At 38.6% G+C, this 72,089-nt stretch overlaps 2 protein-coding genes across 3 annotated transcripts; both read right to left on the bottom strand.

The window, feature by feature from the left end:
- Positions 1–30,701: 30,701 nt before the first annotated feature.
- Positions 30,702–58,135, bottom strand: Ccdc168 (coiled-coil domain containing 168). Its single transcript, XM_051154517.1, is given in 19 exon segments — positions 30,702–30,901; positions 30,904–32,405; positions 32,407–32,836; positions 32,934–32,955; positions 33,226–33,685; positions 33,928–34,070; positions 34,101–34,220; positions 34,356–35,050; positions 35,053–37,201; positions 37,203–40,352; positions 40,354–43,882; positions 44,108–45,059; positions 45,062–47,561; positions 47,563–48,795; positions 48,797–50,333; positions 50,335–50,922; positions 57,423–57,459; positions 57,731–57,767; positions 57,887–58,135. Coding segments are annotated over 19 exon segments (19,515 nt in total). The 5' UTR covers positions 58,118–58,135.
- A 5,014-nt stretch (positions 58,136–63,149) lies between these two features.
- On the bottom strand, positions 63,150–71,353 carry Tex30 (testis expressed 30). Of its 2 annotated transcripts, none has more exons than XM_051153764.1 (6): positions 71,249–71,328; positions 68,140–68,227; positions 67,564–67,794; positions 65,006–65,057; positions 64,400–64,605; positions 63,150–63,606 (listed from the first exon to the last, which is right to left on the bottom strand). In XM_051153764.1, exons 2-6 carry the CDS (start codon positions 68,152–68,154, stop codon positions 63,433–63,435), a joined length of 678 nt encoding a protein of 225 aa, XP_051009721.1. In that variant the 5' UTR covers positions 68,155–68,227; positions 71,249–71,328; the 3' UTR covers positions 63,150–63,432. The 2 variants fall into 2 exon arrangements, with proteins under 2 accessions (XP_051009721.1, XP_051009720.1); XM_051153763.1 differs by having other exon boundaries at positions 63,151–63,606; positions 68,140–68,213; positions 71,249–71,353.
- Between the last annotated feature and the right edge of the window lie 736 nt (positions 71,354–72,089).

Raw genomic sequence — 72,089 nt, 5'->3', positions numbered from 1 at the left:
AAGCACTGTCCTCTCGTAGAGTAATCAGGCTTCCCATTTTCAGTACCTGGCATCTCCTTAATCCCTTCACTCAGATATAGGAAGACTGATTTGCAGCAAGAGAATTGTAAGGGACCACTGATAGGCACAAAAGCCACAGCCTGCTAGAACTGTGGGATCCAGGGCACTATTTGGTGTTTGCTGAATGTACAAGCAGACAGTGCCATTTGGAGGTTAGTGAGATAAAACAGAGAAAGGCCCAGCACTAGAAGTGTTTATCCATTCATTGTCTTCAAAATCCCAGTACCCCCATTGGTATTCCACCTGCCTGGGAGACTGAGGCAAAAGAATCACAAATCGAAGGCCAGGCTTGGCAATGGAAGAGGCCCTGTCTCAAAGTAAAAAGACTTGTAGCTGAGTGGTAGACCACTTGGCTTCATGCATCAAGCCTGGGTTCAGTGCAGAGTTAAGAGGGGACTCAGGCAAGAGAATCACAGATAAAGATGACATTAATCAGTGTGCTGTCTAGTTTTGTGTCAATTTGACACACATTAGAGTGATCAGAGAGGAAGAAGACTCAGTTGAGCAAAAGCCTCCATGTAATCCAGCTCTAAGGCATTTCCTCAATTAGTGTTCAATTTGGAAGGGCCCAGCCCATGGTGGCTGGTACCATACCTGGGCTGGTGGTCCTGGCTTCTATCAAAAAGGAGGCTGAGCAAGCTATGGGAAGCAAGCCACTAAGCAGCATCCTCCATGGCCTCTGCATCAGGTCCTGCCCCCAGGTTCCAGCCCTGCTTAAGTTCCTGACTTCCTTAAATGATGGATTGTGATCTAGAAGTATAGACCAAATAAATACTTTCTTCCACAACTTGCTTTTTGGTTATGGTGTTTTGTTGCAGCAATAAAACCTGGTTAAGACAGTGACAGAACAGAACCAGGAGTCTGAGTGGACATGCAGCGGCAAGTCACACTATACCAGGAGGTGCCTATTCCACAATGGCTTCCTTCAATGATTCCCAGTGCTTAGTATTTTTAAGTCTACACAGTACATGACATATTTAATCTTTCTAACAAGGTTCTGTGGTTTTGTCATCTGCATTTACTATCGCGAGCTTACTGCTGTTTTCAAGATCTGCCCATGTCCTGCTATATCAGGTACTGAAGGTGGTGACCAGGCATGCCAGCCTTGTAAACCCAGTGCTGCTGAACTTGCTTACATCCAACCAATTGGGCCTGTGAATGAACAGTGAATACCAGAGGCAGTGTAACCCTGGAGTCTCTATGCAAAAAGATGTCAAACGAGATTGTGGTGACTGTGGTGTGGTCTGGTGAAGAAAGTGTCTAAGAAACTAGACTGAAGTGAGTGAGAGTGGTGTGGCATTTGCATCAGTTCAAGCTCCAAATCATCAAGTAATTACCTCAAAACTCCAGTTTAACAAGCTAGCCAAGAGTGTTTCGCCCACATGCCTCGCAGGAGCATCTTTCTCTTTGCAGACACTTCCTTGTCTAGTTTTTAATTTTTCCGCTATTCAGTGACTTCAGAAAGTTAATGTTTCCACCTTTAAAAGTAGCGGACTGATTACTGTGAGGTTCAAAACTGCTGTTGATGTAGTGAGAAGCCTGTGTTAGAATCTTGGCCCTGTGACACACACACACACACACACACACACACACACACACACACACACAAGGTTGGAAGACTGACAGCATTAATCCATCAAAGCCTCTTTTTTTTTTTTTTTTTTTTTGGTTTTTCGAGACAGGGGGTCTCTCTATATAGCCTTGCCTGTCCTGGACTCACTTTGTAGACCAGGCTGGCCTCAAACTCACAGTGATCCACCTGCCTCTGTCTCCCGCGTGCTAGGATTTGATGGCCACCACGCCCAGCCATCAAAGCCTCTTATACATGCTGTTCCCTCTGCTGGTACCACCTCCAGGGTAATAGAGTGGACATTCAAAATGACTGCTTCCAGGGCTATGGGGTGGACATAGTATATAACCACTTCCAGGAAGCTATGGAATAAGCGTGCTGTATAACACTGTAACAAAGTGCCTGTCTGTGACTGTAGGATGTCACAGATGTAATCTAAGACATTTCTTTATTTCACATACAAGAGAGGGAGAACATGTTTCAGATAAGGACCAGGTAAGAGTTCTTGAGAAAACAAATGACCCTTCCCACCACTATTGTTGATATGAAAAACTTACTTTCCCAAAAGACAGCTGTGTATTATCTACTATTATCTACTTAGAATCTAATATTAGTTTAACATATGTTAGTATTTACTATTAAAGAATTTGATCTTTCTTAAAGCCACTCCTAGTTATTGCCTTCAAAACCCTCAAAACCTTTTCAAACTATCAGTTTAAACATGCCTTTACCTTATGGAGCAGAGATCGTAGTTTGTGTGGCCTTCACTCCCCAGTGTTTTTTATATAGGTCCGCACTTGAAATGATGAGCTCTTCATGACCAAAAGCCAACCAGTAGAAGTTTGAGTTATTTATGGTAGCATTACCCAGAGGATTCACAGACACATTACTAGATCTCTCCCTCTCTCTCTCTCTCTCTCTCTCTCTCTCTCTCTCTCTCTCTCTCTCTCTCTCTCCTCTCTCTCTCATCTCTCATCTCTAGCTATATCTCTTTATCCCTCTCTATCTTTATTTCTCTATCTCTTTCTGTTCAGCACACATTGAACCCTGGCATCATGAATTGGAATGTCCTCCAGAGATCCATAGTGTCTAAACAGAGACTAGCTCTTTAGCTCTGTAGTGCCCTGTGGCTGAGGACAAGGAGAAATGGAGACTTCTCTTTCAGTTCTTCTAGAAATGGAAGGACGTGGGGGAGGGAATGAATGGCAACCAAGTGTGACACATATGTATGAAAATGACATAAAGAAACCCAGTATTTTGTAGCTAACCTAAAGGAAATTTAATTAAAAGAAGTACAGCTTGGGTGGGGGTTTCACACAGGCCTGCACACAGACTCTTTACTGTTCAAGAGGCACGCCTACCCAGGATGCTAAGGCTAGCAGCCGAGAACAACATGAACCACTACCCAGAAAAAAGAAAGTGTTTTTCTAGGAAGAAAGAAATCTACTCATAAGAAGCCTGTATGCAGGGTGTTTGAAGTGGGGGCAGAGGGGACAGAGCTTTAGAAAGACTCCTCCTGAAAAAAGCTATGGACAGAAGGAAACGCCTTCTTAGGGAGGAAGCTCAGTAACTCTTAAAATAGAATCCAGGTCATGAAAAGTAAAGCTGCAGGCAGATGGGACTTAATGAAATATCCAGAGTCAACAGTGACTTGAGTGCATAGAAAAAAACAACATTTACTTTTCTGTCCAACCTTAGTCATTATTCTGCCATCATCATTGTTACTATTCTTTGTCACATTCTCTGAACTCAGGATCCTTACCTGGGTTGCTGGAGTTCCATACATACTGTGTTTCTTTTTCTTGTGGCTTAAGGGGCAAAGCATATTTTCCCAACTCTGTCATTTGGAAGTTCTCTTCCTCCCAGTGCACCCAGTTCTCTGACTACACCTTTGTTTCTAACACTTACGTCTACTTGTTTCCTTCATCTCTATGAAAACAGTATCAACATGATCATCACAATTTGGTTTAAAAGACATGGGAAACTTGGGGAAATGGATTACATGGTATCACACATCTGTAATCTGGTTGAAGGGAAGAGAATCAAAAGTTGGAGGTGTTGCTCAGTGGTAGACCACTTGCCTAGCTTGCCAGTTCTAAAAATGACTGCAGCATATATGATATAAATCATAAGACATTCATTCTAAAAGCTTCATCATGGAAAAAGGGACTGAAAAGGAAAATTAAGTGTAATTAACTCCACTATCAAGAAAAGATCATCAACCTAGCTAGTATTTTATTTTTATAATCTAGTCTTTACTTTTAAAAATACATAAAAAGAGTGTGGTCTTTGTTTACTTGTTTATCTTTTTTGTAAAGCTATAGTGGGAAAAAGGCTGGATAGGCATGTGTGTGTTATTTCAAGGTTTGTATGTAACAATCTTTTCTAAAGCTTCTGTAGCTGCTTTAAGAAGTAAATCACAATTCTGTTTCCTGGACTCAAATGACATATATCACAGGTTCCTAAACACAGGACCATTGAGAACTATGTCAAAAATCTGTAGACGCTCTAAAATCCCAGGCAGTCTTGCTTAGGGGCTTGAAAAGGAGCCTACAGGTTTGAATTCTCTAACTAAGAATTATCCACTGATCTCCTTGCAGGTGTAGTTGCTGTTTTTGAGCTTGAATCTTGGTGTTCCAGGGGTCCACTGGGATCTCAGGAAAATGACAGGGACACACACTGTTTCAAGTGCCAGCCCATGAAGGATTAGGACTCTTCAGGGTGCATTGATGAGGTAAGGTTCCAGAGTTGGCTTTGGGCTCAATAGGAAAGAACTTTCTAACAAGCACTGCTCAGAACAGCTGTTCCTGGGAAGCCCTAAACTGGCAAATGGGCCAGATACAGAGTGAGAAGACACTGAAGGCTGGCAGGCTTAGACAGGGCCCATAGGCACTGTTACTTGATTCTATCCCTCAGCACAAACCTGTCATCTTCACTGTTTGTTTTTTTTTTTGGGGGGGGGGGGTATTTTTTCCTGTACAATCCTGGCTCTGTCACCTTTGGTGCTCATAGGAATTCATCCTCTCCTCCCACAGAGGACATTGAATAACTTATAGAAGCATATTTGGTTGTTACATCAGTGAACAAGGGTGCTATTAGCATCAAGTGCTGGAATCCAGGATGTGGCACAGGGAAACACAAAAATTATCTGGCCTCAAATGTCAACAGTGCCAAAATAAAAAAGCTCCTCACAGACAGTACATCAGAGTTGCCATGCACGTAGACTAGAGTGGAATCCTAGATACTAACCTTGGATAAGTATCCAACCTCCATTTCTCCTCAGTGTCCTCGTGTATAAAATAGAAATGGGTTGGCTAGCATTCAGAGAGCAGTTAGCACATGAACAGTTGTGAGCTATATCCTCCAAGTATCCAGAAGCCCTGATATTACTGAGTCTGGATTCTCCAAGAAGCAAACACAGAAACAGAGTTTCAAAGGGAATTGTTTTACTTGGGAAATGTAAGTAACAAGCAAAGAAGGTGAAAAATTCATACCATGTGAGTGAACTACAACTAATACAGAAAACAGTACTGAGAGTGAGTTTATTGGTGTGGTGAAACTAACCATTTAACACGTGGACCAATTTCTGATTTCTGCTACCAGGTTAGGAGTCATGGAGCCTGGCCTCCATAGACCACAGTTGTAGCAGCTTCTGTATGCAGTTGCCTTTTGTTGAGGTATCTTATCAAATCTAGAGAAAGTACAGTCTTTGCTCGAGAATGTTTTTGCTACCCAGAGGCTTTTTTATTTTCATATAAATTTTAAGATTATTTTTCCCATTTCTGTGAAGAATAGCATTGAGATTTTAGCTGAGGTTGCTTTGAATCTGTAGATTGTTTTTGTTAGGGTGGCTATTTTCACAAAATGAATTCTTCTGATCTATGAGCATGGGTCATTCATGTTCTTAAAGCAGACTTCTACTGGTTAAAAAAAAAACAGTTGTATTAATAAAACTGTCAACTTCAGTTGTGTGTAAATCACCAGGCTTCATGTTATCATAATAGCCAAAAAATACCCTGGGACTGAATTGTGAGCCTGAGAATTAACTACAAGAAGAATGCAATGCTTGGGAAAGAGGTTTGAATGAGAAATTCTGACATGGAAAATTTGTTAAGGACCATCAACATGGCTCAGCATGATGAAGTACATCCTGAAGGATGTTGACGACCTCTATCTGATCTCTGAAACCCATAGTAGGGGAGAACACAGTCCTCAGAGTTATCCTCTGACTTTCACACACATGCTGTGACATGCACACACATATGCTCATGCATGCACATGTGCATGTACACACATACACACACAAATTGTGTATATATAATATATAATAAAGTATTTTAATATTTCAAAATTAGAGTGAGTTGTACAGCGATATTTCCTCAGTCTTTCACTTCAATAAATGGTAGGTTTCTGACATAGCCTGAACCAAGCACATGTAGTGCCAAATAGATTTAGTATTCTGTGAACAGCTCTTCCTAATGACTTTATTTTGAGACTATGGAAGAAGCATATTAAGTGCCAGTTGTTTTTCTGTTAGACCTGTTATCAAAAAAATTAAAATAGAAATAACTACATGTGTCTACTCTCGAGTTCCCAAGAAAACACAATGGTTTTCTACTAAAGCCACGTGAGCTTTGAAAACAGGTTACTCAAGACTGCTGAGTACAAACACCTCCAGCAACGTCTTTGTTTCTATGATGCCACCCATGGCTTTGAAGTATGGGTTTTTGTAAGACTTAATTGTAACTGACTAGGCTCTGATTTTAGCCATGGCTCTTGACCACTGTTCAGAAAGATAATTTTTTCCCCAACAGATTTCTATTAGGAAAGAATGTGTTTACCTGGTGGAACTATTCTGGAATGTTCCATGATGTGACATGCCTTCCATTCTTTCCCCCTTCTAGTGTAAACTTAGTTTGGGAGGCAGTTCTATGAGATTACATTGTCATAGCTTGGAAGATGTGCTAAATTATTTAAGCACCAATCCTGGCTTTAAAAGGAACTGAGAGAGCCTCTGTCTTTTGTAAGCTTTGCCTCCTATACTCTCACTTTGCAACCTCAGATAAACCAGTCTCTAGGGCTCTATCTCCTTCTATCAGAGACACAATTGCCTTTAAGATATCTACTTCAAAATGTTCTGAAATGAAATACCTCTGGGCCGTTCTCTGGTTTTTCTTCTCGGCCCTAGACAAAGCATAAGCCTGGATACAGAGATGATGGAACCTTTCAATCAATCTGAGCTGCCTCATAGACACGTCATTGCCAGGGCGGCCTCAGAGAATTTCTCCACCATCCTATACAGTCAAGACAAAAAATTATGGGAATACATGACCACAGTAATTATTAGCACATATGATTCCAGGGTAACCTGACTTATGATTCATGTGTTTGTAGCTGTATGCATGGTCTTATCACTGTGACAAGAAGAAAAGCAAAGGCATACCTTGGGATATTAATGGGAACTGATGAAGAAGAAAGAAAGAGATAAGTAGTCTGAAATAATAATAATATAATAAGAAGAAGAAGAAAAAGAAGAAGGAGGAGGAGGAGGAGGAGGAGGAGGAGGAGGAGGAGAAGAAGAAGAAGAAGAAGAAGAAGAAGAAGAAGAAGAAGAAGAAGAAGAAGAAGAAGAAGAAGAAGAAGAAGAAGAAGAAAGCCTACAGTTATATAAATTATTTGTGGTGTAACCCCATGATAATCAAAATGCTAATTGTTATAATATCTGGATGGTTGCATATTGGGTGTTTTTCCTTACTTCACTGCCCTAATCTGAGGTCCTCTTAAATTTTTGTTAGAAGTGGTGTTCAGGAATAGGGAGAGAAATAAAAAGGTAATTTCAGTATAAGGATATATTTTCAGTTGCTTATTGCTACAGGCAATTAGAAATCACTTTTGAGGATCTTCATAAAATTAACCTCCCAGAGGTTGAAGATGGCTATGCCAGAAGCATAATTCTGCATGTTTCCAACTTGCTCAACCAATGGAACCAGAGGGCTTAGATGTCTTGCATCAGAGACAATATGTGGAGGAGCATGTCTGCTGTGCTGGTTAATCTTGACTGTCACCTTGCTAGGATTTAGAATCACCCAGGAGACAAACCTCTGAAGGAAGGTTCAAGGTTGAGTTAAATGAGGGAAAAGTATCCATACCGTGATCCCAGTGTAGATGGTGCCTGTGCATGGACTGATCCTCAGAACTCATATCTGTTTGTTTCCTGGCCACAGATGCAGTGTTACCAGCCATCTCATGCTTCTACCTCCATGAGTTCTCGGCCAACATCTGTGCCCTTTAGCAGTGAGCCAAAGGAAACTCTTTCTTCCCATAGCTTGCATCTGTCAGATGTTGTGTTACAGCAATGAGAAAAAAAAACTACTAGATGCTTCTTAAGGAAGCCAGAAACAAGGGGATGGAGGCAGGTTAAAAGACACATGCTCTGAGTATTGTTGTGGTCTAAATATAAAACATACTCATAGGCTCCTGTGTTTGAACATGTGATAATCTCAGCTTACAGTGCCTAGATAGGAGCTAGCTGGAGGACATGAGTCACTGCAGTAGGCCTTGCGGGTATTAACCCTTACTGATACTGTGTAATGTAACAAGTCTCTAAAAACTGCTACACCATGCCTCTGTACTTGTACGGACTGTAGTACCTAAAACTGAGAGCCAATATTAATCCTTCCTCCTTGGTGTTGCTTCTGTCAGGCTTTTTGTCATAGAATAAAAGTAACCAATGAACCCATTTATCTATGAACTAGTCAGTGGATTAATCTGCTCATAAGGTCAGCATTTTCATGTACCAGCTACTCAGTCCTGGATACAAAGCCTTGAACACATTTTGGGGGAACACTTCTTCTCTAAAACATAGCAGATAGTCTGGAAAAACAAAATTATAGAGTTAACAAAAGAGCTACTGGTTGTTGAGTCAGGAGAAGTGGGGATTGGGGGACAAATAGCACAGGGGAACTTTAAGATAATATAAGTGCCCTGTGTAATACTGAAATACTGAATGCATGCCATAACATTTATCCCAATCCAGATAATGTATGTTATTGAGAGTGAGCTGCAGTGTGCACTCTAGGCTTTAGTCCTTAATGATGTTAATGTAGGCTGACTGATTGTAACAGTGTACTCCTGTGGGACAAGGTACTGGCAGTGACAGCTGTGAAGGTATATGTGACACAATTGTGCTGTGACCTAAAACTGCTATTTTAACAATCCATTTGAAAAGCTTCATACTCAACAAAAATGAATGGCAACTAAAATCAAGGATTTTTGGGTTTTGTTTTAGTTAAGACGTATTTACCATAAGAATACAGTAGAGTCTGTAATAATTCCCCAAGAAAAAAATCCTGCAGGTTAATATTCTGTGAATTCTTTCTCACTGTGTTAGTAGAAAACCCTGAGTGGCAATCAGAATTCAATCAACAACTCAGTGCAAGCTGAAACCCTGAACTTCCAGGCAGCTTAAGTGCTTTGCACATGTAAAAAGATCGGCTGATTGATGACAGACTTGGTTCTCTGCCTGGCACAGAAGTAATGATGGCATCATCAGTGGCTCTCAAAGAGGATCATCTTTTCAATGCTAACATATGAGTCACTCTAGGTATTTGGAATAAAAACACAGTGGCTCTTCCTAAGGGAGAGGATTGCAGCGTACCTTAATACATAGACAGTGAGATCAGAAATACTCAATCGTACACATATGGAAAACAAGGCTCTTATTTTGAAGAGTCTCTTCAGAATCCCAGAGTTTTTCTTATTTTTATTATAATTTATTCACATTACATCCCAATTGTTATTCCCTCGCTCTTATCCTCCAATTCCTACCCTCCCTTCCTCTTCCATCCCATTCCCCCACCCTCACCTCTGATGGTGGGGCTCCTCCCCCACCATTTGGTCACAGTCTATCAGGCCCCATAAGGGTAGCCTGCATCTCCTTCCCCCCTGTGACCCCAAGGCCACACCGGTAAGAGGCAGCGATAAAATTGCAGGCACCAGAGTTCATGTCAGAGCAATCCCATCTCTTCCCCCTCTCCATAAATATGGAACATGAGCTGTCCATCAGCTACGTCTGAACAGAGGGTCTCCTTACTCTGCACTCATTGTCTTTGGTTGGTGCATCAGTTTGTGCAGACACCTGGGCACAGATCCGCTAGCCTCGGTGATCTCCCTGTGGAGTTCCGGACCCCTCCATGTCCTTCCATACCCTCCTGCCACACACACACACACACACACACTCTTCCATACAACTCTCAGCTCTCCTCCCGTGGTTTGGCTGCAAGTCACAGTATCTGTCCTGAACCCCCACTAGTTGGAGTTTCTCAGAGGACTTCTATGTTGGGCTAAAATGCACTTAAAGTATTTAGCGTGTGTGTCTTTCAGGGCCTGGGTTACCTCATTGGGGATGATCTTTTCTAGGTCCATCAATTTGCCTGAAATTTTCAAGATTTCCTTGTTTATGATAGCTGAATAGTATTCCATTGTGTATATGTACCACAGTTTCTTTATTCATCTTTGGTTGATGGACATCTGGCACTTTCTCAGAAAATTGGGAACAGTGCTACCTCAGGGCCCACCTATACTACTCCTGGGCATATATCCAAAAGATGCTCCAGTATACAACAAGGACATTTGCTGAACTATGTTCATAGCAGCCTTATTCATAATAGCCAGAATCCAGAATCCAAGTTTAATCAGAACAGAGAATAAAAATGCCACACTCCTTTCCCTTGAGAGAATGAATGTGACTAAAAGTGGACTTGACTATAGAGATCTGCATCACTAGTGTCCCCATACATGCCACTTGTAGCCAGAAACTCACATCCAGCTTTCCCAATCATTTAAAATCTTTTGCATTAGCAGATAGCCTAGGAATAGACTGGGACACACATACAGCTTCTCCGTTCTGGGCTTTCCAAGCACAATGGAAGCAGATGGATCTGACCTTTCACAAATCCTTTTCCATCTTAAATCATTTTAGTTAGACTAAAGCTCATTCATACTGATATGCCTTATTTATCGGGCATCTTTCCCCATTCTTCAGTTTCAATATATCATAGGTGCAAAATTGAGCTTGGCCCCTTTTTATAAACAGTTATCTCTCCCCTCTCCAGTGGAAAAAACAAAAACTAACCCTGACCTAAAAGGAGATAAGAAACAGTGTCTTCTAATGCCAAAATATAAGCAACTATGTCCTGGGAAGACAGATTTAGGTTATATATACACATAATATATAAGTGTATGTAAATGTAGGAAGAAGGAAATCTAACTAGTGATAAGTTCACTTGCCATGTTCCTCAATAGGTAACATTTACTATCTCTGAAATTTGTTTTGTTTTTGAGGTTTTTTTTTTTTTTTTTTTTTTTTTTTTCACGCTTAACCAAAACTCCTAGACAACAGAATTTTTTTTAAAGTCACAAATGGGCAGGATATTTAGTTGGAATATAAAAATGGTAAAAATCGGTAAGGTACAAAAGATAATAGTTCTAAAGATACATCTAAGTGAAGAGATGTCAAAATAAAAAGTATTAATTTAAAAAATGTTTAGAGGTTATGTCAGAACTAGAGATAAACTCTGAGATCAGGCCCTACCTTCATATCTCTCTCTCTCTATCTATCTATCTATCTATCTATCTATCTATCTATCTATCTATCTATCTATCTATCTCGTCTCTTATCTCCCTAACAGAATGGAATTCTGTACCAAAGGAAAATATTATGGCTTGTTTAATTATATATGTGTATGCCAAATGTATGTATGGGCACCATATGTGTGCAGTGCTGAAGGGAGTTGAGAGAAAGCTGTGGGTTCCCTGGAACTGGAGTTACAGGTGGTTGTGAGGCACCACATGAGCGCTAGGAACTGAATCACCATCCTCTGCAAGAGCCATAGGTGAGGCACATCTCCTACTTCATATGCCCTGTTTTAGGACAGAGATCAGACCTCTTTCCCTTGGGAAACTATGATAGCTTTCGTATCTTCCCTTGGTAGCACTTTTCTTTTAACTCTCATGCTTAAGCCTATATCAAAATATCCTTATTGCGTCAATATTAAAGTCACAAACCCTGGTTTTGTCACAGAGGAGAGCCTTTAAACTTAAGGGACTCATTGGGCAGCTAAGGCTAAGCATGCGGAGCTGTGTTTCTGTCCCTTCTGCTGTACTGACATTTCTGTCAGTTGATGCTGAGCTTCCTCTTGAAGCACAGTTGGTGAGTTTGCTTGTCTGTTGCTTGGCTGATCTGTCCCTGTAAGCATGGCTCCTGTGTTACTTTGCTTCTGTTTGTTTCCGGCTAGAAACCCACTTCGAGTTTGATAAGTGTCATTTGCAGTTAAAATACAAATCCCAGCTGGGAGGTGGTAGTGCACACTTTTAATTCCCGTACTCAGGGGGGCCGAGACAGGCAAATCTGTGAGTTCAATGCCAGCTAGGTTTATAGAGCAAGTTATAGGACAGCCAGGCCTACACAGAGAAACCCTGTCTCAAAAAGCAAAGCAAAACAAAACAAAACAAAAACCAATAAAAAAATACAAATCCCATTGATTCATTCATACCCTGTTCCTGGATCTGGTGGAGCAGCGCATGGGGACACCATCATAAGAGCTGATCCCCTAAATGGCATAGGCCACACTCTTGCTTCCCTGTGTCTCCTCATCCTGGAGATCAATTCAAGACACAGTGGGGAATGTCACCAAAGCAGAACACTGTGGGTCAAGAACACCACATTGGGAGCAACTGTTAGTACTTCGTATTAACCTAGAGTTCCATTGCTGCTGTTTTTGCCTGACTCAGCTTACTGTAAAACCAATAGATTAGACAAAAGGAACTTTACCAGCTTCCATTTTCTATGGTGGTCTGAAGAAGGGGTTGACCTTTATAAATTTTGAAATAAAAAATGAATATGGCTCAGCAGTTAAGACACTTGTTGCTCTTTCACAGGACCTGGGTTTTGTTCCCAGCGTCCTCATAGTGCCTCACAACTGTTGGAGGTTGGTCTGGTTGCTGCCCAAATGAGCAGACTCATGTACCCCAAAATGTTTGTAACCTTGCCTAAGACCTTATTACTGCTTGACAAATAAAGAGCCCACACACCTGGGCAGGGCAAATGGGATAGGTGTGGATAGACATGGTTCTAGGACTTGGGGAAAGAGATAAGAAGAGATGAGAGGAGACCACAGGAAGAAGAGAGAAGGAAGAGGCTGGCGCCATGGCTTAGGTGGAGGAAGAAGCACATGGCCAGCATGAATGAAGGCTTTGGTCCAAATGGAGAGCATTAGCAAGTATTGGGGATTATGGATGGGAGGTAGCATGGTAGAAATTTTTAGAAGCAGATGGGATGAGATGGGGGATTGCTGCCCCAATATGGGAGGTAGTTTAGGGGATTAATATCTGCACTACCACAGGTTAACTAAGGCTGTTTTAAAATATAACAGGTGTCTGTATTTCATTGGTTGCTAGTGGGTTAGAAAATACCACCATAATAATAATAATTTTAAGGCCAACAATGCTATTAATAGGCCATACTTCTAACCACAACACACAACCATCAATAAACCTCTCTTCTGAGTTCTGTGGGTACTCTACATACATACGCACTCACAGGCAAACCACGCAAATATACACTAAAACAAATAAATTCAACAAATTATTTAAAATAGATAAATTTAAATTCTATCTTCTTCATGAAGAGCTAACAGAAAACAGCTCTTCTGTATATCTACGTCTCTAAACTTTACATTAAACTATAATATTTCTGATCTAGGGGCCCTTTGGGGATGCCTCAAGGGAAATGTAGCCACTTGATTATTGGTAATAACCAAATTCTAGGTAAATGGCTGTAGAGGACAGGCCTGTGTTGTCTAATCCAAGATAAGAGACAAGCTAGCATTGATAGATTTAAGAAGGACCTTAGGTCCAGAATTACACTGGTCCAATAGATGACACCTGATCCAAGAAGCTGTACTTTTTTTGTTTTCTTTTTTTTTTTTTTTTTAGATACATAAGCAAATATGAGAAATATAATTTAGCTTCACTATAAATTAAAAGAGTAAAGATCTCTGGCTTAAAGTAACACTTAAAAACACATCAATATTTTCATTTGAATAAAAACCTAGATACAGAAACAATGCATGTTGGTAATGAAAATTTAATAGATAATGAAGGCACTATCTCAAATCATAAGGAAATTTTGGATTATTTGACAAACAATGTTCTGCTGTTGTCTCAGTTTTTGTAATATGTCACTATAATAAGCACTGGAGAGAAACAAAAGGAAAAACTTATAAAGGGTTATAGTTTCAGGCCTTGGACAGCTGGTTCTACCACTTTAGGCCTGAGGCCAGGCAGAACATCTGACTGAAAGAGCCTGGGGGACACAGCTTCTCTCTTCAGTGAAGATGGAAGGAGAGGGCAAGGAGAATGGTTAGCAGGGTCCTTTCTGTTGCTTTTGATTCCTCTGGTCCCTAACTTGTTGAAAGGTACTGCCCACAGTCAGGTCATGTCTTTCTTCCTCAGGAGCTGTCCCACATTTGAATAATCTCTGTAAATACTTATTTGCACAACCAGAAGTATGCTTTACTGATACTACATGTCTCCTAGTACAGTCAGGTTGATACTCAAGGTTGATCCTTATATATATATTCAGGAGGAACATTCCCAAGGACACATTTCTAATGAGTCAACTATAAATTTAATTAATAAAATACTAGATAATAAAGTCCTAGAAATGAGCATAGGTAACTTTTTATTTTTTAATTTGTTCACTTTACATCCCTATTGTAGCCTCCTCCCTTGTCACCTCCCAATCTCACTCACTCTCCCTCCCTTAGTCTCCAGAAAAGGGAGCCCTCCTCCCCTAACATCTGACCTCCGACTATCAAGTCTCATCTGTACTACCTGTATCTTCTTCCTCTGTGGTCTGGCAAGACCATCCCACCAGGGGAAAGTGATCAATGGGGTGGAGGGCAGAGTCCATGTCAGAGGGAGTCCCTATTCCCCAAATTGTGGGACCCACAAACAGGCTGTGCTGCCTATTCTAGCACATCCCAGCAGAGGGTTTAAGTTGATATCATACACAGTCCTTGGTTGGTGCATCAGTCTCTGTATTGTAGTGTGGTTATCCTGTATTATGTGGCTAATATACGCTTATGAGTGAGTATATGCTATGCATGTCTTTCTTGGTATGGCTTACCACCTCAGGATGAACTTTTCTAGTTCCATCCATTTGCCTGCAAATTTCAAGATTTCCTTGTTTTGATAGCTGAGTAGTATTCCATAGTGTAAATGTACTACAGTTTCTTTATCCGTTCTTCAGCTGAGGGACATCTAGGTTGTTTCCAGAGTCTAGCTATTATAAATAAAGCTGCTATGAATATAGTTGAACAAATGTCCTTTTTGTATGATAGAGCCTCTTTCAGATATATGCCCAGGAGTGTTATGGCTGGGTCTTGAGGAAGAATTATTCCCAGTTTTCTGAGAAAGCACCAGATTGATTTCCAAAATGGTTGTACAAGTTTACTCTCCCACCAGCAATGGAGGAGGGTCCCCCTTTCCCTACACCCTCACCAGCATGTGATATCACTTAAGTTTTTGATCTTAGCCATTCTGACAGGTATAAGATGGAATCTCAGAGTCATTTTGATTTGAATTTCCCTAGTTATCAGGGAAATGTTGAGTATTTTTAAGTGTTTCTCAGCCATTTAATATTCCTATGTTGAAAATTCTTTTTATTCTGTACCCCATTTCTAATTGGATTATTTAGTTTGGTGGCATTTAATTTTGGATATTAGCCCTCAGTCAGATGTAGGATTGGTGAAGATAAAAATCAATTTGAGGACACAGGAGGAGTTAGCAAGCTAGGAAAGACATTAAATTAAACCTCTGACAACTATCTTTTAAAAAGACACCTAAAAATTGACTAACATTCAATTTTAGGAAATTTAGGTAAATTATGTAAAATATTAAGTTAAAAATTAAAAAACAAAACTTAGAAAACATTTAAGCCTGTCTATGTTGGCATATGTCTTTAATCCCACCACTCAGGAGAGAGAGGCAGAAGCAGGCCAATCTCTGAGTTTGAGGCCAGCCTAATTTACAGAGTGAGTTCCAGGACAGCCAAGGATATACAGAGAAACCTTGTCTCAAAAACAAACAAACAAACAAACAAAAAAACAGAAAATTCAGTGAAAGTGAAACATTAAAAAATGTTTCAAAATCATGTAGATATAATAAATATATTCATTATTGGTCCAGGAATCTATATCTAGACAGGTCATAAGCCAGAGGGAGGACCTACTATTGTTATTCTACTGATGACCATAGTATTAAATTGACTTCTAGTTGTTCATCATTGTCTCCAATGAATAATAAATCAATATATCTCTCATCCCTCATCTGAGAAACTTCTCTTTGCAGTATATATGGTGATCAAAACAGAGACCCACAATTGGCCAAGGTGCAGAGAATAAGAGACTGCAGGTTGTTCAGACTTAAATACAATATATATATTGCATATATATTTGCTATATATATATTGCAATATATATAATATATATGTATGTGTTTGTGTGTGCATGTGTGTGTGTGATATATATGATTTACATACCCCATTTATATCATATATGTCACATATGACATTTCATATCATTTTGGAAAAGGGATCAAAATAGTATAAGAGCCAGATGACTACAAACAGGCAGTGCATTTGGAAACAGCAGGGCAGTGTTTATAGGAACTCAGCAGTTGTATACACCAAGGTCAGCCAGGACTACATAGTGAAACTATCTCAAGCAAAGTGAAAATAAATATGAAACTCTCAAAGAACTAATGAAATATTTTATGAAGATAAACATTCAGTTACATTGAGGTTTAACTTTTCATCTGTCAATATTTTAATCTAACAATAATCCAAGCATGAGAAACTGTAAAAATTGAATTTAAATCAAAATAAAGATTTTGGAAGAGTAACTTCAAGAAGGACACAGAAATATACTATTATGGAGTTAGAAAAGTTATAGCACCATAGAGAGACAGAAGGCAGCATGTTACTGACACCAAAGGCAGTTCAGGCTTCATCACAAAAGACAGAAAAAGGAATCTGAGCCCAAGTAGCAGAAGTGGAGGCCTCTCTTTTCTTGCTTCATCCTGAGGATGAAGGAAGCTTCACTTTAAAAGCCTACAGCTAGGCTCTTTTATATTTCAGGCAGGAGACAAAAAACAAACAAATAAACAAACAAAAACCCACAACAACAACAACAAAACGAAACAAAAAGACAAACGACAAAACAAAAACCCCAAGATGTGTGGCAGCAACTCACTTTGCCAGGTTAGCTAGGGACTCACAGACAGTATCTTAGTGTGGCACTTGTCAGTACCTGAGAGAGAAAACACTGCTTCAAATATTGGCACCTGAACAGCAGCTGGATTCTAGCATCACAGTCTTACAAAATGAACATTAGTGTATATAATATTTTGAACATAGCCACCTAGAGCAAAGACTTGTTTCAAGTGACATCAGCACATATATTTTAACTCTAGATCTTTATTGAAATGTACAAATGAATACCAGATTTAATTCTACAATCCAATTTTAAGTATGCATATTATTATATTTTTAAAATTTATGTTATAGGACAATGTTATAAGTGATTGAGTTACCACTGTTAGTTACCAAAACTCTCAGTTTGACAAAAGTCATATAAACATGAAATCAGAGCTTGGACACTAAAAACACAAATCATCCAACTAATTGAGCAAAGAGAGAGGGAGAAGAAGAGGGTGTCGTTTGGCAGCGTAGTATCAGGGCATCAATTTTTCATTCTGGAAATTAAAAGGAAAGAATTAAGCACTTTCAATGTACTAAAATGGAAAATAATTATTTACAGCTAATAACAAAACAAATAGTGATAGACTACACAAACGACCACTGTGCTAATTAAGTAATTGAGTCATGCATAAATTGTCAAAGGATAACATCACTGGGCAAAGGTGGGGGATTACAATGAAGGTATTAGGCTGTCAGCATTGAATGCTTTGATCAATCTTAGCACCACTAAAAATAGAAATCAGGCATTAAGTGTCTTCTGGTGTATAATCCAACATGAAGCACACAACACCAACTATGATATATTTTTGCCAAACCAAACAAAAACAAAATGAACTTGAACTTGATCTAACCAAGCCTCTACAGAAACATAAAGGAAAGCGAAGGAAGTTAAAATAAGTCCCAAGGAAGCAAAGAAACAAATCACAGTGTAGAGTGTTCTGTAAAACAGTGGGTCGGGTGCACAGAATAATGTCAGGCAGACAATAGAGCCCACAGGAGGTGACCACTCAGACAGTTTGTTTATAGGCAATTGAAGTCATTATTCCAGTTGGCTGGGACTACACTCAGGTTTTGGCAACGCAAGTGTAGCTCCAAAAGTTTTGGTAAGGGATGTTTTAAGGCAAAACAAAAACAAATAAAAAACAAACAGCAAACCAAAGCCCACATCCTTGTATCTCACTCAGCAGCTGCAGAGGGAGATTTTGCAAAAGCAAACAGTTTAAAATAAGCTAGGATAAAAAAAAAAAAAAAGCTAGGATAAACAGTTAGCTAGAGGAGGAAGTTTGCATAAGCAGGCAGTTTAACAGAAGCTAATAAAAGTTATCTGGAGTAGAGTCTGGTAATTTTCCACAAGATTCTTCATTAAGGAGATCAAATCCCAGTTAAATCTAAATGGCCTCTGCACTGCCTCACCTGTCACAGCACTGGAAGGAGATTTGCATTGATTAATACAGATGGTAACAATAACTGAATAGATTGAACAAGCCTTAATCTAAATTTTATTACAGTTAAAAATTTTTATTTATTGGGAAGGAATATCTTATCAGATACTATGAACAATTTTAAATTAAAAAAATGAACAGTGACTGCCACCTTGTTTAAAAAAAAATTGATAGGAAGCCGGGCATGGCGGCGCACACCTTTAATCCCAACACTCAGGAGGCAGAGGTAGGTGGATCTCTGTGAGTTTGAGGCCAGCCTGGTGTACAAAGTGAGTCCAGGACAGCCAAAGCTACACAGAGAAACCCTGTCTCCAAAACAGAACAAGATAGGGTTTCGAGAGTATGGTTCAGTTAGTCAGGTGCTTGTTCAGTGTGCACCATGTCCTCAGTTTAGTCCTCAGCATCATGTAAGACTAGGTTAGTAGAATATGCCTATCATCACAGCATCCCAGGAAGTGTAGGCAGGAAGGTCAGAAAATGAAGGTTATCTTCCGGCCACCTAGCAAATATGAAGCCAGGCTGGACTACAAGAGGCTCTGCCTCAAAATATATACATAAACAATACTCATGAATATAAAAACTGTAAGTTGCCCAGTGGATATGATTGGGTCAACAAGAAAGACTGACCATAGTATTATTGTAGGTTTAGATTTTTCCAAACCTACTTTATTTAGAATTCTTTTTTTTTTTTTTTTTTTACATTCCTACACAAAACTTTAATGTTCACAATAGTATTCCTAAGAGCTCTGGAATAGAAACAGCACAGATTCCCACTGAACAATGAATGGATAAACAAAATGTGGAATGCCCATATAATGGAATATTATTTGGCAATTTACAGAAATGTAACACTGATGCATGCTACAGTGTAGTTAAACCTTGGAAACATTAGGCTAAAGCAAAGGAAAAAGTTTCAATGTACTGAAAATTATAAAGTTTATTTGAAGTTTCCAGCTAAAGAAATTTATAAATGCAATAAGTATAATAATAATAATTTCCTGGAGTTGGTGGAGGGGCTTGTGACTTCAACCTTACTTCTAACCCACCAACAAGAGGAAGGGGAGAAAGAATGTTGTTGGGAAAAAGGGGTGGTGGACCTGTTTAGATGTAGTTCCTTGGGCCAACTCCACTCTGAATTGTCAGGATCCCAGCAGACCAGTCCACTAGTCAACACCAAACAGCCCATGAATTCATAGAGGTGGCTCCATGCAGCAGAAAGTGCAAGGCCCTGCAAATCAGCCAGAGTTTTTGTGGAAATGGCCAGAATCAGCAGCAGTACCACAAGAAGTTCTCTGGAACATTTCCCTCTGAGAAGTGAAGACCAGCAACAACCAATAAAGACCAGGGAAGTGTTGCAGAGCAATAAAGCCCAGCTATCCAAATTTGAATAAATAAGCTGCACAGATATTTTTGTGATAATTGAAATACTTCTATCATAGTCTGGGCATAATAGTTTGACATCTGTTAGGTATGATAATGAAAGTGATTAATATTCTTGTATTTTGTAGAAGTGTTCTCACAGTTTAAGAACAAGAGCATGCAAGAGAGAAAGTCTATAATTTCCCTAAAAATCTCTTGTGCGTGTGTGTGTGTGTGTGTGTGTGTGTGTGTGTGTGTTTATCTATGTGTGTGTTTCCCTCACATGGGACACAGAAGGACATTTTCTTCTATTACTCTTGATCTTATTGTTTTACTAAACTGGAAGTTCACCATTTCTTCTGGGCTGCCTAGACAACAAGCTTTCTGAATTCTCCTGTCCCTGCCCTTCACCCTGTACCAAGTGTGTGCAACCATACACACTTTTCATCTGTGAGCTAGAGATTCAGACTCAGGCCCTCATGCCTACAGAGCAAGTTCTGTGCTCCCTGAGTGGTCACCCCAGCCCTCCTAAAAGCACTGTAACAAAGGCAAAGAAAGTGAATACAGAAATAAATGTGCAGGAAACTTGGTCACTTTGTTATCTGAGAGAATGGCATGTTGGGTGACAGCCTCATGTCATAATCACATGAGTCAGGCTATGCTGAACAACATCACTTAGCCATAAAGAATTGCTTGGCACCAATCTGATTCTTCCAGCTCCACTTGCAAAATCAATATTCCCAGGAATGAGAAACAACCCATCTTGCTCCCAGTAAAACCACAAAAAAATGGTGTAATTTTCTGTAGCTACTTATGTCCCTCAGCCCCTCTAAATTCCCCCAACCTCTACTCTACAGAAATATTAGGGCCCCCCACTGTTCGAATCAAGCAGTTTCAACCTGTTGAGATCAAATCTGTTTGGTTCTATGCCTCATTTTTCTTATACAGGGCTCATTTTTATTTTTAATCTTGTGCTTGTTTAAAATATCTTATAATAAGCTAAGGTGGCTTAAAGCCTTTTATATGATATATTAATAAAATACAAATTATAAACTATAGAAATGAGTAGTAAAGGAAATAAATAGGGAATTCTGAAAAATATTCCCAAGAAAATCTGTATACTTGAAGGTATATATTTGAGAAAACTAAATACTCAAATACAAAGAATTCATCAGTGCTGAATAGACACACATATTTAACCTGATTTCAACATTATGCATTGTATATATGTATTGAATGGTACCCCACAAATACATCTATTTTCTATTTTTATGTAACAGTTAAAATAATATTTGCCACACAAAATTTAGACTACTTTGGTAATTTTATTTTCAACAAAATTAAATACTTGTCTGCTTAGCATATCAGTAAGAAAATGAGTCAAGATGGGGATTTAGATCAGTGGTGGAATGCCCTTGTGAGGATTGCTGTTGGCTGTGACCATGACAGGTGTAAAATCCCTCCTCTGGTATAACTATCAGGGATTGCATAGATTGGGCTACCCTCTGGACATGTGTTCTTATTTCATTCCACTGCTGGGACAAACACCATGACGTAAAGCAACAAAGAAAGAAAAAGTTACATCTTACAGGTTACAGCCAACACTGAGAAATCAAGCAAGAACCGTGGAGTAATGATGCTTGTTGGCTTCATTTGAAGATTCATGCTTACCTAGCTTTCTTCCAGGGTTCAGAACCACCTGCTGACAGTGCTGCACACCATGCGCTGGCCACTACCACCTCGATTAACTATCAAAATGGTCCCCCACAAAACAAGCCAATTCAGTTGATATTTCCTTCTCAAGTGACTCTACACTGTATCAAGTTGGTACTCTTAAAGCTACCTAGGGCAGCATACCTGTGAGGGATTGTCTTATTTAGATTAACTGAGCAGGGAATACCCACCCTACTGTGTAACATCATTCCCAGGGTTTGAATCCTGAACTATACAAAAAACAGGCATTTCTAATACCTATCACTCTCTTCTGGAATTAGTTGCCTCAAGATCCACATAGATGGCAGATCTGTGCCCTCAAATGTGAGCCAAACAAATATTTACTTAAAGTTTTTGTCAGTGTATTTTCCCATATTGACAAGAAAAGTAAAACTGTCTTGGTAGTATTCCCAAGGCCTTGGGATCAATCTGCCGACCTACAATAAATAAAATAAAAATTAATTTTGTTTTTAAAACGTTTACAGTGTTATTCACGTCTGCTCCATTTGTGAGCTATTCATTTGTCAATGTGAATATGACTACTTTATAACCCTTTGCTGTTGCTTCTGATTGATTTCATGCAGAAGTTTATTGAAGTTGCCTCAAAAGACCAGGTAAATAGAAAGGATATTTTTTTCTTTCTCTAAATTATTCTTTCACTGCTCATTAATGGGGAGTGCATGACTTTGTTTCTGCAAGATGGTGATGAGACTCCTTGTGTTAACTGTCTTTGGATACCACAGCCTAGTAGAGAGGAGAGATGTGTTGTTCATCTCTCAGTGGTAGTTGAGAAGTTAGTGCTGTGTTCATACTTCCAGTGATGGGCATAGTATCAGTAGGGAAAGAAATGGGTGTGGAGGAGGGCATCTACTGCCTAGAAGTGTCCCATTCTGCTCAGCTCCCCTTTTCTGGCCTTATGCCTAGAAAGAACAGTCTTTTCTAAGGGATTTCTTACTTTTGTTTTTATGGCTATTTCCTGATTCTGGAATTTTCCAGTCATTGGCTGGATGGAGATGAAAATAGAAATAGTGAAATAACTTCCATAATATTTTCAGACTATGAAAGTTCCTACCTAATTTATCACATTTCATAGTTTCCTGATATCTATTTTACATATTTTGCCTAGATTATTGAGTTATTGTTAAAACTATGAGGGAAGGAGTAGAGAGATGGCTCAGTGGGTAAAAATGTTTACCGCCCTGAATGAGGACCTAAGTCTAGCCAAATTAGTGAGCTATGGGTTGAATGGAAAAACAAGGTGGATATCAATAGAGGAAAACATCCAAGCCTGACTTCTGGCTTTCACACATGGGCTCACAAGTTAACGCATGTATGAACATGCATAGCCACATGAACCATACATGAATGAGGAAGAAATGTGACAAAATATGATTACTCTATTTTATCTAGAACTAAAATTTACAAACCATAGATTTTCGTCATTAAGGATTAGAAAGATGAGGTTATCATCAACCTCAATGGCTCGCAAGGACAGTGGATAAATATGGCTGTGCACAATATTCATTGGTTAAGCATTTGTGAGTGTAAAATACTCAAAGAAGTATCAATATTGACTAGGTAATTATAAGGGTTTATAACAATTATAAAAGGTTAACATTTAGGAAAGATATTTGAACTGGTGATGTTTGAGTACAGAATGCCATTGCAGCTGTGATATTGAGAGGATAAATGTTGATGGGAGAAATAAGAGAACAAATGAAGTTGAGAAGCAGAAAGCAGTAGGATGGGAGTGAAACTGGAAGTCTATAATGTCACAAAAAAGCAAAGAAATTGGTTTCAAGCAAAAAGAAGCTATTATCTGTGTGTTATAGTGCAACCAATGATGATATTTGTTAGCTGAATATAGAATAAAATTGCAAAATGTAGAATGAGAAAAACCTAAGGACAAATTATTTCAGCTGAGACTTTCAGAGGTGCCTGTTCATGGTGCCTGTTCATGAGAGAACATGTCAGAGTGAAGCAGTTCACTGCTACAGCTGCCAGGAAGCAGAAAGGCTGTGTATAGGAAGTAATCAGAGCAAGATCCAGCTCCCAAACACCTGCTTTCATGCCTTTTTCCAACAAGGCCCCTCTCCCACAGGTCCCAACATTTCTTCTTCTTTTCTTCTATTCTCTCATAGAACATATCCCAACTGCTGTTTCTCCTCTCTCCACTCCTCCCAGTGTACCCCTCTGCCCCAGATCCACTTCTCCTCCATTTCCCTTCAAAAATGAACAGGCCTCCCATGGATATCAACCTAATAGGACATAACAAGATACAATAAGACTAGGCACAAACCCTCGTATCGAGGCTGGGCAAAGCACCTCAGTGTGAGGAAAAGGGTCCCAAGAGCAAGTGAAAGAGTCAAAGATACCCCTCTTCCCTCTGTTAGGAGTCCACAAAAATATCAAGCTAACAACCATATGTAGAGGACCTAGTGCAGACCTTTTAAGGCTCACAGAGACTGCCACTTCAATCTCTGTGATCCCATCCCCTATGAGCCCTGCTTAGTTGATTTCACTGGCCATGCTCTCCAGGTGTCCTTGATCCCTCTGACTTCCACAATTCCTTTTTTCTCTCTCCCACAGGGCTCCTGCGCTCCAAGGGACAGTTCCCACTATTTCCGGCTTTTCACAACCTCCAATGACAAGATTTAAGGATCCACTAAGGAATCCTTATGGATTAGGTCAATAGACTTTTGTTGCCAAGAGGAGAGGCTAAATATGGAAGTAGTTGGCAGAAGAAAGATGAAGTTGCTTTTATTTAGTTAGATTTAGATGAAAGAAATGACAATACACATGATCCAAGAAATGATTTGATAATAGATTTTTAAATGATGGTGCTGTGAAGAGTAAAGAGAAATCTCATGTGATTCCTAGAGTAGATGATTGCTATGGATTGAGTGTCAATGTCTCTAGGATGTTTGTTTTGGAGTTTAAGACCAATGCATTAGTTTTGAGAGGAGGATTCTTAAGGAGGTGAAACATGTGTTGAGATGGGGTGCTCATGAATGGATTATAGCCTTTATTAAATTCATTGAGGTAGCTTGTTAGCCTCTATGCTATGTCCTATAAGGAAACAGAAAGAAGGCACCACGTGTGAGGAACAGACAGTCATCCCACAGTGAACTTGCAAGTGCCTTGATCTTGGATTTCACAGCCTCCAAAGCTGGAGAAAATAAGTTGACTAAGTCAAGGTACTGTACTATCACAGCCTCAAGGGACTAACTACAAAAGATGGAGATGCTTGTGATGTGGTAGTTAGTCCATTCATTCTCTTCACTCCTTTATTAAATACGAGGCAGGTTGTCTTTGTGTATGGTGTTCAAAGATTGAGGAAGAAAGTGAAGGGGAAGATGGTTAGGAGAACTGGACAGGGAATAGACTGTGCTTATGCATTAAGGCCAAAGAGAGTTTGTCATATGAAAAATGATTCCAATTAAGGAAATTTTATGTACTAAGGTAATATGTTGGCAAAAAGCAGTGAAACCAGCTCAAATCACTATTTGATCTAGTTTTATACTACCCTTCATTTTTCTATTGTTCTAGAAGATATGCTTAAACAAACGACAGAAAGTGGGGTAAGGAAGGAGACACAAGACTGAGGTTGAAAGCATGTACACTGTGAGAAGCAGACAGTTCCATCAGCTGGACATGACAAGGATTGTTCCCTTGGAATCCTTTCCATTTACAATCAAATTCTGGAATAGGAACCCTGAAGAAGAATCAATCCATCTTTGTTCATAAGAAAATTAAGTTCAAAAACTTGAACCTACTTCCTAGAAATAGTTATTCATAGCTGACACTAGCAGACCCTGTCAGAGGCTTAACTTTATATTCATTGTAATTCAATAGTATCATAATCAATGCCCTGTTATTTCCACAATTGGCTACACTTGGATTGCATTCTTTTATCTCTGGTTGCACTTTAGGAGACCCTAACTACCACCTCACTTACCTTGCTTGGGACCAGTCAGCTTAAAGGTTAACTGATAATATTTTGTCTAGTTAGCCAAAAATATAATATTGCTTTGATCGTTAGCCAAACTGTTACTGCCTTGCCTGTGCCTTTTACATTTCGTTTTTCTATATATATTAAAAAAAAATTTGCTCTAAAATCAGGTTGATGTCACAGTTTGGCTCCAGAGTGCACCATTGTCAGTGTTGGGGTGTTGTGTTCAGAAAACAATCCATATCTAACTGGACTCTGAGTGGTTTCTGTGACTATTCTTGGACTACAAGATTTGGAGATTCCACAGAGACAGTCTTAGCATAGATACCAGTGTGTTGAAATAAAGCTAGATTTAATGTATGCCTGTGTCCATCTCCCAGTATATGTATGTATGTGTGTGTGTGTCTCTGTCTGTCTTTCTGTCTCCTCCCCCACTTCTCATGTGTATGTGTGTTGTAGGACACTATCCCCTTTGCCAAACTGCCATTCTTTTTATGGACTCAATGGTGCCTACTGTCAAGAGTCCATCAGGCCTGTGTACTATTGACATTCCTTTTCATAGGGAGGGTATTAAACTATTAGTAAACTGGCACCTCTCAGACTTCTATATGAAATTCTATGGTAATCAAATGTGGCCTCAGAGTCTCATAAAGGTGTGAGAGTACATAGACTTAGGGATGACTTGGGAAAGAGGGCTCCATCTATGTGGCTATGGGGTAATAAGTAAAGATTTTCCAGTGTAGGTTCTGGGATTAAGGGGCTATCTATGTATTTATGTGACTGACATTTATTTCCTATACAGTTATCCCTCCTTGGTATAATAATAGATTCCAGAGATTCATCTGCTTACCATGAACACATCCTTCTGCAGACACCAGCATTAAGTACAGAATCTAAGTCACAATGTGAAAACCCCTATGGTTAGTGGAACTGAGGGAACTTGAGTGAAGAACAAACAAGTGGGAAAGCTGTATTTAATGTGGGCTGTGGATGAGGCCTTCACACATCAAATGTGTGAATTATAAACTGAGAAACACAAAAGTATATAAGCTAATCAGACCACTCAGATGAATATATATTTACTATAACTAATGGTATAGGAGTGTCTTAGTTTCCTTTCCTGTTGTGTTGACAGCAGCAATTTAAGGAAAGGGGAATTTGTCTCACAATTACAGGTGATAGTCCAGTGTTGGGAACTGTTATGCTTGGGCCCCCTGGGGCCATGCCCTGGCTGGTATGCAGTTGTTATTCTGTCCTGACAGCTTCCTATTGTGAATGTTGTGCCTCACTGAGTGGACCACAAGTTCCTGTTTTGCACCCTGGTTACCTTGGTTACATGGTTCCTCTTGTCCTGAGGACTTCCAACCTACATCCTCTTGTATTTTTCCACCTGCCTCTGTACTGTATAAAAAGCCTTGGCCCCTCCTCATTAAACGGCATCATGGATGACCTGCTGTCTGGAGTGATTCTTCAATCTTGAGTCCCTCGCTTGATACATCGGGGTATTTGTAGCACAGGCGCTGCAGTCCAGTACTGTTAGGAAATCAAGTTGGCAGAAATTTGAAGCTTCTGATCATATCACATCCACAGTCAAGACAGAGGAACACATGCATGCATACTTGCCAGTGTCAGCTCGTGCCCCTCTTTTTATTCAGTAGAAGACCTAGCCCTATGGAATGGCGCCACCCAGTGTGAGCTGAGTTTTCCATATCAATTAATGTGATCAAGACCATCCCATAGGCCAACCTCATTTAGAAAATTCCCCACTGATATATTTCACCTGGTGATTCTAGACTGTGTAATGATGATAAGGTCACCAGAATTTTCTGTTATAGAGTATAAACTTGTCCATAGAACAAATAACAAAGGTATCTATGGGTAACATTACCTTCTATATATATTCTAATTTATTGGCTTGAACCTTACCACATCTAATTCTGGAAGTCTTCAGAATTAGCAAAAGTGCCAGAATTTTCTAAATTGTCAAGGACAGCAACAAAAACAAGAACAAATAACTTTGTGTTGAAACACAGTCCAAGAACAGAGTTATTTGGAAAGATTTCTGAGTGCTTGGGGGAAAACTAAAAGAAAACAAGACAAAAGACTTGGAACCTCAGTTCTTTCAAAACACTGGATTATTCTTGGATTATGCTTTTGTCCCTTCCCAGGTGTAGTTGATAAGGGTGAGTTTACTGCAGATTGCTTGTTAGAACTAGCTATTGTCATTTATTTATATGCCTCTATATATTCATTATGTGCCCCTTGTCTGCCAGCTGTGGCTTGTGATTGTACACTTTACTCATGTGACTTTTAACCCTTAGGGTATAATTGTCTGATGGTCTGAATAAAGTTGGCTATTGTGGGGGAGCTTTCAATGCAGCAGTGACTAGGGATTACCATATCTGAGTTGCAAAGAAGGTCAGAGACTACGGATCTGGTGAGTAACCTGGTGGCTGACTCCAACACACCTATGTAGGTGTATCCCAGACCCAGGCACACATGGTATACACTCACTTAGAAATGGATTTTAGCTACGTAGTACAGGATAAACACACTACAGTGAGCAGACCCAAAGAAGATAAGTAACAAGGAGGATACAGGGGATGGTACTTAAATCTCACTCAGAAGAGGAAACAGAATAGACAGAGGTAGTGGTTGCAGAGAGGAAACGAAGTAGAAGAGGAGCACTAAGAGAGATGAGGGTGGGGATCAGACCTGGGGAGAGTGGCAGCAAAAGGACAGAAGGCCTTTCAAAAAACAAGAAACTGTGAGTGGGGCATCTCTGTAACAAGCTGAGACCTAAGTCAGGGTAGGCTCTTGGGAGGATGTGAGAGAGACTCTAGCAGAGACTCCTAGTAGCAGGGGCCCATAAAGATTGAAGAGAACTCCCCTAACTAGAGAAGACTCCTAACACAGAGAGGGAAACACCAACCAACCCACAAAAACTTGGACACAAAATTTACCCTGCCTGTAAGATGTGCAGGAAAAAAAAGATAGAGCAGATAGAGCAGAGATTAAGGGAATGTCCAACCAAAGTGTACACTAACTCAAGACCCGCCCCTATGAGCAAAAGCCAATCCCTCACACAATTAACAAAGATACGCTATGCTTACAGACAAAAGCCTAGCAGAGTTGTCCTCTGAGAGGATTCAGCCAATAGTGCATTGAAGCAGATGCTGAGACTCATAGCCAAACAAGGACCATGCATTGACTGGACCTAGACTTCCTACACAGATGTAGCTGATGGGCAGTTCAGGCTTCATGTAGGTCCTCTAGTAATGAGAGCAGGGCCTGTCTCTGTTTCTGATGCCAGCTTTGTTTTTTTAATCACTTCCCCATGGTGGGACTGCCTTGCCAAGCCACAGGGGAAGAGGACACACTCAGTCCTTATGTTACTTGAGCTGGTCTGGATGGGTAGTGGTGGATCCCCTTTTCTGAGAAATTGGGGAGGAGTAAAGGAAAGGAAGGCAGGGTGGGGCTTGTAGGAGTGGGAGGATGGGGCTACTACCAGGATGTAAAGTGATTAAACAAAGAAAAAAATTTTAAAGAAAAGAAAAGGAATTAACAAAAAGTTGGCTATTGTGTAAGACTTTAGTCCTCACTTACTGGCTCAACTTTTCATGAACTACTTAAGATATTACTATGAATTTTTTTTTCTGCAATAAGCTTTATAAAAATTGGAATGTGAATTTTTTTTGTATTTTGTATCTAATTTTGCTTTTTATTTTTTGTAGGTTTTTTTTCACATAGTTCTGCATCATGCATGAATGTACTAGTCAGGCTTCTCTAAATAAACAGAATAAATCTATATCTATCTATCTATCTATCTATCTATCTATCTATCTATTACCTATCTTTATTTAGAAAGGGGATTTATTAGAATGGCTAACAGACCACATTAGTCCATCAATGCCTGTCTACCAACAGAGATCCAAGAATTCAGTAGTTGTTTGGGCCATGAGGCTGGATTTCTCAGCTGTTCTTCAGTATACTATGGAATCCCAGATAAGTAGGCTGTAGTGCCAATGAAGAAACGGACTTGCCAGCAAGAGCAAGCAGGCAAAGCAAGCTTTCTTCCTCCATATCCCTTACATAGGCTGCCAATAGAGAGAATCCCAGACTAAAGGTGTATCTTCCCACCTCAAAAAAACTTAGATTTAAATTGGATCTTTCCATTGTATATGTTTAATTAAGAAAAAGTGCCTCCTAGGTATATCTAAGCATTTGGGTTTTAGTTAGTTCCAAATGTAGTCAAGGTGACAGCCAAGAACAGCCACTGTAGTGCACCTAATCACTCAGTTCTTTCTCCTATATCATTTATGACCAGAAATTTAAGGCAAGATTACAGCTCTTATTTGTGTCACTACTGTAATCTAGTTGGATTTTAGGAAACCATTTATGGTATCTTTTAGATGTGACAGTGATATTGTCATCTTAAAAGCCCTTATGCAGATACATAATAAAAATATTTGGGGGGGGGAGGAATGGGAAGATACAAGGGATGGGATAAACATTGAGATGTAACAAGAATAAATTAATAAAAAAATTAAATAAAAAATAAAAAGCAAGCAGATGATCAAAAAAAATATATATTTATGGACCAAAATTTGATGTAGCTAGGATTTTTTTCAAAATTCTAATGTTGCCGGTTGTGGTGGCACACACCGGTAGGATTTGCTGAAGGAGGCAGAGGCAGGAGGATCACAAAATTCTAATGTCAGAGAAGTGGGATGAGATATGGATGGGGAGGATTTCACTAAAGTCTGTTGGTCTGGAATGTGGTCTTGTGTTTGAGTGTTCAGAGATCTCTATTGTAAAAATCATTAAGGTATTCAGTCTGACTGTCAAACTCAACGGTCCGACCTCACATACTTGATGTGGGTTTTGTGCTGTTTGACAGTGTGCATCTCCTAATACTATCTCAATCAGCTTCTCAGCTGCCTATTCTGTATCTTGCCCACAATTAAATAATCCTCCCACTCACCTTTCAGCCACCAGGGTAGGGTGGGAAAAGGGCTTCTGGTGTGTGAACCTCTCTCATTAGGACTATGAGGAAGCAGCATCAACTGAAGGAAGAGCTCTTACCTGACAGAATAAAACAGAGCTATGCCCTGCCCCAGCCTCCAAGGACAACTGCATGTATCTACCAACACATAAAACATGTGAGCCGAGTAAAGACATACCATTGCTCAAGAAAACATGGCTGGTCTACCATTTTATTTTCACAGAATATCACAGTAGCAAGCAGTTTTTCAATTCAGGAGAATCCATGTGCAATTGATATCAACCATATCAGATTTTACTAAAGGCTGCAAGTGATCCCAAAACCTTTTTGGATGAATTCCATAAATTCCAAGAATTTGAAATCTTTGCCACTTGAGGAATTTTGAACTTTCTCCTCTGTAAGATTTTTTGGGGAATAACCCAGCGAATGGTTTGGGGGATAATATCCATTGAATCTGCTGGTACACAGGCATAAAAAAAGGCTGGTTTTCCCTTCTTTCTGAATAGAATTTGATATTCTGCCAATGAGCATTTGGCTCTTGTGGGTTTGGCTCTTTTGATTTATGATATAGTCTCTTCTTCCATGATCGTTTCTCCTCTTCACGTGAGTGACTGCAATCTGAATCCCAGTAGACATTGGACTTTCTCCATAAATAAGATTTAACCTCCCTTCTTTCTTTGGGTTGTGGATACATGTGAGACTTGTCATGTTTTTTTCTGAGATTCAATTTATTTTTTGATTCTGTTGTTGAAGAGGTTAAAGAGTAGTTTGTTCTGCTCCACCTGGTCATAGTCCAATGCTTCTCTTCATTGAACATTTTGGAAGATGATGTAGACTCAATTTCAATACTATTGGATGAACTGTGAGACCATGAGTCAGAAGGCTGCATTTTGGAGTTTAATCTACATTTCCTCCTATTGGCCTTGTGGATATATTCCAATATGTCTTTGGGTTCCTCAAATGCAACATCGTGAGATAAACAGAAATTACTCTCTAAAAACACACAATCCTCGCTGCCAGTTTTTTCAGGAGCTGGACATTCCATTTCAGTTGAAGTCTCAGTGTCTAGAGGGACATCAGTCCAGTCATCCGAAAATGAATGTGAATCAGCTAAGTCTGCAGCATTTTGCTGAGTTCCTGAAACAGAATGTTTGTATGAATTGGTTTCGTGTAACCATATATAACTTTGCTTATCATTTCCTGGTGTTATCTGTACATTTAAATCCGAAAGAATTCTATCATTCTGTTCTGTACCTTGTAGATCAGAGTAAAAGGCATGTACATTAGTAGGCTCCTGGAATTTTCTGGAGTGTAATGAGCTTTCTTGTGTATTTTTCTTTGGGAGAGAAACAAGTTCTTTGTCAAAGGAAAGAATTGTACTTTCCTTACTAGCTTCAACTTTTATATATATTGAGCTGGAATCAGAGCTTAACTTGGAAGTGTGTTTGGTAAGTGCATTTGGCTTAGAGACCACAGTGAAAGAAGGTTTAGGGAGTGAGTGGAGGTATTTGTATTGCAAATCACAGTCAATGTCAGAGAAAGATTTTTCATCAAAGAGTACTAAAACTCTGTTTGTTCGTTTTGGTCCTTGTGGGGCAGAATGGATACACTTAAATATGGGTTTTGATTTTTCCTGGGCATAGGCCCTTGAATAAGATTGTTCTGCAATTCTGGGAAGGCCCATTGTTTGTATCTCCAGTCTTTTTGTACAAAGGTGCACAAAAAGGCCATCCTTTTCTTTCTCTGACAACTTGTGAAGAATGTGATTCAACAGGAGATTATTCAAAGTTGCTAATGAAGTTATGGTTTCTTGCTTTTTGATGCCCCTTGGTTCTGTCATGACCATCTTGCTGCTACTTGAAACATTAGTTGTTGATGTCTTCATCAAGTTGAGAAGAGGAAAATCTCTTTGGTAATGGTTTTTTAATTTAGTATGTATAGTATCAACTTTTCGAGAACTAAAATCCATTTTTTTTTTCTTTTAGCCTGCAATTGGAATCTTCCAAAATAGCCCTTTGGGGGTGAGAGTTATAGTTCTGTAAGGATGTGTTCACTATCTCTGGTTTCTGATCAAGTTTTATCTCAAGTGCTTTAGAAATTAAATGCATAGAAAGCTTATTTTTTAATTCTGGAGTTAGCTGTTTTAAAAGAGGCGTGTGTAGCAATGTGGCATGTATTTTTGATGATGCATTTGGACTCTGCAGCAAAGGCGATACCTTTGCATCATCAGACTTGTAGCTTCTTACTTGCTCCAGTATTTCAGAAAGAACTTGGTTTGGGATTTTATTTTCAACAGGATCTTCAAAAATACATTTAAGTGATTTATAAATGGGAAACAAATTTTCTGCAAGTGATGTGTTTTCATTGTTTTCATCTTGAAGTGTTGTGGGCACAGTTACTGAAGCAGCTTCCTCTGTCTTGGAAAGCAAGGGACACTCTCCCATATTATCAAATTGTGAGGTCCCAGACAGTAGCTGTAGACTTGGAGATGAAACACTTATACTCACAGCTCTTCTCAAATGAGTTTCTATAGTGTCCTTTAGATCTTCAAATTTACATAGGTCCTCTGGGGGCATTAGAGTGTCTTTTCGTATTTCTTCTTTCTCAGTGATATTCATGTCAAGTTCATGTATGACCTGAATCAACCTCTTCTCTTGTTTGTATACATAAGTTCTTTTCTATTTCACATTCAAGGTTTACTTCTGGCTCCCCATCAAGAAGTTTCTGCATTTCTGGGTCATTCACCACAAAGGGCTGAGATTCCTGTAGCAATGGGATTGGAAAATTCAGTTCATTTACAATTGTTATGATGTCTTTAGTTTTTCTAGCATCTGGTAACTTCTCTTGGAATTTAGAATGACAGATTCCATTTTCCCTACTTGGGTTTGTTTTTGATTTAACTGTTCCTTCATTGTGCGGTGGGCTCATCGTGGAAACACAAATACTTCTGATAATGACTTCTGGGGAGACATCTTTACTACTTGGAGCCATGGTTTTTGGTTTGTTGAAGCCATGTTCTAATTTGTTCTCACTGGTTGAACTACCACATCCTATGATACTAAGTATCTTTGTAATGGGGTGCTCTGGGATTCTCATAGTTGATTGTTTGGGTTTCAGGTTTGTTACTATGAATCCACTTTCCTGACTTTTAGGATAAATAGGAATATAGGCATACAATGAATCAAGAATGTTTGTTTGAAGCAATTTTAGTCCTTGAAAGTTATGCTTTTTCAGATTGAAAAAGCTTCTCTTTTGTCATCTTCTAGGTCTATACCTCTGCTTCTATCTGTTTGTAACTTCCCTTCTCTCTGACTCACAGTACTATTGTTCATTATTTGTTTTTCATGTTTCAATTTTATATTGGAAATTATGTTAGTTTCATTCTTTTCTTCCAGATGTCTAGATTTCAGTAGAATGTCATGTGACTTCTGAGACAATGCTAGATCATGCTGTTTTTGTTCTGGAGCAAATGGTGAAAGGCCTTTCCTTCCTGTGGCGTTAAACTCTGTATTACTCATGTGTACCCCTGACTCTATTTGTGAACTGATATTGACTACAGGTTTCTTGTCCACATCTGTTTGTAAAGGTGTCCTCTGATCTCTGCTGTTAACTAGAACATTAAGAAAGGGAAAGGATTTTGGCTTTATCTGCTGTCTACTTTCAGATGGAAACATGACTTGCTCTTTCATGATCACATTTTGTTCTTTCTTATCTTGAGACTTACTCAAATGTACAATGCTTAGTTTGTCAAGTAATATATTTTCTAAAGTTAGCATTTTGCTTATCGTAGCATTAATCTGTCTATCTTTCTTTGGCTTATCAGACTTGCCTGTACCAATTTCCCGTTCTCTCTCTGTCACAGATCTTTTTGAATATACAAGGGTGTCATGTGTGATCAATGTTTTCTTGAGTGATTTCTTCGGTAGAGAAACTGAAAACTTGGGTCTTGCTTTATTACTTAAATTATCTTTGATTTCACTTTCCTTCTTCCAATCTCCAATTTTTGCTAAAAGTTCTTTCTTACATTTTGCTGGCTGAACCTTTTGCCCTGTGATGGACATGTCTAACATTTTTTCCCTTTTATTGGTACCTAATCTTATGAGATTAATTTTATGATTTGGGAAAGCTGACTCACATTCTGATTCTACTTGTGAATGTTTACTTATTTGTTGGGCAGTGGTCATGCACTTTGACTTCTGTGGCTTAGCTTGTTTCAGTAGCACATCATGTTCTGTTGCTTTAACAATACAGTTGCTATCAGCCTCAGCAGGCTCTCTGGTTGCTGTTTCCTGAGCATATGCTGGTTCCTGGACATTTTCTTGTGAAAAAGAAAATTCAGTACATTCTGCTGTGCCTTTCTGTGTTTTTTCCTGTAAACATCTAGAAGCTGTTGATGGTATGGACATGAAAGTCTGTGTTGTGGCCACAGCCAGTTCACTTTTATCTTTGTATCCTTTTTCCTCCAGAACCTTCATATTCAGGTCAAGTTCCTTTAAATTAAGAAGATGTAAATTTTGTGAGACCTTTGCCCCTTTGCAATGCACCTCAGTTGTCAAGTCTACTGTTTTTTCTACCTGTTTTGTATATTGTTTTCCTTTTCTGACATGACCACACATGCCATCTTTGTCATTTTTTCTGCATCTGATAATGCTGGAACCATTTGTGGGAGTAGGGAAGATGGTTTACTCTCTAGTCTTTCTTCATCTACTTGTACATACTTACACATGGTAACATTGGTTGGAGAAGGCTGAGGAGTATACATATTTGTTAAATTTTGAGGCTCACTTTTGTTGTCATCATGTTTTTTTGGTTTGGGTGCTTTAATATGTATATACAGTTCTGTTCTGTGGAGCTTCTGGGACAGAGGTGATTTTCGTGATTTCAAAGTTACATCTGTGCCTCTCCTATCTATTATCTCTTTTCTATATGACTTGTCTCTCTGAGACGTATGTTGTTTTATAACATCTTTCACGGTATCACCAACAATGGCCTCTTTAGGTACAGTTTCTTCTTCAGTTGATATTCTCTGCAAAGCATCATTTCTACATCTTCGTTCTGTGAATTCTATTTTCTCATACAATTTGGAATGAGTCAGATCTGGTAATGAAGGAGATTTAGTCACAACCAAGCATTGTTCATCTTTAAGTTTCTGCACCTTTGTTTCTTGGTACTTGCATTTTGTTATTTGCATTCCAGTTTCTTTTTCTTCTGACATATGTTGTTTTTCATTTTGCAGATTAACTGAAGTATCTCTGGTAACTGACTGTATGTAAATACCTCCTTCAGAATCAGTTGACTTCTGTAAGTGTCCCATGGAAGCAGAGGATCCTGTTAACATTGGCGCACACACTTCCTCGATTCCAGTATTCACAGTAAGGATAGGTTGGGAAGACATAGCAGTGGCTATCTTAGTTAATTTCTTAGTTAATGTTACACTCAGCTCACTTCCATCTTCTTTCACCTTCCCCCCTTGCTCTCTAGTTTTCCACTGAAGGGCACTTAAATTCTTCATAGATAAAGTAGACGATTTTTTTGTCGTCAAATATATATTCTCAGGATGCACTATACAGTTTACCCGCACATGCTTTTCTTTACCTAAGTTTTCTTTCTGTGGCACATGTTCTTTCAGTAATTTTGTCTCACTGCAAACTTCTCTATCAGCCATCTGTGCACCTAAAAATTTCTTGAGTTGCAATTGTGATACAGACAATTCTATAATTGTATTTGTCAGACCCATAAGTTTTTCTTCCTGGGTTTTCCTCTGCAGCTCTTTGATAGTGAGTGTATGTGATGGTGGTAATTTCTTTACCTTTTCATCTACTGATTTGGGCATCATTTTGTCTCTCATTTCTCCTAGTATATCTTTCTCTTTACTCACTCCAATGTCTGACTTCACGAAAGATGGAGAAGGCAAGAAAGCAGCTTCCTTTAGAACCACCATTTGTTCACTTTTGCCTTGCTCAACATCTTTTCTTTGCTCTTTAATATTAAAAGTTGTTATCATTCCATCATTCAAATGTGCAGGTTTGGATATTCTTGCTCTCAAAGTTATTCTATCTTTGCCACCTGTTACACTGCCCTTTGCCTCTTTATATAACTCTTGTTGGTTAGCTTGAATTACATTAGGTAGCATAATATCTTCATTTGAACCTGCATGTATGAGTTCCCCTGTACATGTTGTCATAAAAAACTCATCCTGTAGAGGAGACAATCCATTGTGAGCTATAGAAGGCATACAAGTATCGTGCTTTGTTGCAAACATTTTAGACTGTCTTGCCCTTTTCTGTTTCTGTCCTATCTTTTCTTCATTGTTCCTCTGGGGAGTCTTCCTCTTCCTTGAAATATTGTGCTCATTGACACTAAATACATGAGAAGGTCTAGATATCTTTGCTTTTGAAACTATGTCACTGGAGTATGTCGAACCATCTATGGCTGAGGTTTCTGCGTCTTCTTGCACTGGATACTGTTTTCTCTTTTTTGCACATTTAGCAATTTGCTTTGTGGATGCTACTTGCCCTAAAGGCAATGGTGCAGAAACACTTTTTGTTGCAATCACATTATGGTGTCTTGCCCTTTTCTGTTTATGCCTTGTTTTTTCATGATGACTCCACCTATGAGTCTTTTTCTTGCTCAGGGCACTGTATTCACTGACACTGGACATATGAGGAGATACAAATATCTTTGTCTTGAAAATTGAGGCACTGGAGTGTGTCAAACTATCAATGGCTGAGGTTTGTACTTCCTCTTCTTCCCATGTTGGATGTAGTTTTCTTTTTTTTTGAATGGTTATCAATGGCCTTTGTTGATCCTACTTGCCCTATAGGCAATGTTTTTTGTAGAACATGCCTTTGCATTATTTCTGTTTCAACTTCCTTTGTTATGCCTAATTTAGAGATATCTGAAGATATGATGACAGGATAGGTTTCTCTCTGAAGCATCACTTTTTCCTTACTGCCTTCTTGCTTCATTTTACTTTGATCTTCAAGATTCCCTTTAAATCTCTTTATTTTGGGTACACATGAAGGGGATGATTTCTTTATGTTCACATGTTTGGCTTTGGAATTTTTTATGATTCTCTCAAATGTATTCACTCCATCTTCTTTATATAACATGCATCTAGATTTTTTGGAATCACTTATGATATAATTAAAAGAAAATGATGCACAATTTAATTTTTCTACATCTGAAGATTCCACACTCTGTGAGTATGGAGAGAAGGATTCTGTTTCTATCCATGTTGCTTCCTTGGCTTTCATTTTTGTGTCTAGGTTACTGTAAAGTAAAGATGCAGTGGTAAAACTTTCACCTAGTTTGCGTTTTCTTTCCTGTACATGTCTCAAGTTTTCATGTACATTTGTCTGTTCATCTGTTGTGTTTGGGCCATAATGCTCAGTGATACTGCATACATGTGAAAGTGGTAACTGATTTTTGTTGGAACCTGTGTCTTTGGGATGCATTACATCTTTTGTATCCCTAATTTTTTTTCTACCCATCCATGTCTGTGACTCACACTGTTTCCCTGTTTTTACATTTGACTTATCATCATCCTCAGTTGACTTTGTAAGTCCAAACTTTCCTGTTTCAAGCAACTTCTCGATTTGTTGTTTTTGTGAATGTACTAATTGTATGATTTCTTGAGTGCCTTCTTCTCTTTCTATTCGGATATCTAATTCATGGGAAGACTTTGAAGGAAGATATTCAGGAGCTACTTTCTCTTTGCTTTTCCCTTCTTGGTCTGCTTTCCTTGGCTCTATACTGTTGTGCTTCATGTTCCCTTGAGTGTCAGATTTATGGTTCCATTTATTTTTCTCTCCATCGTCTGGATATCTTTTCTCTTGCCCTTGACCATCTCTGCCTCCTTCTCCCTGCTCCATCTCCTCCATATCCAAGTTCTTTTTATCTTTATTACCTTGACAGAATTTCACTCGTTTTGAGTTTTCTTTCACATGTATGTATTTTTCTGTTTTTGTACTCTCCTCTTTTTTCTGGACTGCATATTGTATGGAATGTTTTACACTGTTCAAGACAGGTTCAAAGGTAGACTTTTTATAAATTATTTCTCCTATACCTGATGGTTCTTGGAGCTTTGAGTGATGACTAAAAGATTGGGTTCTTATTTGCATAGTTTCTTCTCCATTTATTCTTTTGTCCATTTCAGAGTAAGAAGGAGAATATATGGAAGGTTTGTTCCAATTTTTAATTTGTTTATCTTCCTGTATCTTTTTTACCTTTTCTTCAACATTAAATAGTAACTCCTGTGATGCTGAAGACTGTTTCTGTCTCAAAGAGAGTCTTCTGGAATGCATCACTTCCTTGGAAGCTATCTGCAATCTGTCTTTCAGTGGTATATGTTTTGCTTTTCCAATACTGCTTAAAATACCATCAGTTGCTTCCCGGTACATTCCTATTGTATGTGAGAATTCTAACATTGCTGGAGATCTAAGGCAGAACTTGGTTATTCCTTGTAAGTATGCCTCCATTATTTTAGGATCCCATTCCTGATAAGGTAAGGAAGGAACTGAATCCCGAGGTTTATTCTGAACTACATTTAGATTAGTTTTGTTGCCGTGAATATTTTTTTGTACTTTATTGTTCCACCATGGCTCCTTTCCATGTAACATGTATTTAAAAGATGATCTCTTCCTCTTTTGAGTGATATGTATGAGGCCTATTATATCTTTCAAATCTAGTATATTATTCCTGTATTCTTTCCTTTGTGGAACACATTTTAATTCTATTAAATTGCCTAAATTTTCTCTATTAAATGCCCCTGAAAATGGTACTTTTCTGCCTTTCAGTGATAGTAGAGGATTTAGTGGTGGAAGGCAGCTCTTTAGTGGTCTTGACTTATCGTTTCTTACTTTTAATCTTGAATTTAAACTAGTATGCGATATAGAAGGTAATGAAATAAAAGATTTTGTTGGTTTCATGTCTGATTTACTTAGTTCTTCTTGTACCCTGCCTTGTTGTTTTGTAGTATCATACAGTAAAGTTAATATCTTTCCATGGGATAGATAAGGCAATGATGATTCCTCTATCTTTAAGGTAATATTAGAGTCTATTTTTCCCTTCATCTTCATTCCTTTTATGCCATTTTTCTCTTGGCTTGATTTATCTTTCTCTTGCTTTACATTACGTGAGATAAGCACATCAATTTTTTCTCTATCCAATTTGAGGTGAGGTAAAGGGATGGGGTCACATGCTTTTATTGCAACTGAGCCTGGTTTATCCTTTCTATGTTTCATACATATCATTTTCTCTTTTTTGTAATACTGTGGTTTTACTTTATTGCTTGGGTTACAGTAAGTGGAACTACTAAGTGGAAGTTCCAATTTCTTCAAGTTTAGGCATTGTCTTTTAGGGTATATTGTGTCTTTCATACCTCTATGTTCTGTGTTATCATTCTGGTTTTCATTTTCATGCAAATATTGCATGTATAATGAAGGGCACTGTAAGAACACCTTAAGTAGAAACATCACCTCTTGCTTCTTTTCACTTGCTTTATTTGACAGTTCCTTTTTCAGAGCTCTTAGCATAGAGGAACTATCATTTGACACTGGCTTACTTATCTGTACTACATCAGATGACTGCTTTCTTTTAGACAACAAAAGGCGTGGGCATTTTATAGTTTTCTTGTCTGACTCTGAAGGCAACACAGTATCTTGTTCTTTTGTTTGCTTTGGACTAACTGAGGGGAAAATCCACCCTCGTCTACATTCATACCCAATACTTTGTTGCTCTTTAGATGACAAGTCTATTCCCTTTGTCATGTTTGACACATTGCCTATCTCTGACAATGCTCCCTTTGTCTGAGGCTCTAGTTGTAGCTGGACATGAGAATAGTTTTGGAAGCATAATAAATGGTCCTCCAAATTCTTGGGGGATACTGGCAGGTGGTGCTGGTTTTGTTCTTTTATCCTTTTTTTTCCATTCTCTATTTTCTGTATTTAAAGTGTGATTATCTACTGCTTTTAAAGCTTTCTTTACCTGCAGTGATGTAATCCTATGTGTATCCACCAAAGGGTGAGGGTTAGACACTGGGAAAGCCTCCCATGCACTCTCTTGGCAATCTGTTCCTCCTTTAGCATGCAGGTTAACTCCTTCTGAATGTGGAGATTGATTTCTTAGAATGTTAACTGCACTTGAAGCTTTTTCTATCTCTGTGTTAATAACTTTTGAATTTAGAGCGGCTTTGGCAGAGATTTGTTTCTGTGTATTTTCAGCCTGAAGTTGTTGTAATACACAAAATAAAAAATAATCCAGAATTTTTTCTTTATTCTGAGTGAAAATGGCCACTTGTTTTGCCCTCAAGTTTTTAGAAATGTCCACTTTCTTTTTATTTAATTTTAATTGACTGTCAGATGGCTTTGCCTCTTCTCCCTTGAGATCCCTTTTGGCACCTACATCATTGTAACCACTGTCTTTCCTCGCTGTCCTCAAGCCTGGTGTTAAGTGGAGAGGAGCCCTCTTGTGGCAAAGTACAGAATTCAAACCAATTCTAGCCCTGTTACTTGACTTTATATAGTCTTTCTGAGCTGTACCTGTCTTGTGGCAGTCATGTAGATCTGTGCAAAGAGATGCCTGTGCTTTGGAATCTAGTTCTGTGTCAGTTTTCCTTAATCCTTCTCTTCCAGATAGATGGGAAATATTTTTTATGCTTTGATACATTCCCACTTCCTTAGGTACCTTAGTGTTTTCCCAGTCAAAGGACTCCCTAACTGGGCAAGCAACAGTTCCCAAGCTTACCCTGGAGGAAATACTTTCTTGTTTAAGAAGTTCTTGCTTCTTGAATGTCTTTTTCTGGAAAGTATCCAGCTCCATGAAGTATATACCATGTCCTTTGGAACTCGAAGTATTCATCTTCATGGGTCCTCCTCTTCTGAGTGGAACTGAAAATGCATGTTTGATGGAGTCCTTAACAACTCCTTGCTTTATTCTTTGCGCAGTGAAGAATTCAAATTCTGTACCTGCTCTGTGCCTTTGGGCCTCAATCCTACTGTAATCAGTTTCTCCAGTGTCTGGAAACATGATACGGTATGCTTCTTTTTCCAAATGGCCATGGACATTGATATATCTCATATCCTCCACCCGCTGGCCAGTCATTAACTGATCTTTATTTTGTGAGATAATATCTAGTAAAACAATTTGATGTTCTTTTTGCTTTATAGTATGTTGTGTTGATTTTCTGATAGTGCTTGATATTGAATCATCAAGAGGCGACACAGACAACATTTTAGTTTCATTCATTTTCTTCATATTTATCTGTGGAGGAATATATGGTCTTTGTGGTGTGTCTTTCTTCTTGTTTACTTCCATAAGGTTTTTTACTTTAGATGCAATATAGCCAGAAGCACAAAAACCCTTCCAAAGTAAATATTCCACAGTTTTCCCTTGGAGCAGCTCCTTCTGTGTCTTAATGCTATGTCTTAGCTCCTTTCTGTAGCTATGGGTTATATACGCAGTAATGTTAAGCAACCTTCCAGAAGTTGTCTTCCTCACCTTCATTTTCATTTTTTTGTGATACAGGACACTTTGTATGAAAGATGTTCTTTTGTTTATAAGCTTATATGTATAAACATAGTCTAGACTGATCTCTTGTACACCCTTTTGCTGTCTCCACAATGTGGCCATACTTTTTGGCTCTGTCCCATATCTTTGCCTGAACATACCATTCTTCTTTATTGTGTTGCTAAATTGTGCTCTCATTTTTATGTCTTCTGTTATTTCAATTTTTTTACCCCCTCCACTTTTTTTCCTTCTCTTTTCCTGTTCTTTAATAAGCAAGAGTAGTTTTTCAATACTTTCTGGCATGTAACCTATTTCTGAAATATATTCTTTATTTGAGAGTTTCTTCAGCTGTTGAGTTGAATTCTTCACGTTTTTCCCACATGTTTTCATGTCTTCTTTTGGATCTTCAGTATGGGACTGATGTGTTGCAGGAGAGGAAATAGACCCCAGGAGAGAATCTGTGAAAAGACTTTGTTGCTGTACCGTAAGCCCAGGAATAACCAATGATTCCTTTGAATCTAATGGCTTATCTATTACTTGCAGTCCCTTTATCTTCGGTCGACCTAATGGTTTGATGTCTTGTGGGTCATGGTAGACATTTGTTCCTCCTTTAGTTCTTGAGGTATCTAGCCCAAGGTCATCAGTTTCCTCTTTCTGGGATGTTAACTCAGAGTACATCTTTCTTTGTAAATCTTCTAGCTTACAAGTGTGTTTTGACTTAACCCGAAATTGTTGCATACATTGCTGGTGAAGGTCCTTGAGAGTGCGGTGGTCATGGGCTCCTTTAACATTTTCTTCTAGCTCTCTAGGTACACCATTGCATCCTGACCATGCAGCTTGCTTTGGGCTAGATGGGTTCTCCAGAAATGTCTGGGGAAGAGTGTTTTCTTTCTCTTTCATCTTGTCTCTCTCCAGTTTTACTCTGGTAAGCTTTTGAACTGGGGATGTAAAGCACCCTAAATCAAAATTAGCTTCTATCACTAGGTTTTGTACATTTCTTCTCAGCTCCAATTTGTTCTGGTGCTGCAGACTGTGTCTCAGTTTTCTCTCATTGCTTCTGTCCCCATGTCCAAGAAGTAGAGAAACTGGTATTTTCTTTGCCTTCAGCTTTATTTGTTTGGTACACATAGCACTTTTCACATTTGATATTTTTGCCTTATCTTTCTGTCTTACAGTTTCAGGATAGGTAGGGTCACTGGCATAAGAACTCCATAATGGTCTTGAGATAGCAGGCTTTTCCTGTTTCTTTGCCAGGGCAAAAGACTTGAACTTTGTTTTCCAACCTGTTTTAAATTCGTTGTTCTGCCTTTCAGTTTGAAGAGTATGTACATTAGAAGAAAGAACAACCTCTTGACTAAAGTCTTCTCCAACTTTTGTATTTCCTTCTTGATCTATTAAATAAATAGCTGTTTTCTGAAGCATGATGTCCTTGTGGTGCACTGTGTTAGCTGAAAATACTTTCAGATTCAAAGGATCAAGTTGTCTCTTTTGATTTGTTCCAAATGGCTGGACACTCCTTTTCACTTTTTCTTTGTCCTTTTGCAAAAGACAATTTCCTTGAGTTGGTGTACACGTGTACATGGATTTTATATCTGTATTTACCTCATCATTATCTTTTATCTCTCGGGTTCTAAAGTCCTGTGTCTCAGTTATGTTTACAGTAGCCTGGCCTCCACCATGAGGTGACTGTGACTTTGTTGACTTCAGTAGCTGTGAAGGTATACCTTTCTGAGCTGACAGGTGAGGTACTTCTGTGGAAGCAACTAAATGCCTGGCAATGGAAGTGACTATTGCTGGCAAATAAAATGGACACTTTTCTTTTATAACTGATGACTGACCAGTTTCCTTTTCACCATGTTTAGTAGTATTATTGGCTGGCTCACTGATTTCTAAACAATTGTGTGATTTCTCCACATTTGAGAATGCATTTCCCAGGCTTACTTGCATGTTTTTTTGTATTGTGACATTAACTTCTGGATTGCTCTCAAACAGTTGATTTCTTTGAGGTAAATATTCTCTTAAAGGCATTTCTTCTGACTCCCCAAATCTAGGTTTCTTTATGAAATGTGCGTTTACTGATAAGTTGTTTGTATAAAACGGAACAGATTCTATTAGCAGTTCTTGTTTCTCTCCCCTAAGTTGCCCAGCATGTAGTTTAGCTCCCTTTAACAAGTTGGAACCACCTTTGTCAGCCATCTTTGTCAACTCTGCTATACCTTCACCTGGTGACGCCTCATGTGTTGGCTGTGTTTGGGTAAACTTTGATATTCCCAAATCTACCTCTGATTTGAATTTGTTTTTCCCATTAGAGGTAGTTGATATGAAATGAATAGTGCTTTGAAGTATATCATTTTTTTCACTGAGCCATATGGCTTTCATTTTTTCTCTTAATTTAAATTTCTTATGGTTTGTAATAAAGTATCCATTTGTTTTAATTATCTTTGAAATTGGTGGCTTCTTTTTCTGATTCAACATAATTCCATTTTCTGACAATTTTACTTTGTTTATTTGCCTTTTAAAGTCTAACAAAAAGGGTATGAAAAAATTGTAAGGTCCCATGAAAGTTGTGGCTAAGTTTGCTTGTAACTCTGCCTTTCCCTCTGCCAAAGATTTTTGAGGCATTCTGCTATACAAATCAGCCCTTGCTGCTCTATCAAGTGATGGTTCATCAACCATGAACTTGAGTGGACAATTCACAGTATCTCCAGCAGCATGAAGTGGTTCCTCTTTCACACATCCCACCTTTCTCAACTGGTGTTTATGATTATAGTGCCTTTTCTTCCTGTGCACTCCTGTGTAATGTCTTGAAATTTTAAGCAACTTTGAAGCTTGTCTTGCCCTGGGACTCACATCTCTTTTGCTTAGAAACTCTAATGTGCAGCTATCACATTTGTATTCAGATGACATAGGGCTGGGTTCTTGTAAAGGTTCCAGAGCTGTAAAGTCCTTTTTAGTCCATGCTTTTTGTCCAGAAACATAATAGTCACATTTTCTCCTGGAATTTCCATCCCAGGTATTGTTATATGGTATGTGGCCAGTCTGAGATTCCTCTGTATTTAGAAGTGGAGACATTACACCTACCATGCTGCTTTGAAGGTTATTCATATTGACTAGCTGTGCTTGCTCATATATAGAGCTCTCTCTAATTCTGGACATGTTGCTGAATTAGTCAGTTGTAAAACAGATTGCACAGAATTAGGCCTTGCTTTGTTCTGGGAACTAAAACTGAAATCTTGGGAAGTCAATGAGTCCTCTTCATCACCTTGACCTTTTAAGTGTTTGGTGCCATTTGACATAGTGTCCTTGTTGGCGTAGTGTGTACTGCAAGCTCTTTCTTCATGTACTGACTGGCCATAAAGCTCACTACTAAATCCCATTGTGCACATTGTATCTTTATCTTTTATTCCATTACTTGTGTTAACATCAAGAGACACGGGCATATGAGAAAAGAAGGTGGCATTTAAGGACGAACCTGACAAGGTTTTACTTTGCTTTGGTGTTCCAACACCCAAGGTAATAAGTGTCTGACAGATTGCTGACTTATTTGCTTTAACAGTAAGATAGTTAGTACTCATTTCACCCCCATTTTCCATGAGTTTTAAATTCTCTCTCTCTTTAGATATAGATGTGGAGAAAGCCAAAGTCATTGGTGCTTCCAATTCCTGGGTTAACAATCTTTTATTTTTCTCTGCTGTTGGGTCTTTCAATTTGATTACATTAAGATTATCAGGTAAGACACAAGAATTTATTAATAATTCAGAAACCTGTGATTTCAAGGTTTTCAGAAGTAGGTTTTTTCTATGACTACCTTGTGGAATAGTCAATACATTTGAAACAGAAGTTTTTCTTCCTTTCATAGTTACACAAGTTGAACACATTTTACCTTGTAAAGCTTTGCTTACAGACACCCTGCTCTGCCTTTTAGATCTTGGTACATTGGGGATTGAGATAGTCAAAGACTCTGGGATGGTTACTTGTAGATCATTTTTGAGCCTTTCTTTTTCCAATCTATTCCAACTATTCACTTCCTGTGCATGAATATCATCAGCTGGGCTGTCATATATTGTTCTGTTAGTCTTAGTTTTATCTATTTGTGGTTCTTGTGATTTTAAGGGAACAAGCTTTGAACCTGATGTATACATGTCATAGTCTCTTTGAGTTGTATTTGCTGACTGATTCTGCTGTGTCAGATCTTGTTCCTCAATGAACAGAACGTTCCTCCTTCCTTGTTTTCCTAATTTTTGAGATGTTGGATCCCTGCTTTGATGTGGACAAAATATAAAATGCTGGCTATTCTGTGGGGGTGACTTTAATAGTGTGTCATTACCATTATTCTCCTTTTCTTCTTTATCCTGAATATAAATTTCTTTGAAGGCATCTGAAGCAGCCATCTCTTCATGGTACACTATCTCTGGCTTCATTTGTGTAGAATGGGGTGTTTTTTCCTTTGGTGAGTGTTTTCCTGTTGCTATTTTGTAGTTCATCTTAACATCCAGTGCAACATTTGACAAAGAGAAAGTTTCATTTGCAACTTTTTTCTCCTGATTCATGCCTTTCATTTTGATCAAGTCACATTTAATTTCCCCACAATGATTTGGATTAGAGTATGAGACTAATAGTTCCTTTTCTTCCTTTTCACTGTCTTCAGCCTGTTTCTTGTGTCGTCTTTCATTAGATAGATCACATTTTCTTCCAGATAATGCATTGTCTTTGACTTCCCCAAACTTCAGAGGGAACATGCTGAAACAGCCCTCTAGAATTTCTGATTGAAATTCACCTAGGAGAGGACCTGTTGTGGAACATGAAATCGTTTCTGTAGGTGTTTGTGGTTTTACCTGAGTGGTTGTTCTCCCTAGTGGGTTCAGTTGTTTGTCCGAACTAACAAGGTTATGGTCTTTTTCTTGATACATATCAAATATATGGCCAGGGCTATTTTCTGGTTTCTCTTTTCTTTCCTCTTTATACTTCTTCATTCTAAAGAAACTACTTGCATCAGCAGAACCTGGACAGTTCATATTTCTTCCATTTGATGAATTCTCTTGCATTAGTTGCATATAACCAAGTCTTCTTATTCTCTGTTTATCTGTCCATGGTTTTGAATTTCTAATGTGTTTTTTAGGCAAAATAAGTACCTTGGAGTGAATGACACTGAGACAGATACCAGCTATGTTACCCTTTTGCTGTGAATCTTTCACTTCTTTGTTGCATCTTATGTTTTTGCTGTACCTGAAGTTAACTGTCTGTGATGGTATTTTCCTCATTGCTCTTTGTCTCTGACTCACTGGTATCTGCTTCTTTGAACTTGGTGCTGTTTTTTTCCTTTTCAGTCTAGAAACAAAGGATTTTGTAACAGAATCAGAAGACTGCAGGAATGTCACCTGCAGATTTGTTGATGTCTCTGAGTCTTTTTCTACAGGATATGAATCTAGTTCTTTTTCAGAGTTTTCATCATCTGTCACATTTATAAATTCACCAGGTGAAGAGTTTCCTGTTTCAGGAGATAAAATTTTAGGAACCACAGAGAAGTTTATACCATTTTCTGTTTTGCTAGCTTTCTGTAATCCTTTAGATACTATGGGATCCATTTGTAGGCTGGCCTCCAAAGTGCTTGGCAGAGAATCTTTTTTTGCACTTTACACTCTGACTGTTAACAGGTTGTTCTTGATGTAAAGAAACAGGCGATGGATCTGGCTCATTGCAGATAGCTTCCTTGCTTTGATCTGCATCAGCCCACAGGCATTGGCCATGCTGAAGTGCTACCTGTACCAAAGGGATTTGTTTCTCTTCTTGAAGGTTTTTCTCTCTATCATAGAAAGCATTACTTTCAGCAACATAATCAACACATGTTTTCTTTGCTAGTTCTCTTTGCTTTAGTTGAGCGTGACAGAATACCCCCTGCAATCTGCTTTGGATAGATAAGCAAACAGTGTTTTGACCTTCAGATAAAAATGCTTTAGCTTGATTTATCTTTTTAAATTTGGCCTTGATGGCCAATTTTGTCTTCTTTTTATTGCCTGTGATACTGAATGTTTTTGAAGCTGGTGGTTTCACCTTATTCATATTGAGCTTCACTGTTCTTATATTTGTGAATTTTGTTTTGCCTTTCTTTTTTTTAGAATAAGTCAAAACAGGCATGCAGTAATGTAAAGACCACAAGAAAGGTTTCTGGGGAAAACCACAATGAGTTTCCCTTGTATCTTTCCTAGTATTTAGAACATTACTCTTTCCTGATTGGCTCAGAAAGTCTCCCACTGTTATGTTTTCTAATGTTGGAGGACACAACTCTAACCCTACAGAACCTTGGAGCTCTGTTTCTGTAGAGGTGCTGTTCTTCACATTTGCACCCGAAAACGAATCCAGTCTCAGTGAGTCAACTACCTCTTTAACTGCTTCTCTGAAAGGTTCTGCTTGAAGCATTTCTTTCTCCATTTTAATCTCCTCCAGTGGATTTTTTGTTCCTGGTGTTTTTTTCTTGATTTTGAAAGGTCTTGTGGCAACTGCACATAAGTCCTTTTTCAAGTCTTCTCTGTCTTCTCTGTCTTCTGTACTGTGACCACCCAATGTCTTTGTGGGCTTTCCATTAAATGGGACCCCACATACTGTCGTTTTAATTAAATACTCACCAATGGGCAAGTTCTCTTGCAGTGAAGGTGGGTATATGGGACCGGCAATCTCTTCTCTGTCTGTAGGTTTGTCTGTACTTTGCTTTAATTTCTTATCCTGCAGTGGACCTATCAGAGGACATGATCTAGTTTTCCATACCTTCTGTGTAGAAATAGTCTGTGACTGTACTTCTTTTTCTTTGCTTTGAATTTTTCTATTTTCCAAATGGATCTGTCTCATTTCAAATTGAACACTTTTTTTCCTTTTGCTTCACACATATAATTGCTCTAAAATCTTCTGCCAGCAGTGGAGCTGTTTCTCTTTTTTCCTTCTTTCTGTCACACTCTTGTGGCTTTCTACCTATGGAGTTATCAGTATGCTTTACTTCCTTTGTTTCCTTTTCACCTAGTAGTTTCTCTTGCTTTAGTGCAGAGTGACTACAATTTATTATTGTTGTGTCTGCCTTGGATTCTAATCTGCTACATAGTTCCATATCAAAGGGTTCCAAAATGGTAGCCTGCATGGTCTTTTGAGAGGTATCTGAAATCTTTTCATGTTGATGTCTATTTTTTTCATTGCTTCTAGTGTCACATTCCAGATTTTCATTGTCACTTGGTTTACCATATCCTGTAATATTGGTCATTAATGGTTTGTGTTCCTGTAGATTTGTGCTTCCTGTAACCACTTGAACATTTATGTCTTTTAGCTCATTTTTCTCATACTTTGGGGATACCAGAGAAATAAGTAAATTGATATCTGAAAAGTTGAAAAGGATTTCTATTGAATTTTTGGCTTTCTGCATTTTTTCTTTTGAAAAGCACCTTTGTGTGTTTGCTGTTCTGTCTTTTAGCTCATCTACATTCTCTATATGCTGTATTCCCTTCTGTACTTTCATTCTTCTGTTCAATTCTATTTTGGGAAATGAAACCTCTTTCTGCAAAGATTCTGAAAGCCCCTCATGCTTTGGAAGGTTCAGGTCAAATGTCTGCTGACCTGAGTCCTCACCAGACTCCTTAATCTCTCCATTTGTTTCAGGTAATGAACAAGGAGCTTCTAGTTCATCAGTGTTGACCATGAATGAGTGTTCTAAGTTTTCAATAATACCCAAGCTTACTCTATTAGTAGAACTTGAATAGTTGATTTTCTTTGCATCTGACCTATTTTGCTTCTGTAGAAAATGTTCATATTTTATTAAGTCTGGAGTTACCTTCAGTAGATGGCTTAAGAAATACTTCTTAACATGGGGAGTGATAAGCTTAGATACAGAAATAAGATGCAAAGCTATATCTGACATTATTTTCCTTTGATGTATAATTTTCTTTTTCTTGCATCTTAATTCAATCTTATTTTCTAAAGTGTGACATACTATGATTGGAAATACCTGTGAATATGATATTTTCTTTGCTTTTAGAGATGGAACCTTAAGACTTAGTTTTCTTTCATTGTCTGGTATCTTTCTATTTCTCTGCCTTTTAATGGTAGGTGAAAGAGCCATTGAATTTTTACTTAAAGATAGAAAGTCAGCACTCTGGAAAACACTGTTTTGCCCTTTGACTAAATATTTATTCTTGTTTGGGTCGTTAAAATAAAGGGAATATTGGGTATCACTGAAATGTCCATCAGACTCGATGTCCTTGGTTAAGTCTTGTGTTTCAACAATACATGGCATGTGAATGAAATGTTGGCTCTTTTCTTTATGATGTATATCTTGGGTCTGGAAGGAGTCTTGTGTACTGTTAGAAAATGACACTCTCATAAAATCTAGAGACTGAGCAAATCCAAGCTGACTCTTTGTGGATGTGAATAAATTGTTGGATGTGGCTAGTAAACTGTGGTTCAGGATTCATTTCATTCTGAATAACATTTTGGTTCAGGAAAGTATCTTGTGCTTCAGCAGGAGTAACCATTTCTTTAGGATGTTGATTATGAATCAATGGCTCCTGAGATCTGTGGTGCAGATAATCACCTTTCCTTACTAGCATAGCTCTGGGGTTCACAGGAGTTTTTCTTCTTATATTTTCTTCCAGATGTTTAATTTGGTTGCTAGAAAGAAGTAAATGCACAGAAGGGCATGGTGTCACATCGAGATCCTTATCTCTTGTAAATTTAAAAGAGTTTTCAAAACTAAGATCATCAGGAGGTTTGGTTTTTGTACTGTTTGTTTTCATTATTGAAAATAAATTTTTGGAGGAAAATTGTACTGCTTGATATTCTCTTTCCAATTCTATTCTGTGGCTTATGAAAAATTTCTTTATTTTCCTGTGAAACATTGACAAAGATGCCCTGGTCCCACCCGATGATGAGTGACTTTCACAAAAATGGCTTCCTTGAAATGCAAAGTCATTGGATGACTGAGTGGTTGTTATTCTTCCTGACAAGGTTTTAACTCTGGAAATAAGAAAACAGTGCCTGTGAGTTGTAACTTAAAATAAAGCTGTTATAGGGTATCCTTCTAGACTTAAGGCAAATCTATCATAGATGAAGACAAGATTGTTTATAAACACAAAGGTAAAGGTGAAACTATCATCCATATTGTCAAGGGACTTTAGTTCTTTTAGTACTAGGCATTTCCTTTAGTAGACCAACCAGTTACTAATATGAAGAAAAACATTTACTTAATCCCAGAACTAGGGAGGCAGTGGAAGGTAAATCTCTGACTTTGAGGCCAGCCTGTTCTTCATAGTGAGTCCAGGACAGTCAAGACAACATCTGTCTTGAAAAAAACAAACAAAACCAACCAAATAAACAAACAAAAAAGGGTAAGTGAATTTCACCGAGGTGCAGTAGCACAAGCCTATAATCTCAGCACTCAGGGATGCAGAGGCAGGGGGATTGCTGTGAGTTTGAGGCCAGTCTGGTCTACAAAGCAAGTCCAGGAGTGCCAGGGCTACACAGAGAAACCCTGTCTCAAAAAACAAAAGCAAACAATAACAACAACAAAAAGAAAAAAGAGAGAGAATCTCTAAGTGTTTTTAATAGCAAAAGCCAAGGGGTGTAGATTATATGTTTTTATAAAGAACATGTTTCTATTCTTTGCCTATTTTTTTATAGGGAACAATCTTATGGAATTTAGTAGGCAGAACAATAGAATACTGCATAATATCAAGTGTCATTTTCTACAGATAATCATGTCAGCTATTGTGAGGAAGAGAAAAACCTACATTTGGTGAAAATGATTCTTAGTAGACTTCTGGGTCAGAGTAATGATTTATAGTAATGAAAGGATAGCAAAGATGTTACAATTTATTCTATTGTTGAAGGAGAGATAAACCTGTTTTTTATGATCCCAAGTGTGGGATCGGAATGGTCTTGTGAGAGAACAGGTGAAGTTAATCCACTAGAAGATCAACCACCTTATGCAGGAGCTTGAAAGATGCTAACTGAAAAGATCCCGTGGACAGACTCTGGGAGGAGATAAATAAATGAGCCGAAAACTGGGGATGGGAGCAGTTGGAGAATTCAGATAGTTTTGGCTGTTCGTCACTCCACTTAGAGACACTCCTAGAGAGAACCGTTTGAGGGATGGCTTTAGAGCTCTAGCTTCTGCTGAGGTTCCAGGTTCTGGTTACTCCAGGTTCTAGCAGAAGAAATCCTGTGGATTACGCCAGGAGAACTGTTCCTCGGAACTGATATCATTATGGTTTTGTTATTGTGTTTGTTAATCCTCTTTTCCTATTGTTTTGGTTAGTCGGGTTATAAGTGACATGTACTCGGTTAATAAGTTGTAATAAAAAATACTGGTTAAAAAGGCAAGCTTACATATTGTAAATGACTGCTCTGTCTAACAAGTACTCACACCAGCAACATTAGCATTAGCTTTGTATGGTGGTTATTTATATGTCATCTTAGCTGAGCTGTGGAGCCCAGATACATGATCCAATATTACCATAGATGTTTCTGAGAGGGTATTTTAGAGATGAGATTAACATTTGAACTAGTAAATTATAAGGGAACTTGTTCTCCCTAATGTGAGAGAAGTCATCCAAACAGCCTTAGACATAAATAGAGCAATAGAGTAACTTGTTCACAGCAAGAAGAAAATTTGCCAAGGTAATATTTAGACTTACACAGATTTTAGGCTTGTCAGTAAGCATAACTGCATAGAACAATGTCCTAAAGCAAATTGTCTGTCGAACAGCAGGCCAAACAACAAAGCAAGACCTTAGCAAGGTATAGTAGCCTATACCTCAGGAAGGTGAGACAGGAAATCCTGAGTTGAAGCCCAGTCTAGGCTACATAGCAAGACCTTGTCTCAAAAACAAAATAAACAAAACAAAACAAAACAAAACAAAACAAAAAACCCAAACCAAACATAATCACCTTTGAAACCACAAATGATGGTTTCACCCCAGTATATCCTCACTGGAGAGTGTCCTCATTAAGTCTGCTCCTCCAAAATTACTTCCTTACTACCCTTCTCAGTTACAGTGCTTCCCTTCTTGGTGGTCCATTCCCAGTCCCCCACAATGCTTGAATCTGTAAATGTCACCAAATACTGGATACACTATGCTTTTTCTTATTATTCACAATATTGTTTAATTTTAAATTGTAAACTAATTTTTGCAGTGCTAGGTATTAAATCCAAGGTCCAGAACATATAAGATAAGCACTACTGAGTCCCCTGAAGTTTGATTTATGTTAGGTAGTAGTTTAAAAACAACAAATAATAGAATATTATAACACACCATAATGAAAGTTACATAATCTTTCTTTGTCTCAAAAAGTCCTATCTTATTTTCACTTTTCACATAAAGCTCTTTGCAGATTCTCTTTTGATGTCTGAATTTCCAGCACCAATATCATCATGCTTTGGAGCCATGGTTAAATGGAGGTTACATGAATACAAGAACAGTAATATGAAACAGTCAATCTGAAACAAAAATGGCTACTAAGTTATGTAGGATAATACAGCACGGATACACTGAAGAAGAGACCTAGCAGAAAGGCATCTGTTTTAGTTACCATTCTAGTGCTGTAAGGGAGATACCATAACCAAGGCAACTTACAAGAGATCATCAAATTGGGGGCTTGCTTAAGTTTCAGAAGGTTAGTCCATGATCATCATGGTTGGGAACACAGCACCAGGCAGGCAGGCACAGCAATAGCTGAGAGCTTTTATATTTGAACCACAGGTTCTTGGCAGAGAGAGAGAGATGGTGACTGAGGCTGGTATGGGCTTTTTAAACCCCAAAGCCCATCCACAGTGACATACTTCTCCCAACAAGGACACCTCCTGATCCATCCTAAGCATTCTATCAACTGGGAACCAAACATTCGAATCTCTGATCCTGTGGGGCCATTATTATTCAAACTACCATAATATATTTCCTCCTGTTCCTCAGGATGGCATGCAATTTAAAAGCCATAATTCCTGGGACCCAGTGGGATAACAAAGCAACTAGACTTTAAAATTTAATAGACTTGTGTGCCGGGCGTGGTGGCGCATGCCTTTAATCCCAGCACTCGGGAGGCAGAGGCAGGCAGATCGCTGTGAGTTCGAGGCCAGCCTGGTCTACAAAGTGAGTCCAGGATGGCCAAGGCTACACAGAGAAACCCTGTCTCGAAAAACCAAAAAAAAAAAAAAAAAATTAATAGATTTGAAATATGAAAGAAATTAGACTATCAATCCCCAGATTTATTCTGCACAATCAATCAATCAATCAATCAATAAGTCATCTCATGGAAAAACAGAAGAATCCTCAAGGCCAGTCTTGGTAGCGCATACCTTTAATGCAGATACCTGGGAGGCAGAGGCACCACCAACCAAGCAAAGTAACAATACATAAATGTAATTTTAAAATTTGAAATTCCAAGCTGGGTATGGTGGAATATACTTGTAATGCCAGCACCCAGGAAAGCAGAAACAGGCAGGATTTCTGTGAATTTGCGGTAAGCCTAGTCTACAGAACAAGTCCAGGACAGCCAATGCTAAACACAGAGAAACCCTGTCTCATAAAACCAAACAAAAACAAACAAACCAAACGTTGAAACTCTAGCTCTAATGTCCCCATCATTAAATTACTCTTAAAGTCTTAGGTTGGTTTAGACATATTCTAAATATTTGTATGCTGAGCAGCAACTATCTTGTAACTACATGTCTTTTTGAGATCAGAATGTTTGTATCCAAGCACCAAGTAGAGTCCGTTGCATTAATATTTAATAATCATGGGATGAATTTTAGTTGAAACTAAGATAGCAACAAAGATAACAGTAGTGTCGGTGTTTAAACCATGGCAGTGAGGTAGTTGGGAGCTGATAAATTCTGAATTCTGAGGCACTTGTAGCAAGCAATAGATTTCACACTTAACATTCTGAATTTCAGAAACAGTGTCAGTTTTACAGTACCTGGTTCGCTGGGGGATCTTTCCACAGTAGATTTTTTTTTCAAACATAATTATAAGAAATCATGGTTACCTCTCTCCTCTGGCCCAGCAAGATGCCCAAAGGAAAGAAGGCTTAGTGGAAGAAGGTGGCTCCGGGCTCCCGATGTCATGAAGAAACAGAGGCCAAAAGGTGGTCAATCCTTTGTTTGAGAAGAGGCCCAAGAACTTTGGAATCGGGCAGGATATCCAGCCCAAAAGAGATTTCACTGACTTCATTAAATGGCCCTGCTACACAATCAATAAATGGGACTTCATGAGGCTGAGAAGCTTCTGTAAGGCAGAAGACACTGTCAACAGAAGAAAGTGACAGCCCACAGAATGGGAAAAGATCTTCACCAACCCTACATCTGACAAAGGTCTAATACTCAAAATATACAAGGAAATCAAGAAATTAAACACCACCAAACCCAATAACCCAATTAAGAAATGGGGCTCAGGAATATTGGATGGCTGAGAAACACTTAAAGAAATGCTCAATGTCGTTAGTCATCAGAGAAATGCAAATCAAAAGGACTCTGAGATTCCATCTTACACCCATCAGAATGGCTAAGATCAAAAACTCAAGTGACAGCACATGTGGGCAAGGATGTGGAGAAAGGAGAACATTCCTTCATTGCTGGTAGGAATGCAAACTTGTACAACCACTTTGGAAATCTATCTGGCACTATCTCAGAAACTGGGAATAAGACTTCCTCAAGACCCAGCATTTCCACTCCTTGGAATATACCCAGAAGATTCTCCACCACACACAAGGACATATGCTCAACCACATTCATAACTGCCTTATTCATAATAGCCAGAACCTGGAAGCAACGTAAATGTCCCTCAGTCGAAGAATGGATAAAAAAACTGTGGTACATTTACACTATGGAATACTACTCAGCTATATAAAAAAAAAAAAAAAAAAAAAAAAAAAAAAAGGAAATCCCAGAATTTGTGGGCAAATAGATGGAACTAGAAATGATCATACTGAGTGAGTTAACCCAGAAGCAGAAAGACTCACATGGTATATACTCACTTCTAATTGAACACTAGCCCAAGAGGCATGTCACATGAAAGTCTTCACTTACCAGGAGAGTGTGATAGTTTTGAGAACATCCTATTGGGACTCTAGGTGAGAAAATTATGGGAGAATGGGGAAATAGAAGGATCCAGAGGATCCCAGAAACCTAAAAGAAGACCATTGTGACAGGAGGATCTGGGCCCAGGGGCTCTGCTCAAACTACTGCACCAACCAAAGACAATACTTGCAGTAAACATTGAACCCCTTCTCAGATCTAGCCAATGGACAAGACATTCTCCACAGTTGAGTGGAGAGCAGGGACAGACTCGGACATGAACTCTGGTGCCCCATATTTGACCACTTCCCGGTGGTGGGTAGGTTACCAAGATGAGACTTGATAGCCTATGACCATATAATGGGGGAGGCGGTCCCCCTTGGTCACAGACATCGGGGAGAGGAATAGGGAAAAAGGGGGAGGGAGGGAGGGAGGAATGGGAGGATACAAGGATTGGGATAACAATTGAGATGTAATCCTAATTAATTAATTAATTTAAAAAATGGCCCCGCTACATCAGGCTGCAGCGGTAAAGGGCTATCCTCTATAAGTGGCTCAAAGTACTTCTTGCAATTAATCATTGCACCCAGGCCCGGGACCAGCAAACAGCTACCCAGTTGCTTACTTAACCTTGTCCACAAGAACAGGCCAGAGACAAAGCAGAAGAAGCAGAGGCTACTGGTGTGTGCTGGGAAGAAAGCTGCTTGGAGACATTCCAACTAAGAGGCTACCTGTCCCTCTATCAGGGGTCAATACAGTCATCACCTTGGTGGAGAACAAGAAGCTGACTGGTGGTGATTGCCAATGACGTAGACTTCATTGAGCTGGTGGCCTTCCTACCTTCCCTATGTTGAAAGATGCATCATCAAGGGAAAGGCGAGGCTGAGGCGGCTGGTCCACAGGAAGATTGGCACCACCGCTGCCTTCACACAGGTTAACTTAGACGACAAGGGTGCTCTGGCTAAGCTGGTGGAAGCTATTAGGACCAATTACAATGACAGATATGATGAGATACAAAACCACTGGGAAGGCAGTGTCCTGGGTCCTAAATCTGTGGTTCACATGCCAAGCTGGAAAAGACAAAGGCTAAAGAACTCACCACTAAACTGGGTTAAATATACACTGCTAAATTTTCTGTACATGAATACAATTACAAAATTAAAAAAAAAAAAAAGGAAATCATGGTTACAACTTTTTCGTGAGCAGTGAAGACAGTTTATCTTAACCTTGAGTCAGTTAACCTCTGAAAACTTCATCTATATTAAAGGACAATTTTACCAATAGATAAAAAGCATCTAACACAGCTTGGAGCAAGGCACCCATGTAAAAACAATATTGGAATGAATAATAGTTTACAGTACCTTTGGGAAGATTCTCCTTTTGGACTCAGAAATAAATACAGGTCTGAATTGATTGTAAAGAAGTTACGTTGTTTTATCTCACTTACCTTTCTTCTGTAGACGTGTGGGTAATTGACCAGCTCTCTATAGACACATGGGAACAAAAAGTTACAGTGTCAGAAAAGGCATTCAGGCTAAATAAATTTAATATTAAAATATAAAATTATAAATTCAGCTGTGGTGGCTCATGCCTTTAACCCCAGTACTTGTGAGGGAGGCAGAGACCTATAAGTTCGAGGCCAGCTAGGTCTACAGAGTGAGTTACAGGACAGCAAAGACTACATAGAGAAACTGTGTCTGCAAAACCAACCAACCAAACAAACAAACAAAAAAGACAAAATTGTGTGATACTTACCAAATGTCAGGCCTTTTGGGAAACCATCTTCATTCTGCTTCAAGGGAGAAAATAAACATGTTAGAGAAATAACCCACCTATTTGAAGTGTTTTCTTTTTATCAATTATTCTTATCTGTGTTTTTGAAAAATAGTAGAGTGGTCAATCATTTCTTACCTTCTGAGAACCCAAACTACAATTTTCCCATAGCTCAAGCTTCTTCTTAATGAATTCACAAGTTCTTATAAGGATTAACTCAAAAACAACTCCTAGAAAAATTGTAAATAGAATTGGTATCCAAGCATTGTTAAAAATCCAGTAGTCTAGAAAGTCCCACAATGGGAAAAATGCATTTTCATCTAATACAGACTTCAATTTGTTTTTAAAGAAGTGATATATTTTTGCCATAATGGGTTGGAGCCTCATTCAGAAGGCATTAACTTCAGAAGCCTCTTAAATAAATCTATCTCATAAACACAGGCAAAGCTCTGCCAGAAAAAAAAAACAAAAAACAAAAAACAAAACACTTCTACTGTCATTCAGTGCCTGTATCCAATGGTGCAGTGCTTGCTCCAGGCCTGAGTAAAGTAAGGTACGTGTCATAGGGGCTGTTTAACTGAGCTCACAGCAACTCCTGCAGTAACAAAAGGTCACAGGTAAAACATGTGCAGCCCATGCCTGGTACTAGCGTTGGAAGTATGCAGGCCATTTATTTATCTTTTTGGCAAGGCCTTGCAGTATATGGCGGCACTGGCCTGGAACCCTTATGTAATCCAGGCTTCCAGGCTGCCCTTCAACCAGAGATCCTCCTGCCTCAGCACAAGTGTGCACCACCTCAGTTGGCATAATTATGTAGTTAGTCTTCCTTTTATTTTTTCTTGAGACACAAGGTCTTCTTCTGTGACACAGGGTAGCCTGGAACTCTTTATATAGCTTGGTCTGGCCTGGAACTCACGGAAATTCTTTACCTTGACCTTTCAAGTATTTTATGCTTCCTTGTATAGTCAAGAAAAAAAAGCTGGGCATGGTGTCACAAGTCTTTAATTCCAACACTCAAGAGACAGAGGCAGGTAGATCTGTTAGTTCTAGACCACCCTGGACTACATAGCAAGTTTCAAGATACCAAGGGTTAATAGTAAGGCCCTGTATAAAAAACAAAACAATAAAAATAAAACTGGTTTCCTTAGTTAGTTTAAATTTGACATATACAAATAGCTTTTTAGTTAAAGTATATACTGTTACCACTGTGTAGAACATATAATTAACTGTCTCAGTTGAGCTTGCATGGCTTCTTAGAACACTTTATACTTCTTTTCAATAAAAGGTTCTTTCAAGTTCACTACTAACAGTCTTTTCATAGATTCAAAATCAAAGTTTTGAATGGCTTATTGGTGAATTTTCTTTTGATGTCCTAAGATCAGAAATAAGCATGGGTCACAGCCCTAATCTAAGTGGGTAGGCCTGGAAGCTCACTAGGCAAACACAGATTTAGTCACAGGACAGTGTGAACAACACTATTTTGATGTATGGTATTTTTGTTTTGATGATGTAATTAATGCTTCTTGCACTTCATTTATTCAAGGTGAGTTGAGAAAAGAGGTTTTTATTCTGCTGAAGTTCAGTCCTCCTCTGAGTGCATCAGAATTGCTGAGCTCTAATTTCCTGCAGAACTGGGGCTCAGGAGAGAAACAGCACATTCTAAACAGAACTGATAGTCTCCTGGCCACTTAGTAGACTAAAGGTACTTGTGTTTACCTTGTTTTCTTTCTGATCTTCTATTCTGACCTTACAAAGACAGTTCTTCAGAGTGTTTGGCAGAGATTCTATAGCTCTAAGAACCTTTGTAATCACTATGTTCTTCAAGTATGCCTTCACTTCTGTACCTCCACACGTGCACAGTTGCCATGGTATCATTTCCTCTAGATTTTTAAGTCTTATAGGTTTTTTTTTGGGTGGTGGTGGTGGATTTTCTGATAACATGTAAAGGAGCTGAGTGGGTATCTTGATTTTTTTTACACGATGGCACGTTTTCTCAAATTCTCTTAATGTTAAGTAACTCAAAGGGGATTCATTTTAGTATTGTCCTCTGTACTCCATGTTCCCAAGCTTTAGCACCGTATCTGTAGGTAGTTCTCCACTGACAAGGTCCTATACATCTAACAGGCTTGGAACAGCCTCTGGAGCTCTGTGGTTTGCTCCGTATATAAGTGCCTACTGGGAAGAGAATAATTTGCCACGTAGGTGCTTCCTTGCATTGGAAATCTCTGTTTAAATGAGTCATAAGTGAGCAGCACAAAAATACATTTATTTGTAATAATCAAGACAGATGTAAAAATTAGGACATTAGGAGGACAGCCCATTAGCAGCAGTTCCCACAGAGCCTCTCCCGTGAGAGGCAGAGATGAAATCGCAGGCACCAGAGTTCTTGTCAGAGATAGTTCCTGGCTTCCCCCCACCCCCAACACACACACACACACACACACACACACACACACACACACACACACACACGAAGAACGATCAGTCTGTTGGCTACATCTGACAGGTCTAGGTTCCCTGCTTGCAATGTTCTTGGTTTGTGCTTCAGTTTGTGCAGGCCCCCATGGGTCCAGATCTGCCAGCCTTGATAGTCTCCTTATGGAGGCCCTGACAACTCCCTCCACATCCCCTTCCCCCATCCTTCCATCCCCCAACTCTTCCATACGATTCACAGTTCTTTACTCTGAGTCTGGCTGCATGTCCCATTATGTGTCCGGATCCCCCACTGTGTGGAGTCTCTCAGAGGACATCTATGTTGGGCTAATATCTGCTTATAAGTGATATACGATGCTTGTCCCTCTGGGTCTGGGTTACCTCATTCAGGATGATCATTTCTAGTTTCATCCATCTGTCTGAAAATTTCAAGATTTCCTTGTTTTTGATAGCTGAGTAGTATTCCATTGCGTATATGTATCTAAGTTTCTTTATCCATTCTTCAGTTGAGGGACATCTTAGGTTGTTTCCAGATTTTGGCTATTATGAATAAAGGTGCTATAATCATAGTTGAGCAAATGTTCTTGGTGTGTATGGTGAAGCATCTTTTGGGTGTATTCCCAGGAGTGAATAGCTGGGTCTTTAGGTAGCACTATGCCCAATTTCCTGAGAAAGCACCAGCTTGATTTTCAAAGTGGTTGTACGAGTTTGCACTTCCACCAGCAACGGAGGTGTGTTCACCTCTCTCCACATCCTCACCAGCTGTCAGTTGAGTTTTTGATCTTAGTCTGGTAGGTGTAAGATGGAATCTCAGAGTCATTTTGATTTGCATTTTGCCAATGACTATGGATGGTGAGCATTTCCTTAAGTGTTTCTCAGCCATTTGATATTCTTTCGTTGAGAATTCTGTTTAGTTCTGTACCCTAATTTTTTAATTAGCTTATTTGGCTTGGCGGTATTTAATTTCTTGAGTTTTTTTTTATATATTTTGGGTATCAGCCCTTTTTCCAATGTAGGGTTGGTGAAGATATTTTCCCAGTCTGTAGGCTGCCATTTTGTTCTGTTGACTGTGTCCTTCCATAGTAATTTTTTAATACACCACTCAGGGTTAAATTTTGAGTGTCTATAATTCCTATTCAAAGTAGTATATTTGATTACTGTCTTAGGGTTTCTACTGCTATGATGAAGCATTATAATCAAAAGGAAGTTGGAGAGGAAAGGATTTACAGTTTACACTTCAGGCAACTGCCCCATCACTGGGGAAAGTCAGGGCAGGAACCTGGAGGCAGGACCTGATGAAGAAGCTATGGAACAATGCTGCTCACTGGTGTGATCCCCATGAGTTGCTCATCCTGCTTTCTTACAGAATCCAAGATCACCAGGCCAGGGATGGCACCATCCACAATGGTCTGGGCTCTACCAAATCAATCACATAGAAAATGCCTTACAGCTGATCTTATGGAGATATTTTCTCAATTCAGTTTTCTTCCTTTCAGATAACTCAAGCTTGTGTCAAGCTGACATGAAACTAGACAGCACAGTTGCCTATGTTTTAGCTTTGTTAAGCTTGGACTTTTGCATAGCCTTATTTTTAAACCTACTTTATCATTATGTCTATATTTTGATGGTTTGCAAGTTTCCTTTTGTACTGTCCTTTCTTTCACTTTTATAATTTTTCTGTGGGCCAGATTGAATCCAGGACCTTATTCATGCTAGACAAGAGCTCTACCACTGAGCTACATTTGTTCATTTGTCAATGGACATATAGCTGTTACTGGACCAATGGTTATATTTCTGATAGCTTGGGATACTTTTTGTTTTTTTGGCTTACAATATTTTGACACCCATAGAATTAAAATTTTTTAAATATTCGTTTTACACATTTAAGAGAATGACTAAAAAAGAGTATTATGTACAGTGATAAGGAAAATTTGAAATTATAGCTATACATAATTTTTCTGCTATACTATAAATGATCTGAACAGCTACCCACGTTTTTACTTATACCATATCTAAGTATGGAATAAATAATAACTAAAACTGATCTACTCTACCAGGGTAGAATGAATGAGGGATTCTCAAAGATGTCTGGACAAGTTGAAGCTTAGTATCTAGAGCAGTAGTAGGTAAGCTATGGATAGAATTTAGCATAGTACCAGTCATTTAAAATGTCTTTAGAAATTTAACATTAATCTCATTTTGTATACCTTCGAAGAACCCCTAATTCTGCATGTATTAACTGAACTATTTAGCTATTTTTAACTTTCTCTTTAATAAATTCTCTATTGACTTCATAAATGATGCTGAAAGCCCTCAAGTATTTTTTGCAAACCTACTACCAAAGCCTTACCTAATAGACCTTAAGTCCACATTTTACGAAAACTGCTACTGCACTCTCAAAACATTCAGGGTTGTTTGAAACCACCTCCATGTTCTACATGCTTCTTTTAACAGTGTTGAGCCCGGGGTTTCAAGCTACAAGTCTGAGCGATCACCCACAATACTATCCCTTTAATTTTGTATGTGTGTGTGTGTGTGTGTGTGCGTGCACATGTGAATATGAAGGTGGAGTCCCAAGGTTTATACATTTGTGTTCCACTTTACTTTTGAAAGACACTACCTCTGAAGATAGAGCACACTGATTTGTTTAAACTGTATGGCCAGAAAGTCCCAGTACTAGATTTACAAGGGCATGCTGTTGTACCCACTTCTTTATATTGGTACTAGGGATTGAATTCAGGGGCTGGCAAGATGCTAAGGTCATTTGCCAACAAGAACCCACTATCCCAAGTTGTCCTTTGACATCTGTACATCCCTAAGATAAATAAATGAAAACAAACTTTATAAAATTTAAGTATTCATACTCGCCTAACAAGCCCTTTATAAATGAGCCATCTTGCCAGCACTTTCTTTTCTTTTTAAAAGGTGATACTGCTTTTCAAAATTAAGCATTTCAGAGTAAGACAAAAGCACCATTGTAACAAAATGCAAATGTTTAATTTTTCAAAACTTAACTATACGAATGAAAATAAATTATAGACAACCTTCAATATTTGTACATTATCTCCATATAACTATAACAGTGCTTTAAAAAGACATCTTGCAAAGGATATTTTCATAATACAATGTTTCAAAAATACGGCAACATTAAAGAACATTAGTCTGAAATATATCTCACAATGCTGAGAGGTATACTTTACTTATCAAAGTAACCATACTTTTATTCAAAATAACATGGCTTTTAACAACAATTATTTCTTATCCATTTCAGTGATTTCTTGGATCCAAAACAAGATCTGTGTATTTATTTCTTTGAATACATCATTTGTTGACCGTCCCTTCACAGCCATGGAATGATTAGCCTTCTCAATCCAATGGATTTTACTGGGAGCTTGCATTTTCTGTGCTACTTTCTCCAATAAGTTCTGAAGAGGAAAGAGAAGAGGGTATTAGACTATTGATATTTAGTAAAGATTATCCTTCCCTCATCTAACTGGACTGACATTCACTCAAGAGTTTCCATTAAATACCTGCTCTACACACAACTTTATAGACAATGGGGTATATAATGAAACATCTACAACAGAGGCAGTCCAGTTTTCTCAAGCAATCACATTACCGAATATACCAAGCATTTGGGGACAAGAAAAAGTTAATCAGATTAGAGTTTAATTTTTTTCCCAAAAAAATTGTGTGCTATGGGAAATAGCAGTTTCATAATACTTGGCTAATATTCAGTAATACATAAATGCTGCCGAAGTTCATTTTGGAGTTAATAACAACAATCTGCCTAAAAGCTAAAGTGACTAAGCAAATATATACCCTACTATCTCCCAAATCCTACCAATTATATATTATTAATTCTTCAAATAAGAATTACATCTATTTGTCAAATCTCTTTGGAGATGTGTTTTGTTAATGTTTTTATTTTTATGTACTCTAAAGATAGAGGTTAACAAAGATACACACCAACATTAGACAAATAAGCATTTTTGCTGTTGTTTTTGTGTTTTGAGACAGGGTGAATATAGTCCTGGCTGTCCTGGAACTTGCTATACATATAGCCAAGCTGGTCTTCAACTCATAGACATCCATCTGCCCCTGTCTCCTGATTAAAGGTATGAGTCACCATGTCCAAAGGCTGAATGTGATAGGTAATAAATAATGTTGCCCCCAGTATGTTTCTTTCACTCATACAAACATAAAGTTCCAATTCACCTTTTCACACATTTCATCTGCTGAGCCTGACACAAACAGTACAGGATCCTTTATACGAAAGAGATCTTCGTCTCTGAGTTTATGCTGCTGCTTTGGATGGTGCAGTGGGTAAGAAATACAAATGAGACCTCGAACAAAATCATCAGTGTCATCTGGATCAGTATGACACATTACAGAAGCAGCTGCTCTTGAGCCCATCGAACGACCTGAAACCAATTAAGCTCAATTAGAAATATAAATATTTACATACAATACTAATGATAGTATGGTAAAATTAGATTTGCTGTTCTTCATATTTATGAGTGAAAAAAAAAATCACAACCCAAAACTGTGGTGACTAACAAATTCCAATGGTCTTAATAGAAACCTACAGCTTTATTAAAAGCTAAAAACTGATCTGGCTTGAGCCAAATTTTAAAAAGGATCAATTATTTTTTCAATAACTGAAAGGGCCAAGAAATTCTTTTTCAATGAATCAACTGTGAATAAAGGGAGAGTGTTATACACAAATGCTTTAAATTTGCTTTAAACAAAATAACTCTTAAATTAATTTCCTGTTATCAATTTTAATATCATCATAATAATACAGTTAACACTGAAGCTTACCTCCAAGAAAAACACCGGCAAGTTTGTATTCTCCTGAGGTCTTTAGGTAATTCTAGGTAAATCAACCAAAAAATTGTCAATTCCTCTCATATCATATTCCACTGGATATTCTTATCATTAATGATGTATATAAAATTTTATGCAAAGACAACTGTACAGATTCTTACAGGAGATATAGTTCTTTCCTCTTCTGGTCATATATTCATTATTAATTCTTATGTTGGTTATTATGTCAGAAAAAAATAAAATTTGCCCTTATAAAAATATTCAAGCAGTAAACTGTTGGTACACAATCCAAGAATGGAGTTGTGTGAGATTCCGAGTGCTTGTGAGAAAATGCCAATAAAACAAGACAAGAGTTTTGCGACCTTAGTTTCTTCAAAATACAGAATTATTCTTGAAATGTGTTTTTACGCTCCCCCTAACTGTAGTGCATAGGAGTGAGTTTACTTCAGTTGGTTATTGCATGAGATTTTAGTCTCATTTATTTTCTCCATTCTCCCAGTTCCCAATCACCTCTAGAGCTGTAAATAAAGTGGCACCTGAACTGGACTTGAAGTCGGCTATGAAGTAAGACGGTAGGGACTCTTAAAGAGCATATTAATGCAGAAACCAAGAAAGATTTTGCCCTATGTTGAACTTGTGCATCATTTTTTAAAGAAAGGAGGAGCACATGTATCAAAATCATAACTACTAGACTGTTTGCAAGTTAAATGTTTATGATCATAATCCCTATTCCAAAAGAAGTATGGGATAGAGTCTAAAAGAATATTGAAAAGGCATATAAATAAAGGGGAAAGATGTCTGTTCCATTTTGGGTCAATTTTGGACACTGATTCAAATTGTTATTAAAATACTTAAAGAAGATAAGGAGATTATTCATGTGACAAAGAGATGGCTAATTCCTTGAATAAATAAACTGGATGATCAAACCTTAAAATTGATAAGAGGGAAAGAAAGAGATTTCTCCTGTGTGGGCAAAATCAAAAGTAAAAACTGCATAAACTATGCCAGAGACAGTTCCTTCAGCTCCCTTACTGGAGCCTCCTTTAAAATATGTATCTTCCACTGCCTGAAAATGACCCTTAGTGAGCAATTGGATAATCACTCTAATCTTGAGTTCTACTTTTCGATGACAACGTAGGAGAGCCCATGAAAAAGTTAACTTTACAACCTAGTCAAGCATGGCTGAAAAAAGTACTTTGTTTACCCATCTCTCTCCAGCCTCATGAGCTGCGCTTGGTATTTCCAGTGCAATTTCAGCAAAATTAAAATGTTTACCTAAGTATGCACTAAACAATATTTAAAACTCTAGAAAGAAACACTGCTTTGGGCAGTCCTTGCACATTGTTTCGAGAGGCAAAGGAAGAACTACAGCTATTTGAATCTGGACTAAAAGAAACATTTGTGTATTAAGTGGACCCTTGGCTACCTTTAAACTTACTTATTTTCTCGACTAAATTGTCTCCTTTAGGTATTATAGCACAGAGGATAAACCCTTGAAATGGATTTATTTATACCAAAAGGCCACAAAACACTGATTACCTTACTGTTCTTGTTCAATTGCTTTCATTGTTCTAATACTATAAATTGTTTGTTTATATGACACTCATGAATCAAATGACAACTAGCTTTATCTAAAACATTTCAAAGCTAAGCCACTCTGGAGATCCTGTTATTAAAAAATAAAAAAGGTGAAAATGTCAGAACACAATCTAAGTATTCTGAGTGCTTGTGAGAAAACTCCAAGAAAACAGGATAAGAGTCTTGTGATCTCAGTTTCTTCAAAACACAGAATTGCTCTTGGCATGTGTTTTTACGCTCCTCCCAGGTTTTGCAGACAGGAGTGAGTTTACTTCAGCTTTTGTTATTCATGTGCCTCTATGGAAAAACATTTTTGCCATCTGTGGCTTGTCCTTGTTATTGAACATTTTACTCATGTATTCTTCTTAACCCCCAGAGTATAAATTGTCTGATGCTCTAAATATAGTTGGGTATTCCATTAGACTTTAGTCCACCTCATTTTTTGGCCCCATTCTCTCAGGTTCACAACATAAATTAGATAGGTAAACAGTTATGATGTCAAAGGATGAATTATTTTAAAGCTGGAAGTTTCAAAGTTGATGAAAATACTAGTATCTAATGTAAATAATTTAGATTAAAAGGAATATCAGGGTTGACTTTTACCCAGGGCTTTTAAGTCATGCTTATGGACAACTTATAAAGGTGGTATATTTTTATATAAATAGTATAATAGGTTTAATACTTAGGGATTGGCAAAACTATATTCTAAAGTTACATTATTCCACTGAGAAAAAATCTAAGTAGTTTCTTGGGCAGCAGCATGAAAGAACACTTAATGATGCCAACATTCATCTCGATGAAAACAAACTGATGACAAGAAAAGAGAGTAGTATGACCATTAAATAGCCTCCGTGTACTGCCATGTTTCTAAGGATACTCACTAAAATACTTTTATCTAAATATCAAATAAGACAACAAAATATCTTAAATTTATGAAGAATTTTTAGCAGATAAGTAAAAATATTTTTTCTTACCAAAACTGCTTTATATGCTTTAATTCTATGAACAATGTTAAGGCCTTTGCAAGTAAATCTCAGGCAAAAAAACCCATGAGATGCAAGATGGGATGCCAGTGACATCAAATGAGGAAGATTCATATCGCCAGATGCTCCATGTGTAAGAATTATTCCATATGCTATGTTCTTGTTAGGTACCAAACAAACAGCATCCAGTAATTTATTTCCAAAAGGTATTTTTAACTTTACCTAAAATTAAAAAAAAAAAAAAATCAAATTATTTCCTTGACTATTTAAATAATTGAATATATATGTACATAAACTGTATATTACAAAGCATTCTTTGTAATTCTATGAGGCAAGTACTATTATTCCTACTTTAAAGATAAGGCATAGCAGATAAAGTAACTTGCTCAAGGTTACACAGAATCAAAGTCAGGTAGCCTTGTTCTGGAGTCTTTACTTTCCAATTCTAATTCTGTTTTCGCCTTGCAAAGTGAAAACAAGGCTTTTATACAGAAGTAATAATTAACCCATTCCCCCAAGTTCCCAAAAAGTTAATCTGAAGATATGAAACATATGAAAATATCTTACCTCTGTATGACTCATTTTCACTGTTGAAGAATAAACATAAAGTGCATTACATTCGAGAAGCAAAGGGCATCTCCCTGAAAAGAAGATTCTGTTATGAAAGGTGAGTGCTGTCAGACATGGGAATGACTCCAAAATTATGAATGAGCACATCAAAAAGCTGAAATATTCACAATTAGAAACGAGTACTCTACAAATTGGCATCTCTATATATATTTATTAATTAATCATATACTACTTTGGAGATTTTTATGGGTACTCAAAACTACTTACAGGAGCTGGCAGAAAGTACGTATACTACTAAATAATTTTCATCATTCTTTTTTAAAAATATTATCTCAATTACCTTCAATTTAATTTCCCTACAGCTAGTAATTCATTTTTATCATTTCATTTCCCCCTTTCTATATAACAGAAGTATGTATCCACAGTCCTTGTCATATGACCCTATTGATACTGCATTTATCTACTGGAACATTTCAAAGTGCTGTTTCTGAGTTGTGCTAAGACAAATTCCTAAAAATTTTGAACTGAATTTTACCCGGAACCAGAGAAAAATTATGCAAGAAGTTTCTCATTTTTAGCTAGAATCCCATAATGAAGAGAGTTCAAGCAAATTTGAAGCCAAATTAAAGCCTAGAACCCAGTCTAAATCACAACTGATTTAAAGAACCATAAGCATGAATGGGTAAGAGGCACTATCATTTTTGTGATTGTTTTGTTTCATTATCTCCTTTCCATTGTAAGAGAGCTTTCTTTCATTTTTCAGCATATCATTTGTATCAGAATTTCCATTTATCACCCCTGTGTCTTCATTATCATTCAGTAGGTAACAACAGTAACAGGGTTCAAAGCTCAAAAAATACCAACAATATATTGCTTCATTTCACTTTTGCCTTGCACCCAGAACCTCTCTTGAGGCAACCAGTATTATTTGCTTCTTTTGACTCGTCTAAGTGATATTATACATACATGTGTAGGTATATTTGTAAGAAAAATTCATGGGAGAGGAAATGCTACATCAAATAATCTGTTCATAATTTTAAAAACTACTTTTCATTTAAAAATAGGCAACAGATAATCTATCATTTTTTTGTATGTACATATGTGCAAGTGCATGTGTTTAGTGTGTGTGTATGTATGTGTGTGTGCAGGCCAGAAGTGAACATCAGGTGTCTTCCTCTATTACTCTTGTTTTTTAAGACACAGTCTCTCCTTGAACTTGGATTTCATCAATCTGGGTAAGTTGGCGGGCCAGCCAATAAGCTTTAGGTATCTGCCTATTTGGGTTCCCCAAGTCTAGGCCTGGCTTTTAAATGAATGCTGGGGATCCAAAGACAATATTATAAACTCCTATTATAAAATTAAATTAAAAGAAAGAAAGAAAGAAAAAACAAACAAACAGGTAAATAGTGAGATCTCTTCACGCTTCTACCAGAAGCTACCACTGCAAACTTGTGTATATGTATACTCTTCCTAATTGTCCTGTTCATCCCATCTCCACTCTGTTGAGCCTGGAGGTTATTAATCTGGCTACTAACATTTTGGAAGTTGAAAGAGAAGTAGATGAAGAAACTATGGCTTTAGGTCCTTATTTTCATAAGTGTATCCTTAAAATTTTGGGTCCTCCAGTTTAAAAAAAAAAAAAAAACCTTGCTAAAATAAGCCTCCTCCTGGTCTTCTAACCATGGAGAATACAATCAGCCAAGATGGTGAAACGGGGAAAGTAATGGAAATATCCTACTTGCTCCTTAAAAAGATTTAACCTAACGTTTTATCTCTTCCACCCCTACCCACATCAATGCACTTCCTCTTCCAACTACATCTAGTACTGCCAGTTCCTATGTGTTCTGAAGGTTATAATTTATTCAGACCAGTTTTATTGTTCCCCACTGCTGATTTAGCCACTGCTTTTTAGAGTTCATTATTCAACTGTTAAGATTTCCCAAGGTGTCTTTTCTAGTGACTTTGTGTCCAAAAAAAGGAAGAAGAAGAAGAAGAAGAAGAAGAAGAAGAAGAAGAAGAAGAAGAAGAAGAAGAAGAAGAGAAGAAGCCAGGTTGGGCGGGGCATGCCTACAATCTCAGGACTTGAAGGACAAGAGACAGGAGAATCACTGCAAGTTTGAGAGCAGCCTGAGCAAGACCCTATCTCAAAACAAAACAAAAAGCCCAAAACAAACAAACAAACAAAACCCAAACACACTGCCCTGTATTTTTAATAGGATTTCAGAAAGGAGTAATATTAGACCTGTTTTCAAATTAACAGCAAACTAGAAAGTTCTTCTGGATTAACCTGGGGTTTTGTTTTTAAGGAAAACTGCTTTCCAGAGTTGAAGATGAACTTGTTCTAGGCTGCTTCAGTAACCCTGAAAATCGCCCCATATGGTAAAAGCTCAAAGCAACGGGTAGTGTCGATTTCATTTCTAGCTTTTTTTGTTTGTTTGTTTGTTTTTAAGATAAGGGAGGACTGAAGCCTGGCTCAGGTCAATGTCAGAAAACTTCACCAACCCGGTAGAAGCAAGGTGACGACTGAATGCTGGCACACAAAATAAATGCAGCTGATTCGGTCCAAACGTCGTGGACTATCAAGAGTAGAGCAGAGCTTGGGGGCCGGGGGGAGCTACTTACACTCAGAATGTTGTGTTTTATGGTCATATCTTTCAGTACGCCGTCAAAACACCACGGCCATCTGATTTCCAGTTAGAAAACATTTACGCATTGACCCCCGCAGCACTACGCTGGCTGTCACCGGCCGGGGTCGACCAACCAAACCAGCAAAAAAATCCAAACCCGAGGTTAGGGTTCCAAGGGAATCGTCGTTTATTCGCTCAACGAACGCGTGTGTCCCGGGCCGGGCAGCCGCCATCCCGTGGGCGAACCTCACGACGGGTAAGAGGCTTTGCTCCCGTCACCCACGACAGCCCACGAGAATCGCCACGGGCGGGCTCCGCCTGACCGCCGTCCAGCCCCGCGTCCGCCCTTCCCGGCAAAACAGACGGTCGGCTGCTGCCCGAAGGCGGAGAACTTCCACAGATGCCTTAAGCGGCGACCGACAGCTCCTGAGGAGCGGCCCCGCCGCCCCACTTCCCGCCGCCACCGCCGCCGCGCTTACCAGCGAACGCAAGAGTGACCGCCGGCACCCAACCGCCCTCACGCTCTTCAGGGAGCAAACTAACGCGCTCGAAGCGACCGCCTCGCCACCCTAGTCAGCGCGGCCCGCCACTGCGCACGCGCGCGCAGGTCCCGCCCCCGAGGTCGCGCCGCGAGGCTCGCCGGGAAGGAGAGTTTTCCGCTTGCTTAAACTCGGCCCCGCCTCTCTCAGTAGCTAGGTGCACGTAATCTTGAAGCAAGAGTCAGTGCGCTAGTGCAGCCAAGCGCGGGAAAGCCGCTTCTGTTGCTACCTTGGCCCCTTCCGGTACGATCGCTCCTTCAAAATACGATCAGCCCTGACTAAACCCTTCCTCACACCCTGCCATGGATTCCTTATAGCCTTGTCTTTCAGGCGCGGCGAACCTGGTGCCGCATGCGCACAGGGCCGCTATGCATACGGCCCAAAACAAAATCGTGCGCTCAAAATATTTTCATTTATTTATACTGTTTATTCATTTATTTTGCGACTTAATATTTTCCTTTTCGTGACTTGACTGATTCGATGTGAGCTTTGCAGATGGCAAGGTCAGAACAGTGTCAAAAGTTTGGACGCTTCTAATCTGTGACTCCCATGATCACTGTTGCCTGAAGGGTGGGTCACTAGCACCTTGTGCACATCACTTCATGTGGACAGTGCAGAGGGTAGGGGACCTATCAACTCAGTTCCTCTTCTTCACACTTCCCTCTTCAGAGCCAAATATTCAGAATTTCCTCCAGTTGTTTCCGTGGATGGCCTCCACCCTAAACCAAGCAAGCCGGGCTCTCTGCAGAGGTTTGACTATCCTTCCAGCTCCTCAGATTGC

Source organism: Acomys russatus, chromosome 12 (genome assembly GCF_903995435.1).
Source record: "Acomys russatus chromosome 12, mAcoRus1.1, whole genome shotgun sequence".
Taxonomy (NCBI): domain Eukaryota; kingdom Metazoa; phylum Chordata; class Mammalia; order Rodentia; family Muridae; genus Acomys; species Acomys russatus.
This window is presented reverse-complemented; position numbering and strand designations above follow the sequence as displayed.

Coding starts and splice junctions, on each gene's coding strand:
- Tex30 (XM_051153763.1), bottom strand. Junction 65,058..67,563: donor AAGCATATAAAGCAGTTTTG/GTAAGAAAAAAT, acceptor TGATTTACCTAG/AATTACCTAAAGACCTCAGG. Junction 64,606..65,005: donor TGCCGGTGTTTTTCTTGGAG/GTAAGCTTCAGT, acceptor AATTGGTTTCAG/GTCGTTCGATGGGCTCAAGA.